Genomic DNA, 72,089 nt, shown 5'->3' on the forward strand with positions numbered 1-72,089 from the left:
GGCGCACTTGCTGGGATTCAAACACATGTTGAATTTTCTGAGTCTTTCAAATACTCCTTGTAGGTCAGTTAAATGTTGTTCCGACGTTCTTGATTTAGCGATCGTGTCATCGATGTATACTTCGATGCAATTGCCAATCAGGTCTCTGAATACTTCATTCATCATCCTTTGGTAAGTGGCCCCAGCATTCTTTAGACCGAAGGGCATCATTGTATAGCAGTAATTGGCGTTCTGAGTGATGAACGTCGTTTTGTCTTGGTCTTCTTCAAGAAGCGGAATCTGATTGTAACCTGAATATGCGTCCATGAATGACAGTATTTTGAATCCGGATGCGTTGTCGACCAACTGATCAATACTAGGAAAAGGGTAAGCATCTTTTGGACAGACTTTGTTTAGGTCGGTGTAGTCAACGCACATTCTCCATGCGCTGTTTGGCTTTTTAACCAATACTGGGTTGGATAACCAAGTTGTGTACTTGATTTCCCTGATGAACCCGGCGGCGTGGAGCCTTTTGACTTCTTCATCAATCACCCTCTGGCGGTCGGAACCGAATTTCCTCTTTTTCTGGGCGACTGACTTGGCTTTGGGATCCACCGACAAACGGTGGCAGCAAACGTCTAGATTGATACCCGGCATGTCGGAAGGCTTCCATGCGAACAAATCTTTGTTATCTTTGAGCAACTTGATTAACTTGCATTTCATTTCGGGGTCGATGGTGGCCCCGATGGTTGTTGTTTGATGATCCGCATCTCCTAATACAACATGTTCCAACGCCCCATCAGGCGTGGGTCTGTCATGTTCCACGCGCGGATCATCTCTGGCATCAAATTCTACCAAAAAACATTGGTCATGCTCCTTTGTCTCCACGCCTGGATTTCTTTCGGCGGGAGAGGCCGCCCTCTGTTTGGGTGCCCTTTCATCATTGAAACTAGCTTTGGCCATTGGCCGCAAGGATATGTTGTAGCAGCTTCGGGCTATCGTCTGGTCTCCTCGCACCGTGGCGACTTTATTGTCACGGGAAACGAACTTCATTGCCAAGTGGGGGTGTGAGATGCTTGCCTCGAAGGCGGCGAACATCCTTCTACCAAGAATGGCGTTGTAAGCTGATGGGGTGTCGAGCACCAAAAACTGGATGTCTGCGGATCGTGAGGTCGGCGTTCCAAGGGAAAGTCGCAAGGTAATCACTCCCAGTGGCTTTGTGGTGGTAGCGTTGAAACCTGAGAGTTCACCTGTAACAGAAGTTAAACTATCAACAGTAAATCCTAACGCTTTAAAGCATGGTAAAAACAAAATGTCGGCTGAGCTGCCGTGGTCAATAAAAACGCGATTAACGCCAAAGTTGGCGATTATAGCTTGAATGACAAGTGGATCGTCATGTCCAGGGAGGACATCGCCCAAATCGCTGCTGTCCCAAACAATTTAAGGTCTGGTTGGACCAGGGTTGTTCTTTGCTTTTTCCAATGACTTTGCTAGCGACCGCCAGACACTGCTTCAAATGTTTCTTTCTGGCGTTCGCCGTCTCTCCTCCTCCGCTCAGTCCGCCTGAAATCATGTTTATCACTCCGTGCTTCACCGCGGCTGAGTCTTCGTCCACTTCTTCACGCCTCCCTCTGCGGTTTGGACTTGCTCGCGCTCTGCGATTCCTGGGGGAATCCTCTCTCCTGTCCCGGTTGTAGGAGGGTCTAGAGCCAGATTGATTCGTTCTTCTTCTTTCAGGCGATTTGCTGCGCTCACGATATCGCCTTCCTGTTCCAGAGGGGCGTGTGCCGTCTCCTCCTCGCCTCTGCGCTCCGCCTTTGATGAGTTCATCAATTTCGTCTTTGAGGTGCCTACACTGCTCAGTGTTATGACCGTTGCTGCGATGGAACTTGCAGTACATGATGTTTTCTTTAGGCGGGTTCTGAGGCTGCTGGGTGCTCTTGGATTCTTCCTTATACTCCGTTTGTAGGACGGCATGTGTCTGACGGCCTGATGTGTCGCGCCCAGAAGGGCGGTTTGAATATTTGGCCGGTTTGTTTCCTTTCTTACTTTCTTCCATTTGGTTCTTCTGTTTACTGACTGCCTTTTCTTGACTGTGGGCGTCGTCATCTCGGCTTCCTTTGTACTCTTCGATTCGCATATACTCCTGGGCCACCTTCTTGACTTCTTCCAGGTCAGTGATCTCATGTCGGGCGAGCTCGTACGCGAACGCACCCTGTCGTAAGCCCGAAAGAAGTATATGTACCTGTACTTTGGGGTCCATGCCTTGCACCTGTAGGGCCTCCTTATCAAAGCGGTCTAAAAAGGACCTGAGGGACTCGCCCGGCTGCTGGCGTATTTTTTCTAGAGAGTGGACAGATTTTGGCACAGGGCGACTTGTGGCAAAGTGAGACTGAAACTTGCTTGCCAACTCGTCCCATGAAGCGATACTACCAATTGGTAGGGTTGTGTACCATGTTAAAGCTCGCCCCCCAAGTAGCGTGGGGAAAGTCCTGCACATGAGGAGGTCTGTTTCACCATGGAGAGTCATTGCTGCCTCAAATTTCTGGATCCATTCAAAAGGATCGGCATCTCCAACATATGTGGCGATATTGGACGGTCCTTTAAAACCAAGGGGTATGGGTGTTAACCGGAGGATATCAGTCAGGGGTTTGTTGCGCCCCGACGTATGGGTTGGCGTGACTCGTATATTGTTGTTTCGGGCGGGACGGTTTATTTGTGGTTGAGGGGCTTCAACAGAGTAGGAGAGGGTCGGGGCGTGATTGAAAGGCTGTTGGGCGACATACGGTTATTGACCCTGGTTTTGATAGGACACTTGGTGCAGCGGGATGGCCGGATTCTGCGGTTGGGCAGCGTAACCATGGAAAGGAAAACCAGTTGGGTAAAGTTGAGGGAAAGGGGGGTATGGTCCCATAGGGAACATGGTGACCATTGGTGCTCGGTAATCGTGGTGCATGGCTACTGGAAGACTTTGGGCTGGTTGTGGGCGATGGTCTCGTGGGACAGGAATGACTGGTGGGGCAATAGTGTGGAAAGGCATTCTAAAACGAACTCCTGGTGGCGGGGGTTGGTCTTGTACCAGGTTTTCCCTTGCATTTCACGCATAGGTGCGCGATAATTCAACTGTGCTATCCTGGGTTCGACTGCTTGCATTTGTGGACTGAAGGATTGTAATACAGGTTGGAGCATCTCGCCGGGGGGTCTCTCGGCTGGGGCTGAATGCATCGATGGCAGGGAATTTGAACGTACTGTTTGTACATGACCGTCAGGAGTGACGGCCCTGGTTTGTTCCGCTCTTCTGGTTGTGACAACCATGTTTGTTATCAAAACGTAACACACGTCTTGTGGATCTTTGGTAGGAGAATGAGACTAGAAGTTTATAGTTTTCCACAGACGGCGCCAATGTACCGTTCAGTTCTGTGAGCCCACTATGTACCCTTGAGGGTAATGTTATTATATGGATTACACCACTAGTAGAGGTAAAGACCAAGCTAGAAGGTATAGTTCCAAGAGGTAGCAAGTTGATATCAATGGCAGATAAATAACAAGAGTATGACTTCTAAGTAAATGGGCATAACAACAGTACATAAAAGATATCTGGTGATGTGTCCCCTAAGGGCTATTTATAAGGAAGATGATGCGGGTTGGTGAGGTGGGGGTCAACCCTTCTTGGGGTGCACACCCATGATGGCAGTGTTAGGCGTGGTTGGCGCTGCCACAATGGCAGTGTTGCAACCACTGCACTCGGCGGTGTCAGCGCTGAACAAAGAGGCAGGTTCCTTTGCAGTGCTTATGGCGACTGCCTTTAGTGGTTAATGTCCCGAAGTGAGATATTTTGGTGTATCTCTTGGACGTGCTGCAGTCTTGGAGATCGCAAGGGCCTACGTCAGCCCTTAGGGCTGACGCGGAACAAGGCTGGGGGTTGGGCTTGAGTAACTGGGCCAGCTGAGGGTTGGGCCTGAGTAATTGGGCTAATCTAGTACTTGGGCCATCCAGAACAAAGACCAACCCAAGGACTGAATATAATAATAATGGCAACTTTGCCACATTTAGAAGCCAAAGACCAATAAGTGAGGCCAAATCCATAAGCATTGCAAAAGGGCCAGGACTGGAGCAATAGGGCAAGCCACAATGTGATACCATTTCAGTTGAGGAAAGATATGGGACACAATTATGATGGAAACAACTACATAGCCAGTGAAAGCAACCCAAATGGGAATCTGATCTTTCAAGAAACACTCCGTACGAAGCTCATTGTCATAATCCACATTTGAGTTTTGATCAATATCTTCAGCGTTTAGAGAGTAACAAGTAATAGCACGTAGATGTGATAAGAACCAATTTAAACTCAAAATCTTAAAGCATTAGGTAAAATTTAATTAATTATTTTTATATCTTTTGTATCTCTTTAACAAGATGCAATGGTAAAGACGATCACCAAGCATCATAGCAATGGCAGCAAAGACTTCTATTGAAATTGAGCAAAGTGTAGAGGAAGTTTTGGTATATGGACTAAGAAGTTATTTTTGCATTTATGCGATATTAGAAAACTGAAATTTGGGTAAGCACATTATGCAAAAACTTCGATTCGTCTTGTGCTCTTCACACTGACGGGAAGGATTTACCTAAGGTCCACTCACAATACAATAATAATCCTTCATCCAAATGGTTGTCTTGTTTGTTTGAGTTTGAGTCCTTATATAAGAACATCTCTTATTATTACTATTTTTTTATGCATATGTAAATATTATTTTTCAGCTTGAAATGAATGTTTGTGATTCATTGTAGCTTCAAATTAAATTGAAAATTTTGCTTTGGTTACTGTTGTGAATGAACATTAGTTGGTATTCAGTATATCTACCTTCTTCCATAGGGTGTATTCCATATATATATATATATAGCCTAAACCAGGTGGTTATGATGAACATGGGTAGTTACGGATAACTCAATTTGAGATCATGGTAGGGCTCAAACGTGACGCTAGTAAGTGGGTCTCCTACCCAACTAGGTGACTAATCCAGACTCGTGCCTGAATCAAGATAACTAGCCGCTATATTTAACACAAGCTCCTTTTGATTATGAGAAAGCCTAAGTCATGAACCCGAAACATTACCAGTTAAGAAAGACGACAATCTAGGTTTATGTTGAATACTCAGTAAGAAGTCCTCCTCCTTAAACTAATAAGCAAAGAAGCAATGCTACTTGATGTAATTAAAGAAAACAAATCACAATCTAAGCGAATCAAGTGATTTCTATACATGAAAGTAAAAATTATATTAAAACTAAAGTGTCAAAACTAAAAGATTTTTATGTTCTTCTGCACTTATATGTAGGAACACAAACTTAACTAAAGCATACGAAAAAAAAAAAATGAGGACCACATTGCTAGCATTGGTCCTTCTCGTTGCCCTTGGAGCCACTACTTGAAGCAGGTGGTGCAGCAACAGAGATAATGCTTGACTCAACAGGAAAGAAGCTTCAAGGTGGCCTGCAACTACATAGTTTCACCTCCCATCATGAATAATCTTGGTGGATTTAGGAAAGCTTGATGACTATGATATTCACTGGCAGCAAAATAAAAGTAAAAATCGAAATTGATCAGAGAGCAAAATTCATAAAAATTTGAACTAGATTTATAGGGGCCCTCCAATGGAAGACCACTCCAAAAATAAGCGTATGCCACTATGGGTGACGAGCACACGGTATTCTTTAGTAAAAGGCGAAAGAATAGTTCGCTTTGTGCTCATCACATGGCTCCGTGACGTTAACCAACTCAAGCTGTTTCATTTTATATTAAGAAGACTTGCTTTCTCTTCGTATTCTGTATGATGTGGGATTTGAATAGTAAAACTTCTTCCCTCTCCCACACTTCACCTTATGTCGTGCCTCGAGTGTAAGAGTCAACTCTGTCCCTCAGCAGCACCGCAGTCCTTAATTATTCAAGGAATAGGAATGGAATCACGGTTCCTATATGATGTTATAGTCATATTCTTTGGATTTCTTATTTTCTGGGTGTGTGTTAGTCAGAAAACTAGACTGTTATAGCTAGAAACAAACTTTCGTAGCCTTATTTCAAAAGGGACTTAAAGAGTATATCATACTGCTGGCTAAATAATGCATACCGCAGCAAAGTAAGGAACTTGATGAGTTTATTTAGCATCAGTATACCTCGTAATATGTATTTCCATGAACTGCACTGTATTGGATATCGTTGAATGGTTGAAGTAACTGTTTCTTTGAATTGTTAAGTAAGTCACATATTCTATGGCCAAGAGAGATGTACACCTTGAAGACAAAAGACAGCAAAAGTGCAAATGAATAGACACATCTATTCAGTCTAATTTCTATAAATAATGAAAATCGATAATTTCATGTATGTAAAATGATATTAGGAATTCAAATACAAATTAACCATTATTATTTTCTCATCCTTTATCTTAATTTATTATTTCAATATCCTCTCACGTGATCTCATATCACGTTAGAGATTCTATTCCTATAAATTATAGAGCCTATGCCTTATAATGAATTCAATTTGCTAGAGTTTATTAGAACATTCTCGACTTGCATATTGGACCCAGGTCCAGGCAACCAAACGGATTCTCACATATTGAAAATGGAAACTATTTGATTAGAATCTCATACATAAGAAATAAGGTTCCCAATTAAACACAAACTCCTTAAGGCAACTCCTCTATAAATAACAAAGGTCAACCATCTAGTATATGCTTTTGAAACCCTAGTCTTATTGTATCATTTGTGTACACACCATCACACTTTTGACTATAGGCCATGGCATCATTACATATCTTAGACCTTCCCATAATGAACTCATTTCGTCATTGGTAATCACTCCACACAAGCCATACATCAATCCTCAAACTTAGGTCCAATATAGGGTAAATGCGAAGATAAGCACCATCCATCACTAGTATAAAGAGTAAAATCTTGTACCAAGAAAAATAAAAAGTAAAATAAACAACATACAAATAGGAATGCAGTGATTTGCGTGGGCCACAATTTCATAAGTTGAAGTTTGATTTGGCTACAATTTAATTAGGGGTTTATATCCTCAGGAAAAAGATTCTGCAGATACAATAATGAGAGTGAAAAAGTGGAATTAGGAGAGAAAAACAAAAAATTGGTGGACCCATCATTTTATTGTGTTTGCGGGGAAATGTCTTCTCCTCTTGCAACATTATTTTTATATAATCCATTTAATTATGGGTTTTATTAATCTTCTTTTATATAAGATAAATATCTTATGTTGTTGAGAGAAACTAAGTGGGTCCTATCATTACAAGAAAAAAGAAAAAAAAAATGAGGTGCGAAAATTGAAGTGAGAGAAAATGAGATAAGCTACCTCATGTAAAAGGAGACTAATATTTCCCTTTAATTATTGTGAAACCATTAAACGTTGAATCAGTCTCTTGATCGGTTCAAAGATTTTGTTTTTATAATTTTGTAAAAGTTAGTAGTATAGCTTATTGGCTTTCTGGTTTGATGGTGTTATTGTTTGCTTACGTGTGTTTAGCTGGAGCTTGGTATAATGACCTTAACCGGTAAATCTTTAATTGGAGATTTATTTTGAGGATGTAAATGTCAAATATGAGTTTAAAATTTGATTTCGAGCATTTTGACACTTTTTGCGAAAATTTCGTGAATAGTAATTTTCTGCCGGGTATTTTGTACTGCTGTAAAAGTTACCGGTAGAACTCAAAAATGAGAAAATGATATGAAAAATATGTGAAAGCCCAATATATGTCAAACAAGTCATGTGTAAACCAAAGATAATATTTTTAAAAAATTTACGAATTTTGTGCAATTAAGGTACTGCTAGTGATTCACAGTATACTCAAACTCCAGGTTCTTACGCGTTACTCACCCGTCCGCCACTGGAAACACCACTTCTCGTCCGACTGTGTGAGTTGCCAAAATTATCTCTTAGGGAAAATAAATGTATGTAAAAGAAAAAGAAAAATAAAATTAAGTTAGGTTAAAGTTGGAGAAATACTCATTAATAGGACTAATTAAGTCAGAAGTCAAGGAAAATGCCACAAAGGCTCTCATTTCTCTTCAAACTCGATATTCTCTCTCCTCCTTTCTCCTCCCACGCGATTTTTTTTCTTATTTTCTTTGCAATCATGGCTGACCCACACATGGAGAAGAAGGGCATGGTTGTAGCTCCATAAATAAGCATTTTTCTCACTTTCTCCATCTCACAAAAGTTGAAGCCTAGTGCCTTAGGAACCTAACCCACAAATTGGTTCTCTTTGGGTAGCTCTACATTGGAAGATTTCTCCTCTTTTCCTCCACGAGTTACTGTTCACGCAGCTGGAAAAAGAGATTTATTTGATGATTCAAAGAGTGGAAAATGATCTCTAGGGTCTTGTGAACCCATTGAAGGTGAGCAACATCAATTCCAATGTTTATATTCCATGATTCAAGCTTAGGTTTGGTTGGATTTTCATGATTTTCATAGATGTTAGATGATGAGTGTTGATGTGGTTTTATGTTGGAATTTGGTAGTTCTTTATCTTGTGTTAGTGATTGATTCTTGAAAACTAGCATGTGTGGAGGATGAAACCTTGAAATGGATGACCTATGTTTAATATACAATTAAGCCATACATGGAAAAAGAGGTGTAAACCAAGTGTTTGATGAAAAGCCAAAGTGAAAATAATACTTTGTATGTAATCATTGATGGGTGATGTGAATTAGGATTGTTAAAAGGGATGAAAGTTAAAGAAAAATACATGGTTCCTACATATATATATATATATATATATATATATATATATATGTGTGTGTGTGAATTTTGGCCTAGAGGAAAACGAACAAGGAATATTATGCTTTAATATGTTTAAATGTGTGTTTGTGTGTCTTGAGGTTGGTTGATGATTATCCACTTAATTAGAGTTATGTGTGGTGAGAAATAAAAGAAAGAAAAGCATGAAATGGTGATAAACACTTATGAGGGAAGATCTTCCCTCATCGTGAAATAGGTACAAATTAGGTATTTAGTGACATTTGAATAAGAGATTATGATGGATATTCAATGTAGTGATGAATGGAATGGTTGCTAACAAACAATAGCTTAAGAGAAAGTCATGAACACACCTATATGTGTCATTTTCGAGCCTTAAAGAATTAAATGGGTTGGAATTGTATTGGACTTGGATTTATGATTTGTAAGTTATGTTGAGGACATTATAAGTCTTTGTAAAGTGAGAAATTCCCACTTAGAGTTAGTGGTTTTAAGCTAACTAGCCTCAGGGTCCTATATGTTAAATTATGGAATACTTAGTAATGACTTGTTTGTTTGGTCTATAATTGGCATATGAATATGTGAAGCAAGATTGTGATAAGTTGAAATGACATTAAACCAATCGGTATGTCATATATATAAGGTAAAGGAACCATACAAGTGTCAATGTCTTGTAATTTAATAGGCATTTGAAGTATGTAATGAATGTTTGACATGGATTCCTCCTCTAGGTTATGCTTAGAGATTTAGGGTTTGTGGGCCAAGCTTTGGAAAGAGGTATTTAGTTTCTTGAAATTCAAGTAAGCAGTTGTTAAATCTACTCTAAGGTAAGCTCTATGTTTAAAGAGTTCTCTCCTACCTATGTGCTCCACCATGGTTAGTAGACTGTGGTAGGTATTGTATGATTGTCTTATGTTGCTTGGAATAGATGCATTCATATAAAGCTACATGATAATATGATATGTTTTGCTATGATGTTATTAATGTGATGATTCTTGACTAATGAATCTATGTGCACTGATGTCCGCTTAGGGTCCTCCCTTAGGATTGACCGTGTACGCCTCTGTTATATGCTGAGTTCTGCTTGGGGTCCTCCCTTGGGAACACGTGCATTGATTTCTACTTGGGATCCTCCCTTGGGAATGACTGCGTACATCTTTGATATGACATGTGAATATGCTCAGTTATGTTATGATATTTGTTTATATGATGCTTTGTATACTCTGTATCCGACTTTCATGCAGGAGTGGACCTAGGGTATGGAGATTTATCTATAAACATGGAGCTTACTGAGATTCGTTATCTCACCCCATTTGGGGATATCATTTCAAGTGTACAGATAGCCGGTGAGCCCTCACGGGGCAAGGATACGACCCATGGCTAGAGGTGTCGTAGTGGACTTGTGGATTTTGGGGTGGTTAGTCACCACTGTTAGAGATCGGATCTTTAGGTAGCATTATGCTGCTATTATTTTGGAGGACATGTTTTTCTTACTTTTAGTGTTCTATTCACTTTGGGATCATGATATCTGACCCATTATATTGTATATAGTTTGTATATATTTTTGTACATGTCTTCTATTTTTATGCATATACATTTGTGTATTCAGGCATGTTATATGATAATGTAGTATTCAAATATGTGCATGTGTAGAGTTATACATGCTGTTAGACATAGTGGCATTGTGCCAATTATGTATGCGCCTATGGATGGGTATTAGGTCTGTTGTTGGACAATATATTGTTATATGATCTGTCTAGGATAATAAGTTTATCAGGTATGGATATTGAGAGTGGGATTTAATCCTTATTTGTTCGGTTTACAGCCGTTATATTGTCCGATTTTAGACTCTGTCTGAATTGACACTTGTTGTCATATTCGGTTGGTCAAGGACCATTACATATGGTCATTGATGAAAGATGAATGTTAAAAAAAGGGGAATTATGATTGATAAGAAAGAATGGATGTAATGCAATATATTATGCGAAACGAAATGAAGAAAAGGAAAAAAAGTTAGCTCGTATTTTCGTAAGCTAATGCAAGATTATAAGTTAAGTCTTCCGCTGATGCATGTTTTAGTATCATATGTATGTTAGTTGAACCGGCTCGAGACGAGGATGTTACACTTGGTCACCTAGGGTTTATGTTGGTCACACCATTTACAAAGGGAATTTTGCACTCTTAGGGAATGTTTGGTAGGAAGATTATTTTAAGATACCTACGAAAGTGACAGTGGGATTCCAAGAAGACCACATTTGGTAGCATATTTGAAGAAAAATTTCCCTGGAAAGTGATTTTCTCGGGATTCCTTTTTGTGTGTAAATCTGTGATTAGAATACCACCCAAATATACCACCTCGATGGTGGTATTCTCACTTTCCTGGGAAGATGGAAAAGTAACTGCGAAATTTTTGACAAAATTAACCCTGATTATTGCTTTTCGTGTACTTGCCTTCGAAGAAATTGAATCTGAGAAAGGCAACCTTCATAATCTTAGCAACAACAAAAATATCACATATCTGCAATCAAAATATATAGAGACATTACATTATGCTTGCTGCCTAACTTTCTAGTATATACCATCAGAAATCAACACAGCCAGACCCCAAATCTCATCTGATTTAAGCCGTTAACACACTACATAATAGCAAAAAGGAGTATAGTTGATAATAAAAGTTCATACTTTTACGATTTATTAGCAGATCTATGCATTGGGTGAAATTGTCATTGTTGGGTTTGAACATCAAGGGAGTGCTTGAAGAAATCTGTAGGAAATATGTCGTTCTTGAACAAAACGCAGCTCTTGTCTTTTGTTTTTTGTCATGTTTGAAAAATGAGATATAATGAGGTTAGTTTTGTAAATTCACTCTATATTTCCAGCAATATTTTACCATCAACCAAACATAGACTCATGAAACTTATCCAATATTTTCGATAATATTTTTTTCTACCAAACAATTTTTTGCTAACATTCTCGGATAACTCATTTTTTTCAATATATTCCTAAGAATCATGATTCCCGGATAAAAAAAATTCATCTAGCAAACGCCTCCTTAGTGACTCCTAAACCCCCGAATTTCACTCCACTAGATGTATATTTTTATTTTTGTTTTGATGGTGGTTATCATTGGATGTGCTATAATCATTCTGAACTTGTTTCTTGGAATTTGAGAATTGAATATGTATTATTGGCTTATAAGTTTGGTTGAATTATGTTAAATATTTTGAACTTTTGATTAAGAATATGATTTTATGTGAATTTTTAGTATAAGTAAGATATTTATATTTTTTTAAGGGTTTATTGTTTCTCCTGTTGTAAGAGATAAATGATCTCTTACACATATATAAAAGTGTGTATGATTTATTTTTCCTCTTTCTTTCACATGGGCTCACATGTAAGGCTGTTCAAAAGAACTAAAAAATTGAACTGAACTACACTTAAAATAACTAGTTTGTAAAAATCAATTCAAGAACCGAACTAGTTTTTAGAAACCAGTTCAAGAGTCGAACTGAACCGTTTTCAAACCAAACCATTTTTGAACCAAACCGAACAATTTTATTACTTTATTTCTTTAATTTTTTTCTTTTCAAAATAGGTTTGACCCGAACTGATTTCGAACCAAACCGTTTAAACTAATTCAGTTCAATTTGACCCATGCGCATCCCCCGACATGGGTCTCACACACTTTTATGTATTTGTAAGAGATAAATTAAATTTATCTCATACAACATGAGAAATATTAACCCTTTTTTTAATTTGTATATCGGAGTCAACCAATTGAACTTTAGTAACTCACCGGTTAAACCAGTGACTCAGTACCTCGACCGAGTCAATAAGCAAGCCCGAATTTAAAACACTGCTTCCAATACAATAATAATCCTTCAGCCAAATGGGGTGCTTGTTTGTTTGAATTTGAGTCTTTATATAAGAATATCTCTTACTATTTTTATTTTTTATTTTTTATTTTTTATTTTTTGTGCATCTATAAATATTATTTTTCAGCTTGATATGAATGTTTGTGATTCATTGTAGCTTCAAATTAAATTAAAAATTTTGCTTTGGTTACTAGTTAAGCAATTATGTTGCATACTAAGAAGCCCTCCTTGTGAAATTAATAAGCAAAAAAGCAATGCTACTAAATGTAATTGAAGAACATATACAACAATCTAAGGGAATCAAGTGATTTCTATGCATGAAAGTAAAAATTATATAAAAACTAGAGTGTCAAGACAAAACAATTTTTATGTTCTTATGCTCTCTCATAAGTGTCATAGAAACATAAACTTAACTGAAGCATACAAAAAACAATGATGACCACATTGCTAGCATTAGTCCTTCTCGTTGCCTTGGAGCCACTACTTGAGCAGGTGGTGCAGAACCAGAGATCGTGTATAATATCCCTCACCATGAAATTTAATTAATTGCATGTAATTAAGCAATTAATCTTGTATTAGTAGGTTGAATTAGGTAAGATATCTAATTAAGAGAATTAGAGCCACTTTTGAGTAAAAGTGCAGTTAGTATGAGTTTATGGATAAAACGATAATTAAAAAAATTATACCCGGTACCATAAAATAATATTGTGAGACATTATTTAAGGTCATTGGCAAAGTTTGAAATCAAATTAGATAATCTAAGTGGTATGAGTGAAAAAAAAGTGAAGAAGGGACACATGAGACAATATGACACTTGTTACTTTATGCTTTATTAGAAAAGCCAAAACTTAGATATTTGGGTTGCTTTTCTTCTCCTTCATTGTGTGGGCAAAAGAGGGACATATGAAGCCATTGCAGGAGCTCAAAGACCCATTTCCTTCATTCCTTCATAGAATCCATTAAAGTTAGAACCAAAAATGCATAGAAACCTAAGGAGAATGTAACCCATAACATTGTATGCATTGAGGGAGCTTGTGGGTGGAAATCTTAGCTTGTTGGGATGGGGCAAAAATCTTGAAGTTGGAGGATCTAGAGGTGAAGCATTGCCTCCTTGTTGCTTGGTTATCCTTCCTTGAACCTTTGTGGTTGTGTTGTGGTAAGCATTTAAACTCATCTTGTTGTTTTGAGGTGATGCACATTTAGGGTTTCATATTGAAAATGTGGCTTGAGTTTGGGTAGTTTGAGCTTGATTGAGACTTAATCTCTTTGTAAAAGTTGTTAGAAATGATAATTAAACAGTAAAAATGAACTTAGATAATTATTTGATTATTGTTCAATATTTTGGAAAAATTCATGCTTGGACATGTCAGTTTCTTGCATTATTGATCCATGATTTGGTTGGATGGTTGATTGTGTCCCTTGTGGTGATAGGATTAAGCCTTGTGGACCAACATTGAAGGACCAACCACCGGAGGAAGCCATGAAGCTTAATTAGCTCACTTGAATTGGTAAGTTCATGCCATTGTGGTGTGAATAGGTTTGTTTGGTTGATGACAATATTGGTATTCATTGGATTGCCTTGATAGATTGTCTAGTACCTTGATGTAGGTATTGATTGTTGGTATTGTTGTAAAGCTTGGTTGATTGCTTATTGGTGGTGAATAAAGGTTAAGCTTTGGAGCTCATTGAGGTAAGCCTTCGAACCTTGGGTGTTTATCCCTTTATTGTTCCACCAAGTGCGGAATGGGTAGTGGTTGTTGATAGTGTATGTAAATGCAATAAAGTAGTTTAATGTTTTGTTATACGTATGTGTATGCACTAGGTGTGGCATAGGATGGTGTTTCTCTATGTTTTGTATGTTGCATGATGATGCGTAATTCATACTTAGTAGTTTAGCTGGCCAGTAGGACTATTTTGCATCTGAGTATCCTTAGGACAACATAAGAGCTCGAGGGATGTCTCCTGGAGATGTTTTTACACACTACATTATTTAAGGTTATTGCTATTATACTGTGAGTGAACTATGGGGTGGAGAGATGCTTCAAGGACCCCTGATTTACTGAGATGTATTCGTATTTTTCACCCCATGTTGTGGGGACCCTCTTTCAGGTACAGATGCTGCAGAAGCCTCTGGTGGTAAGTGGCCATACTTGGATTAGATTGATACATGAAGATGTTGCATTATTTTGGTTATGCATGTCATCTAGTAGTTTCCATGTATAGGATTCACATTTGAAAGCCATTTGATATGAGTACATCATGTTTTATTTTAGTGGACTCAACCTATGCTCTTCTCCTTTGGTGTCTCTTTCGTTGATGGGAGCCAAGGATTTGATCATAGTGTTTTGTAGCTAAGTCTCATGGTTATGTATTAAAGACACTTGGATATTGTACTTATTGTATATATGATGGAAGGGCATAGATGCCAATTGATAAATGTGTGTCTTAAAATAGCTTAGAATCATGTATTGAAGTGGTTGTACAATGTCTATTAGGTGAAAGAAAACCTTTGGGGGTTGAGAATCAATGTAAATTTAGAAATATTGTGTCTTGCTATCCATTTTTCATATCTTATATGATAGATTTGGACTCTTGTGTCTAATGAAAGTTATAGATCTTTTTCTTAGCTTTCCAACGAGACCAAGATTGCGTCAATCAGATAAGTATAACTCAAGTTACGAGTAAATTACCAATGTAGGGTGAAATCTTTAGACCGTGGCGCTACGAGCACCAAAGTTCACACTGTCAGCGCAAGACGACGCGAGGAGGGTAGTGTTCCCGCGCTACGAGCGCGGGTTTCGCGCTACCAGCACGGGACCCCTTATGAAATTCAGCATTCTTTCATCAAAAATTTATAACTTGAGCTACGTGTTGGGCTTCCTCCTTCAATGCTAAGCCCAAGCCCATTTGAGGGGTTTTCTAAAATCCCTAACCCTAATTTCCACCTCCTCTATATATACTCATTGTTGTGGGTGGAGGCAAGGTGAGATCTGAGAGGGCAGATTTTTGAGAGGTCAGATTTGAGAGAACAAATTTGACAGAATTATTTGATTGTTTGAGCAAAAGCTTTATGCTTTACATTTGAGAGATCTCTAGAGAGAGTTTGAGTGAAACATCTCTAGGGTAGTTTGATTATCACCATTGTTGGAGAGGTTGAGTTAACCACCACATTGGTGTATTTGATTATTTGTAACCATTATCATCATAGTGGATTTTTGATCTGGACTAGGTCCCGTGGGTTTTTACTTCTTCATTAGAGAAGGTTTTCCCACGTTAAAACCGGTTGTGTTCTTCTTCTCTCTCTCTCTCTCCTATTTTGATTTTTTCGTTTTTGATTGTTCCGCTGCGCTGCCTGACCTGGTGAAGTTCAAGCCGAGGTATTGCCGAGATCCGAGATCAGGATCTTGTTGATTGACTTCCGCACAAAGGCCCCTGAGCCGAGCTTGAGGGAACCAAGTTTTCCCAACAGTGGTATCAGAGCCCGAGTTCGACGGGTTCTGAGGAAGACGAGATGGAGACCAGTGGCATAACTCATGATGGAGATATGTTCAAGTTGACCGCAGATAATTTCACATACTGGAGACCGATGATGGAAGATCATCTCTACTGCAAAGATTTGCATGAGCCCATTATCCTTGATGAGAGACCGGCAGGAAAGACAGATAAGGAGTGGGAGATCCTGAGTCGGAAGGCGGGAGCCACGATCAGGAAATATATTGATAAAAGCCTCTTTGAGCACGTGTCCGAATTCACGAACGCGTATGAGTTGTGGACGAAATTAGAGTCCATGATTCAGAAGAAAACTCCCAGGAACAAAGCACACCTGGTTCGCCGACTTGTTAAGCTTGAATACAAGGACGACATGAGCATGATTGAACACCTGAACACCTACAAAGGTATTGTGAATCAGCTATCAAAGGCTGATATGAAAATTGATGAAGAATTGCAGGCATTACTGCTGTTGAGCTCGCTGCCAGAAAGCTGGGATACTTTGGTGGTGACCCTAAATAACTCGACTCCAGATGGAAAATTGAAGATGGATGTCGTGACAGACAGCCTCCTGGGCGAAGAATCCAGGAGAAGAGAACGAGGTACTTCGAGTACGTCTGAGGCCAACGTTGCTGAGAACAAAGGGAAATCTGACTCCCGGGGTAGAAGTAAAAGTCGCGGTCGAGATCGAGATAGAAGAGGAAAGTCCAGAGGTCGGTCAAAGCCGAAATATGAGTTGAAGTGCTTTTACTGTGGAAAGACAGGCCATAAGAAGCCAGACTGCTGGACCCTGCAGAATGATGAGAAGAACGGCTCTGTGAAGCCGGATCAGATTATTCCCAAGAAGAGGGAAGACAAGAGCACCACTGCGGTGGCTGCCAACCCGGATGCCGAGATATTCCTCCTTGGCGAGGATAATTATTTGAATGTTGCGTATGATGACTGCACCTGGATTGTTGACTCCGGTGCCTCCTTCCACGTTACTCCACACAAAGGTTTTTTCTCCTCTTATCGAGGTGGTGATTTTGGAGTCGTGAAGATGGGAAATCAGGTGACCAGCAAGATTGTTGGTGTCGGTGATGTAACTCTGACCACAGATGTCGGATGCCGACTTGTGTTGAAGGATGTGAGGCATGTACCTGACACGCGTTTGAACCTAATCTCGGTAGGAAAACTTGATGATGCCGGGTTAGTGAACTACTTCGGTAGTGTTAGATGGAAGCTGGCCAAGGGAAACTTGGTCGTGGCCCGAGGTAAGAAGGAAGGCTCCTTGTACGTGATGCAAGGAAAGATCAATGGTGGAGAAGCCAATTCTGTTCGAGATGAACCTAGCTTGGAGCTATGGCACAAGCGCCTCAGCCACATGAGCGAGAAAGGGCTACAGATCCTGAACAAGAAAGGATTACTGACCGGGTTGAAAGGCCAAGCGTTGGAGAGTTGCTCGCACTGCCTAGCGGGAAAGCAGCACCGGGTTTCTTTTGTGAGACCGGATCAACCAAGACGACGCAGGAATATTCTTGACCTCGTCCATACTGATGTTTGCTCTATGTCGGAGAAATCTCTTGGAGGAGCTCAGTACTTTGTTTCATTTATAGATGACCATTCCCGCAAAGTGTGGGTATATTTGTTGAAGTCTAAAGACCAAGTACTCCAATCCTTTAAAGAATTCCATGCGATGGTTGAAAGGGAGACTGGCAAGAAATTGAAGGTGGTCCGATTTGATAATGGTGGTGAGTATTGCGGCCCTTTTGATGCATACTGCAGAGCGGCCGGGATTTGACTAGAGAAGACGCCCCCCAAGACACCTCAGCTGAATGGACTGGCTGAGCGGATGAACAGAACTATTGAAGAAAAGGTCCGAAGCATGTCATCCAATGTCGGATTGCCGAAATCATTCTGGGGAGAAGCCGTCAAAACAGCTGTTGATTTAATCAACCTCTCACCATCACGGCCACTTGAAGGAGAAATTCCAGAAGAAGTCTGGACAGGTCGGAAAGCGGCCTATAATCAATTGAAAGTGTTTGGATGCCGAGCTTTCGTGCATATCCCTAAAGATGAAAGGGCCAAACTTGATGCAAAAACTAAAGAATGCATTTATCTCGGTTCACCGAAATCTGAGTTCGGGTTCCGACTTTGGGATCCCATCAATAAAAAGATCGTGAGAAGCCGAGATGTGATCTTTCATGAGCATGAGAACATTCATGACATCTCGAAGCCCAAAGTCCGGGTTACTGTCAGACGTGAAGAACCCATCCCTCCTGTCCGAGCTGAAGCAGGGGGAGAAAATCAAGAAAATGAAGAAAATGATGATCAGCAACAAGCTGAAGATGACCAAGACATTGAGGTCCGAGTTGAGGATGAGATCCGGGATGAAATTGATGAACCGGGTTCTCAAGCTGAAGAACAGCCGAGATATCCAACTCGAGAAAGAAGACCCTCTACAAGATACCCATCCGATAAATACACCGTTGTTGCTGAAGACGGTGAGCCTCAGAGTTATGATGAGGCTGTGACGAGCTCAGAGAAAGAAGAATGGGAAAAGGCAATGCGAGACGAGATGAAGTCTCTGCACGAGAATCAGACTTATGAGCTGACTGAGTTGCCAAAAGGAAGACGAGCTCTGAAGAATAAATGGGTCTACAAGATTAAGAATTAAGAGAACGGGCAGAAACCGAGATACAAAGCCCGAATTGTAGTGAAAGGCTGCAATCAGAAGAAAGGAGTTGACTTTGAGGAGATTTTTTCTCCTGTTGTGAAAATGACCTCGGTCCGAACCGTGTTAGCCATGGCGGCTTCAATGGACCTTGAGGTAGAACAAATGGACGTGAAGACGGCATTTCTTCACGGTGATTTAGAAGAAGAGATATATATGGAGCAACCAGAAGGGTTCCAAGCTCCAGACCAAGAAGACTTGGTATGTCGATTGAAGAAGAGCCTCTATGGCTTGAAGCAAGCACATCGGCAGTGGTACAAGAAATTTGAATCATTCATGATTGATCATAAGTTTGAAAAGACTGAAGCCGACCACTGCGTATTTGTGAAGAGGTATGAGGCCGGAGATTTTCTGATTTTGTTGTTATATGTTGACGACATGCTTATTGTAGGGAAAGACAAATCGAGGATAGCCGCCCTGAAAAAGGCATTGAGCTCGTCCTTCGCAGTGAAGGACCTCGGCCCTGCAAAGCAGATTCTCGGAATAAAGATTATCCGAGATAGACAGAAGAAGCTACTGTGGCTGAGTCAAGAGAAATATATTGAGAAGATTCTGAAGAGATTCAGCATGGACAAAGTCAAAACAGTGAGCACCCCCCTAGCCGGACACATAAAGCTGAACCAAAAGCAATGTCCGAGATCTGATGAAGATAAAGATGAGATGATGAAGGTCCCTTACCAATCCGTCGTCGGAAGCCTGATGTATGCAATGGTTTGCACTAGACCCGACTTGGCGTATGCTGTTGGAATGGTAAGCCGGTATTTGTCAAACCCCGGCAAAGAACACTGGGAAGCAGTGAAGTGGATCTTCAAGTACCTCCGAGGTACGACCGACTTATGTCTCCGATTCGGAGAGGGCAAAGCCGAGTTGCAAGGCTACTTGGATTCTGATTTAGGGGGAGACGCCGACTCGAGGAAGTCGACGACGGGATACATGATGAGATTTGCCGGAGGAGCTGTCTCTTGGCAATCAAGACTTCAGAAATGTGTTGCACTATCTACAACTGAGGCTGAGTAAATTGTCGTTACTGAGGCAAGCAAAGAGATGTTGTGGATGAAGAAGTTCCTCATGGAACTCGGCCATGAACAAGACAAGTACGAGCTGGGTTGTGACAATCAAAGCGCAATCCATCTTGCAAAGAATTCAACCTATCACTCCCGCACTAAACATATTGATGTGAGGTATCACTGGATCCGGGATGTGGTGGAAGGTGGAGAGTTCGAACTCGTCAAGGTGCACACTGACCAAAATTGGTCCGACATGATGACGAAGCCGGTTCCAACAAGAAAATTTGAAGACTATTGTGAAGGAGCCGGGCTGATGCTGAAGCCGTCGCATTGAAGTCGGAGGGGGAGATTTGTTGGGCTTCCTCTTTCAATGCTAAGCCCAAGCCCATTTGAGGGGTTTTCTAAAATCCCTAACCCTAATTTCCACCTCCTCTATATATACTCATTGTTGTGGGTGGAGGCAAGGTGAGATCTGAGAGGGCATATTTTTGAGAGGTCAGATTTGAGAGAACAAATTTGACAGAATTATTTGATTGTTTGAGCAAAAGCTTTATGCTTTGCATTTGAGAGATCTCTAGAGAGAGTTTGAGTGAAACATCTCTAGGGTAGTTTGATTATCACCATTGTTGGAGAGGTTGAGTTAACCACCACATTGGTGTATTTGATTATTTGTAACCATTATCATCATAGTGGATTTTTGATCTGGACTAGGTCCCGTGGGTTTTTACTTCTTCATTAGAGAAGGTTTTCCCACGTTAAAACCGGTTGTGTTCTTCTTCTCTCTCTCTCCTATTTTGATTTTTTCGTTTTTGATTGTTCCGCTGCGCTGCCTGACCTGGTGAAGTTCAAGCCGAGGTATTGCCGAGATCAGGATCTTGTTGATTGACTTCCGCACAAAGGCCCCTGAGCCGAGCTTGAGGGAACCGAGTTTTCCCAACACTACGGTGCTCCAATTTGAGCGCGGTTTGAACCTACGCGTAGCTAACGAAGAAATCTATAATATATTGGAAAATGAAGACCATAGAATTACTATAAAATTCCTTAAATAAAAAAAAAATGGAGGTGTGTAGTGTTGAATAACAATAAAACTGAGTGTTTAAGCCTTGTTGGTCTAAGGGACTACTTGGCACACTATGGTAGGGGTGTTCATCAACTGTCCAAATTGATTCAAACCGCGGTGACCGAACCGAATAAATCGAAAATCGAAAAACTGAGAAACGAAAAAAAATCGCAAATTTGAATTGAATTGGAACGGTTTTCGGATGGGTTGATGAAAATCGATCCAATATATTAATTCCCCTCTACCTACTTGGATCTTTCCCCAATCATAGCTCAAAAATTTCTAAACCCAAGACCCATTAACCCATCAACTAAACCAAAGAAAAACCTAGTCACATCTCACCAACAAATTTCATCTATGTAGAGCTTCGTATCTCTTTGCCAAAAAAAACTATATTTTATTATCATTTACTGATGCTTTTGTATTTCAAGAATTTTTTTTACAAAGCCTATTATACAAAAGATGTTATTTGCACAACAACCATGAAACAAATTTTAGAATTTTCAAAAAACGGAAAACCGATCCAATCCAAACCGAAAAAAATTGGATTGGATCGGATCGGATTTGAAAAAAATCCAAACTGAATGGATGATTACATGATCAAACTGAAGGGATTGGATCAGTTGATTTAAGCTTCCAAAATCGATCCAATTCAGAACGCAAACACCCCTACACTATGGTAGCAACGCATGGTCTAAATAAAATTACATTAGGTGTTCCATATATAGTTTAAGTTATTTTTACAGTTATTGGAATTGATTTTAAACAGAAACGTTTATTAACAAAAAAGGAAAAAGTTTATCCATATTATAATTCAATATTTGTGATTATAACTTTGCCTAATGCCATACGTAATGTTAACAAACCGGTTCTAGAACGGGGTGTTACATCGTGTTTGCCTCAACAAGAAAGAAACTTCAAGGTGGTGCCAACTACTACATTATTCCACCTCCCATCATAAAAAATCTTGGTGGCTTTGCAAGCATAGGTTATGAATGCAAACTTGATGTTGTAGTTGTATATGATAATGGTGTTCGCAGTCTAGATTGGATCGGTTTTGAAAGCAAAAATCATCTGATTCATTTCCTTCGATTTGATTATGTAATCATCCATTCGGTTTGAATTTTTTTTCCAATCCAATCCAATTTTATTCGATTTAAATTGAATGGATTTTTGAATTTTTAAAAAACCTAAAATTTGTATGATGATTTTTATGCAATCTAGAAGCATATGTAAATGATAATCTAATTTTCAATATAGTATAGCAAAAAATCGAACTATCATCTTTTATCTCCAACAAAAAACTTACAATATGATTGTCTGAGATACGAAATAACTCATATTTTTATCATATAAGAGCTAATGTATAACAATAACCCATACAATAAAATATATGATGTATTTACCAAAAAAATATAAATATAAATCAAGCGCAATCCACTCTCTAATATGATAGATTAATGGGTCATGCATTTAGAATTTTGTTGTCTAATTTTTGGACTATGATTAAAAAAACCCAAGTATCTAGATAGAGGGTAAGATTGAAAAATGATTGAATCAATTTTTATCAATCAAACCATAAATAGATTCAATCTAAATAAATTTTGCAATTTTTTTTCGTTTTTTAGTTTTATAATTTTCAATTATCGGTTGATGAACGGCAATGAAAGCTTGATGACTATGATGTATTTACCAAAAAAAAGTATAAATATAAATCAAGCGCAATCCACTTTCTCTAATATGATAGATTAATGGGTCATGCATTTAGAATTTTGTTGTCTAATTTTTGGACTATGATTAAAAAAAAACTCAAGTATTTAGATAGAGGGTAAGATTGAAAAATGATTGAATCAATTTTATCAATCAAACCATAAATAGATATTATCTAAATAAATTTTGCAATTTTTTTTTCATTATTTAGTTTTATAATTTTCAATTATCGATTGATGAACGCCAATGAAAGCTTGATGACTATGATATATCTACTAAAAAAATATATAAATATAAATCAAACACAATTCACTTTCTTTAATATGATAAATTAATGGGTCAAGCATTTACTATGATTAAAAAAGACCCCAAGTATTTCGATAAAGGATAAGATTGAAATATGATTCAATTTTTATCGATTAAACCATAAATAGATTCAATTTAAATAAATTTTGCAATTTTTTTTCATTTTTTAGTTTTATAATTTTCAATTATCGATTGATGAACGGCGTCAATGAAAGCTGGATGACTATGATGTTCACTGGCTGGAAAATAGAAGTCACATTTGAAATGGATCTACATCTACAAAATTTGAACAAGAATTGTAGATTTGAACTAGAATTGTAGGGGCCCTCCAACGGAGGACCACTCCAAAAATAAGCGTATGCCAACAAAGATGACGAACACACGGTATTCTTTAGTAAAAGGCGAAAGAATAGTTCGCTTTGTGCTCACCACATGGCTCCGTGACCTTAATAAAACAAGCTGTTTCGTTTTATATTAAGAGCACTTGCTTTCTCTGCCTATTCTATTTGATGTGGGCTTTAAATAGTAACACTTCTTCCCTCTCCCACGCTTCACCTTATGTCGTGCCTCGAGTGTAAAGAGTCAACTCTGTCCCTCAGCAGTCCTTAATTATTCAAGGAATAGGAATGGAATCACGATTCCTATATGATGTTATATGTTAGTCAGAAAACTAGATTGTTATAGACAGAAGCAAACTTTAGTAGCCTTATTTCAAAAGGGACTTAAAAGAGTATATCATACTGCTGGCTAAATAATGCATACCGCAGCAAAGTAAGGAACTTGATGAATTTATTTAGTATCAGTATACCATGTCATATGTTGTTAGAGAATATATAAACTATTGATGGGCCTCACTTAATAATTTTGAGTTGAATTGATTCTCTATATATGTATTTCCATGAACTGCACTATATTGGATAACAAAAAGCCAACCGTAATCATTGAATGGTTGAAGTAACTGTTTCTTTGAATTGTTGAGTAACTGACATCTTCTCTTTGAATTGTTAAGTAACTGACATCTTCTATGGCCAAGGAGATGTACACCTTGAAGACAAAAGACTGCAAAAGTGGAAATGAATAGACACATCTATTCAGTCTAATTTCTATAAATAATGAAAATCGATAATTTCATGTATGTAAAATGATATTAGGAATTCAAATACAAATTAACCATTATTATTTTCTCATCATTTATCTTAATTTATCATTTCAATATCCTCTCACATGATCTTATATCACATTAGAGATTATATTCCTATAAATTATAGAGCCTGATGCCTTGTAATGAATTCAATTCGCTAGAGTCTATTAGAACATTATGGACTTGCATACCGAACTCAGATCCAGACAACCAAACGGATTCCCACATATTGAAAATTGTAACTATTTGATTAGAATCTCATACATAAGAAATAAGGTTCCCAATTAAAAACACTTTTTATGAGGCATTTGGTTCAGGAGAAAAAAAAATTTACATGGAAAATAGAATTAGTAAAAATATGGTAGGAAAGTGATTTTTGTAGGAAAGTTTAAAAAAAAATTTGGTACATAAAAATATTACCGGAAAAATTGCGTTAAATTTTTTGAATGTATGTTTGATAGAAAGTAAAATAGTGATGAGAAAATCGGTTAAAAATACTAAAATAACCCTTTATAATACTTTTTGAATCTGAATTATCGTTGTATACCCTTTATCAGTGGAGTGTGTCTTGCCATTTAGCCGGTTAAGTACAAAATATCATATTCGAAATGGTCTTCTAAACCGTGTTTTCTATCCCATTTGCTTCACATTTTTCAAACGCTAGACAAATATGTTAGTTGGGGAAATTATTCAATATGCTGCATGGTCCTCCCAAAAGACCAAAGTCAGATGCATGGAAAAAAAATTCAATAACCTGAATCAAACGCTCCCTTAAGGCAAACCATCGAACATTTGGTTTTACTACAATTTAATTATTATTGTAGTCAAACCATTGAACGTTCAATCAGTCTCTTTGATTGGTTCAAAGATATAGTTTTTATAATTTTGTAAAAATTAGTATGGCTGATTTTATTTTCACCAAATTAGAATAATGAGAAAAATGTTTATCTTTTTAAATGACACAACTTATACAATTTTATTCTCACAAAAGGTGGGACCCACACCTTTATTTTTTTTGTCAACTTTCTCTCCTCCTTTATCTATCTCTTTCTTAAAATGACACAACTTTATATCTTTTAAAATGACACACACTTTTCCCTAAAATAATTAAATGGGCCAACCTAAAATTCGTGAAATGGACCGATCCAATAGACCAGACTGATTTTTCTTAAAATTAAATCGATTAAGTACGATCCAAAAAACTCATCAAGTCAGGGAGAGAAAAAAAAGGGATAACTAGCCTCTTGTTGCACTAATACTTTTAGTACACAACATCTTCTCATCTTCCCAAAGTGTTGCTGTATCCATGGTCTACTTTATCAATAATGTCACATTGATTAGTTATTGGCCTCACAATAAACGTTTGCATTTCATACCAGCAATTAATAAATATTTAACAATTGATAAGATATGAAAAATAATAATAATAATAATAATAACAGTACTAGTTAATAATGCTCATACTTTAAATTCACGTTTTGGCTTTGATGACAACTCCAAGCATAGCTCTGTTAAAATTTAGCTCAAGACTAGAGCAGCGTAGACTAATGCTGTGTGCACTAAAAGTTGTCATCTAGGATATGAATATTGAATTCACATAAAGCATATAGCACACCAAATTCTGTGTTAAGTATTGAATTCACGTAAAGCATATAGCACAATAATAATAGAGTTCACTTTTTGTCATGTGATGTCACGTGATAAAGCTATTTTTCTGCACACACAAATCAAGTGTAAATCCCACATTTAAAAAATAAAAATCAAACCAAAATCAAAATACGACGCCATATCCTCAAAATACATTGCCAGATCTTTATTGCAGAAATGAAAAATATCATTTCTACACCATGATTCATATATTTTCCATAATAATAATAATAATAATATATAAGCTGCCAATAGCTTAGACTGAATCTAACACTTAAAGTAACACAAAACTTCAACTAGAGTTGTAGGGTCTTCCGAAGAATGACCACTTCAAAAATAAGCGTATGCCGTTTAAGGTGACGAGCACACGGTATTCTTTAGTAAAAGGCGAAAGAATAGTTCGCTTTGTGCTCAACACACGGCTCCGTGCCTTACCAATTTGTAAGCTGTTTCTTTTTATATTAAGAGCACTTGCTTCCTCTCCGAACTCTATTTGATGTGGGCTTTGAATACTAACACTTCTTCCCTCTCCCACGCTTCACCCTGTTTTCAAGGACTAGGAATGAAATCACGGTTCATATTTGGTGTTATTATCATGTTCTTTTGACCATCTCTCAACACAAGGCTTTCAGATGGAATACCGGGTTGAACTAATTCCCCTAAATCTCTATTATCATTGAGTTACGCGTTATTCTTTATATGCACCATGCGAGGGGATGTTTAAATTTTTTTCTAGGATGGTATTCTCGAAATATGCTCTGCTTTTGTCTAGTTGGGAAGTCACCTTATTGTATAGTAATCTAAATACTCTCAACTTTGTTATCTTTTGAAGAATACTAACTATTTCCAGTTATTGTTTGGAGAATCAATTGGATTGTGTTTTGTGAAGTTCTTGTGACAAGATCAATTGATATAATTTTCTAAAGCTATTAGCGAATTTGATTTGTAGATCAATGGATGTAGGCAAAGGTTTAGTGAACTATGTTAACTTTTATATACGATTTTTCTTTTTTTTTTGGATTTATTTGTTGTGGCCTGAGATTTATTTATTTTATCCACAAATGTGTCTACCAGCCCTCGCATTTTTGTATTAAAGAAGTAATAATGTTAATTACCGAAAAAAAAGTAATAATGTTTTGATTCTGAAGTAAATATAGATGTTGATGATATATCTTACATCTTCTTGAGTCTACTATAGCGTTACCACAAAATTGAGCTGAGAAAATAAGGAGGTACCAAATTGAAGAAACAATAAAAAATCACTCATGATTTGGCCATAATTAAGGACTACAATGTCAGGTTCCACAACAATACATCAAAAGCATATTTCTATTATGGGTTTGTCTAATGTCCGACCAATTTTTCTGTCATGCGACACAGACAACAACTGGTAGGGTCCACTTGTTATAAAAAAACATGAATTACGAAGGGTCAGTAGGAAAATTCTTCAATGTTGTACTCATAGTGGTATATAAATGTCTCCTACGGGGGTGAAGTATGTTGATATAGAGAGTGTCCATAGTGGCAATAGTAGAGACCAACCACTAGTGGAGCTTCCCATGGTGCATAAGGGGGGGGGTGTGGAAGTGGCTAAGGTGGCTCTCCATGGTCACAGCCGTAGAGGCTGAATGGAGAACAAGAAGTCCCTCTCCTCAATGTGAGAGGGGGTATTTAGAGTTGGACCTGGTCCACCTAGCCAGCCTAGCCTTTTCAGGCTAGGCATGCTGAACCCCTGCCCTTGTGCAGGGGCAGCCTTGTGCCTTGGGAAGAGGGGGAACCCTAAGTTGCCTTCTAGAAGTGGGCTCTTTAGGCTGGGCCCAGTAGTGGGCCTATGCTTGTGGACTATCCAGAACAGAAGCCCCCCAACTTGGTAGCTTTGCGAAGCAAGGGTGCCAAGATGTATGACAGCTTAGGCCGGTTATTCGTAGTGTGTAGTGTTCTAAGCAGGATATAATGTAACTGATCGCTAATACGTCGGCCTTCATGTCTTGTCTATTTGTTGTCACCGAGTATGAATTGTCTGGTTGGCGATGCTTGAGAGCTTTAAGAGAATCTTCTATTATGTCTTGCAATTGTGCTGAACTTTGTTGTCTTCGAAGATGCGTCTTGTTATTGAGGAAGGTCTTCAAATGTTGTTGAAGTAGTAATAATTTAATTGTATGAATAAGCTGGCGAGCCCATGTTGAATCAAGTACCCTGTAGATGTTGGCAACTGGAACAAGAAAGTCTTGACCGTCTGATAATAATAAAATAATGTCGACAGGATTGCAGATCCGAGCTTCGTGAGATAAATAAAGTAGTAGATGAGATCTTCCGGAGAGGATGATGTGTTCCAAAATAGAGAGTGATTAAGATTCTCATGATAAATATATATACTCTATTCTTCGGAAATTTCCCTTCTTCAGCAATAAAATTCGTTGATGATATGATGTATGATAAATAACGCCCATGTGGAATCAAGCAGCCTGAAGATTTTAACAGCTGAAATAAAGACGTCTTGACCGTATGATAATAATAAAATAACGTTGCAGATGAAGGCTTCTGGGGAGAATACTTGTTCCAAGTGAGAGATGTGATGAAGATCCCGATGATAAATATATACGCTCCATTCTTCAGAAATAAATCTTGCTAGTGACAAATAATGTAGTAGATGAAAGCCTCTGGAGAAGATAATTGTTCCAAGAGGGAAAAGTGATGAAGATCCTGATGATAAATATATATATGCTCCTTTCTTCAGAAATAAATCTCGCTGGTGACAAATTATGTAGTAGATGAAAGCCTCTGGAGATAATGTGTTCCAAGAGAGAAAGAGACTGAGAGTCTTCATAGATGATAAATATGTATAATCCTTTCTTTCACAACGGCGATATGAATGTATAATAAATAATGCCCAGTAACTTGGGTCTTTGTTGTCCAGTTGCTCCAATTTAAATCCTGCAACAACTAGTATAGTAGTGTATGAATAACGATAAAAATGTGCCTAGGTGGGGCGTTGGCCAGACGCCAGCCATCTAGGACTTTTGCCGAGGGGTAGCACATCTCGGACTTTATTTACCGAGGGTGAGAACCGTCCCGACCTTCGTAGATTGTTTAAGCAACTCATATGAAATTTATGATCATATGAAGTTTATAAAGATGCGGTAGAGAGAAACATATATATGCTAGTGAAGAGATGTTGTAGCCTGGTGTTGAAAATAAAACCTGAGCATGTGAATGTCATTGGGCACTTGGCGTGCAAGTGTTGTCCAAATAGCTTTTAGTTCGTTGATGAATGTTAGCCTTCCTGTTGGCGGGATGAAAATGCTGGTCTCCCTGTTGGGCGTGATGAAATGTAGGCCTCATGAAAAGCTTCGTCTCCATGTTGGGTAGAAATATATCTTTGAAGAAAAATTCTCTTTGTGACTACATGCTTGTAAATTAGCATTATACTTATGCTTTCCTAGATGGGCCCGCCACTTCATCAATTCAGCTTGCAGACTTCACGTGCAAATTAATTGATGTTGAATTGTCAAATTGCTTGACTATCATTTTATCCTTCCAAAACTTAAGCATTAGGATGTGTCCTTTCATGTGGGTCCACCATTAAGTGGTGTCTTTCAGGACGGGCTCGCCATAAAGTACTAGTCAAGTGAAACCTCACCACATGTTATCATCGTAACCGAAGTTGAAAGCATGCTATTAAACAATATAAGTATTGTGCCTTAAAGACCTGGTTCACGTGCTTTGTAGCTTTTAATCTTTGTTCATGATTAAAGATAGGTTAAATAACAAATAGGTGGGCCCATTATTTGAAATTTGAAAATTTGACGAAAGCATGTGAATGAAAAGTGAAATATCCGCAAGAACCTGTCTCCAGAAACATTGTGAATGTAAACTGGTTCCTTCATTCTTTTCAGTGTGGGCCCGCCATCGATCATATTTAACTCAAGCTTTAGATGCAAAGCTCTCGATCAGGGGTCTTTAATAGTTCAGCGACCACATCATCCTCAAGTCGCTTCAACCGTGCAAGCAAAGAAAATACCATCGTTGTCATGTTTTTCGCGTGTGGATACCGCGTGCACCTGATCGGCTGGGACCAAGGCTAGAGGGGCGCGGTTGTAACTGAGCTGGCGTGACAGCTGCGTGGCCACACTCCGACCAGAATAGCGGGCGATAGTGGAAAGACTTGGCGGCTCGGTTGGGAGGAGACGACCGTTATGGGGCAACCATGGCGAGAAGACTTGAAGTGTAGGTGAATCGGTGGTTAGGGAGGAGACAACCGTCATGGAGAGACTTGAATTTTTTCTTGGAGAAATTGCTTGTGAGTCCCATGAATAGGTGAATTGCATGTCTCCATGGGTGTATGCATCAGTAGTTGGGGATCTAGGCGAGCGATACAATGGCGGATGAAATCGTCATGGCACCAGTGGTTGGGGATTTATGGTGGGCGACCAGAGGTTGGTTGGGTGAGAGTCCTTGGCGAGAGTTCTGGGCTGTCTGGCGAGGGGATCTACGGTGGGCGACCAGAGGTTGGATGGGCGAGAGTTCTGGGTTGTCACTTCCTTGAGCGTTTATATCTGGGGCAAGTAGTTGTAATCCAGGAAGGTGTAAACCACTCCTATTTTTGGTCAATTGGTTGGGCGGTTGATGGTGTTGGGTGGTTGATCTGCACCGATCATCTGTGTAGTTGCGTGATCCGCTCATTAGTCGGCGGGTTCCAGGGGAGTTTGGGCGACTGGTTGAGCGAGGCTCCTGATAGTGGTGGTGAACAACATTGGTGGTCGCCCGGAGTTCGTGGGCGCTCGGTGGTGGTCGCCCTGATATATAAATGTATATATATCTTTTTGAGCTGAGTTAAAGACGATTGGAATATTGAGAGGTTGAGAGAGTGTTTTGGTTTTACTTTTTTGCATTCGCCACCTAAGATCTATTCTTCTTGAGCATCATGACGCTTTAACTTGAGAATGTGATCTGGTTCATATGAAACTCATGTGCCAATCGGTTTGAGGCTGGCGAGCGAGGAGGTTGAAGTTGTCCGGTCTGGGTGAACAGGTGATGAGGCGGTGCTGTTTGGTTAAGGTCAGGTTGGCGACCGGTTGGATGTATCTCATCGGTATAAGCACATGGTGATCCTGGTAGAGTGAAACAGCCAACAGATTGAGACAACATGTGGTTCATAAAGCTGGTCTCCTTTTTCTTTGTATATTTTCCTTTTACTTCAAGGATTTGGTTCTCCTGCATTTCCGCTTTCTGTCTTCTAGAGTCTTGTTTTCTTTTTTCTTTGTAAATATGGTTCTTCAGTCTGAAGTTCTGTTTGAAGGCTTTGTGTATATTCCAGTAACATGGCTTTTCGTAGTTGAGTAAACAAGGGTCTTTGCAGGAATGCCTTTCAGGAAAGGCAATCAAGGGGTTGTAGAATAGGAAGAAAGGAGAGTTCTTAGAACTTCCAGTAAAGAAATGGGAATCGAAATTTGTCGTTTCCCACAGATGGCGCCAATGTACTCATAGTGGTACATAAATGTCTCCCATGGAGGGTGAAGTATGTTGATATAGGGAGTGTCCATAGTGGCAATAGTAGAGACCAACCACTAGTGGAGCTTCTCATGGTGCATAAAGGGGGGTGTGTGTGGAAGTGGCTAAGGTGGCTCTCCATGGTCACAGCCGTAGAGGCTGAATGGAGAACAAGAAGTCCCTCTCCTCAATGTGATAGGGAGTATTTAGAGTTGGACCTGGTCCACCTAGCCAGCCTAGCCTTTTTAGGCTAGGCATGCTGAACCCCTGCCCTTGTGCAGAGGCAGCCTTGTGCCTTGGGAAGAGGGGGAATCCTAAGTTGCCTTCTAGAAGTGGGCTCTTTAGGCTGGGCCCAGTAGTGGGCCTATGCTTGTGGGCTATCCAGAACAAATGTCATGTGACAAACATCTATTTTTCCCTTCTATTATTGATGTTGTTCATTTGTTGTGAAGAATGAACATAAAGATAGCAAATAACGAAGCTAAATGTAGGATCCAATCAACAATAATATCTGAGCTTTTATTTTCTGAAACCAACCAAGACCAAGACCAACAAGACAATGTGGCATACATATATATACTTCTATATCATCTCAACCTGGCCACCACGCTTCTTATTGGTGGCCCCAGATTCAACATCATCATATACTGAGCTTCCATACTTTGAACTTGAGTTTTCAAGCTTATCACCCTGGCCCCAGATTGCATAAGCTTCTTCTCCATGAGCAGCCTCATCACCTATATCCATATCCTCTTCAGACATTCTCAATGGAACCAGAAATCCAATGAAGAGACATATCAAACTTGTGCTTATAACATTAAGTATGACAACAAACAAAATCCCAAGGAATTGGATTCCTATTTGTCTCAACCCAGTACCGAACATGTTCATTTGGATGCCATAAAATAGTCCAACGTATTTATTATAGTTTCCATAGAACAACATGTTCAGTCTTGGCTCTGCAAAGAGACCAGTGAGGATTCCTCCAAGGGTTCCTGCAACAGCATGAGTGTGAAACACTGCCATTGTATCATCCACCTTCTGTAGTATTTTTGATCTCTTATGGATTACCATCATAGTGACCCATGGAATTAAGCCTGACAAAACCCCCATCACAAGTGCTGCCCATCCTTGCACAACCCCTGAACATGATACAAAGCAACAATTATACCATAAAGCATGATCAATATGGAGATTTTTGGTTATACTTTATTATCAAGATTGTACATATACCTTTGTCCTGATGCGTTTGGTACATGTACTTTTTTTGGATTCCGGAAAACTGGTATTGAAAATTCTATTTACTCACGTTTGATATAAATTTCATAGGGATTCTGATTTGTGAATAAATTGTATAGCAAAATGACATCCAAAAATAGCATCAAGAGGGTATTATTCTTGGAATCTCGGGTGTTGAAATTTTTTGACATTCTCAATAATATTTAACAATCAACCAAATATAAAATCAGTGAATTTGAGCCAATATTTTCAGTAATATTTTTGTTTACCAAACAGTTTTTTTATCATATTCTCAAAAAATTCACTTTCCCAGCATATTCTTGATAATCATGATTTCCGGGCAAAAAAAATTTCTACTCTACCACATACCCGCTTAGAGACTAATGTTTAGCCAAGCATCTTGTTTAGCCAAACACATAAAAGTTTGTGTTTATTTATTTATCTTAGTGCTATCTTAATTGTTGATTTCATTTGTATTTAACGACTCACGTAACTAATAAATTAGAATAGTTTAACATCTACGAAATCAATAGCTAAAATTTAGTAAAGACTTGTTTTCCCTTATTAAAACATTAGCTACCAATTGATGAATGGTACCACTATATTTTTTTTTAAGAAAAAGAGTTAACAGAGAAACGTCATATATTGGATTTAAAACAAAAGATAATAGATTCTTTTTATCTTGAGAACTTGTTGCAGTATTGGTTAAAATTTACAAACCTGCAGCTGGGGTTATGCAAACCAAACCAGTAATCATGCCTTGAACAGCTCCAATTACAGAAGGCTTTCGGAAATAAAGGACATCAAGGATGACCCAAGTAAGCAAGCTAGTAGCAGTGCAAGCATGTGTATTCAAGATAGCCAAAGAAGCATCCATGCTCACTACATATGGATCTCCTCCATTGAAACCTGTCCAACCCATCCATAGCAGCCCTGCCCCTGCTAACATTAGAAGTATGTTGTTTGGAGGGAACCTCTCCCTGTCCTTGTTTAGCCGGGGTCCAACCTGCCATATCATATATGCATTCATATTATATGGTATCTTAAATTTAAAGTTAACATTAATTTATGGTATTTGATTGTGGTTTATTTATCCCTTCATTCTAGGATCAAATATAGGATTGCCAAAGAATGTTTTCAGGTATATGTTAAGATCAATAGACTTTGGCCTAGTTAAGAGGTCACAATCACCACTCTCCATTAAATCTCTACAAACGAGCATAGTGGTAAGCAGTAGCGGACCCATAAAATTTTATTTATGTGTGCATATTTAGTCTGAATATTCAGTGGAGGGGATTTGGGGCAGTGCTTCAGAAAAAAAAAAATTAAACAAAATTTTAAATACATTAAAAAATAAAAGAATAAAAAAAAGAAATTTATATCCCTCATGTTACATGAACCAAATTTTTTGTCATGTTAAGAAAAAGACAAGACCAATTCATTGAATAATGTGTCATCTCACTTTCTTTAATATTATATAACTTCACAAAAAATTTCATTCATATAATATGAGAGATATTATCTTCAAACAACAAAAGAAAAGAAAACTTGTTATCAAAAAAAAAAAAAAAAAAAAAACTTGAACTTAACATAAAAAAATAGTAATCAATTTACTGATATAAAATCACTAAATTAAATATAAGCAGTAAATAATATGTGTTTCTTTCTTAGTATATGTGCTTGTATATCTGGCAATACAGCCACTAAAATTGCTTTTTGAGTGACACTCATAATTAATTAAAAAATATATCTTTTCTTTACTAAAAATTGTATGACCAAATTTATGTGTGCACTTGCACACATTTGCAACCAAATAGGTCCGCCCCCGGTGGTGAGTACAATCCTCTTACATATTTACAAAAAGGCTTTTCAAAATTTGAACTCGTGATCTTTTCGTCACAAAGAAACAGTTTTATCACTGCTCCAGACTCATCTTTTAAAAGATCGTAGCCATGCATAAAAAATATTTTTGCTTACCCAGTATGCAGCTGTGAATCCAGCAACCCCTGAAGACAAATGGATAACATATCCACCTGAGTAATCAATTAACCCCATTTTGGAGAGAAAGCCCTGAGGACTCCATATGCTGAATGCTGTGAAGGTGTAGGAGAATGTGAGCCATAAAGGCACAAATAACATCCAAGCATAAAAGTTCATACGCCCCAACAAAGCCCCAGCTATTAGAATCAAAGTAATAGCAGCAAAAACACCCTGGAAATACACCATTGTAGCATTGGGAAATGCCCCCGAAAAAGCTGGCTTGAAAAGATAAACCTCATCCAGTGCAGCACCAGGTTTTCCCAAGAAAGGAAGAAGGTGATCACCAAAAGACATTCTATATCCCCACACAACCCAACAGAAAAAAACACAAGCAAAAGCATAGAGTGCCATGAATGCTGAGTTCACAGCCCATTTCTTCTTAACTGCTCCACCATACAAGATTATGAGCCCTGGAACACTTTGCAGCCCCACTAGTGTTGCAGCTACTAGTTGCCATGCATTATCAGCTTTGTCCATCCATTCAGGGGTTGCACTATTTGAGGGAAGTGGAACAGACACATTAGCCATTTTTTTTTTCTCCCTTTCTTTTGGAATCAATGTTGAATGTTTTAAGACTGACTACTAACAAATGAGCTAGCTGGGTGGTGGATCAAGATGCTATGGTGTGGGATTTATATATAAAATTTTATAGGACTATGTTTTGATTCTATATAATAGCTGTAATGTTGTTATTCTTTGTCCTAGACTATGTCGCACATAATATTATTGATTAATCTTAGGCGGGTATTACAAGCTTTTTTGGTTAACGAGATCGCCAATGCTCATTTGTGTCTTAGTAACTGTCTACCAATCACAAGAAGGCTATTAGCCTATTATCATTTCCATAATTTTTATTTACACTAAAATTGCTTATTTTGATTCTCATCACACGAATTTCTACTATAATGTCCATAATCTTCTTTGTTCGTATAGCGTATGTTGACTCAGATCATACTACTCATTTCCCCCATTGTCTTTCCCCCGTTGTCTTTCTAATAATATCGAACGTGTTATTCTTAATATATATGTATTTACATACACATAAAAGGGCTTTTTGACCCTTTTGCCCCTAATTAAATAATTAATAACCAATTTTCCCCTCCCCCAGAACTATCCACCATCCTGCCCCCATTTAGTCGATTAAGTTGCACTTTTAATCGACTAAATGGGCTAAACTCAGAAATCATGAAACGCGAATTTTAGTCGGCTAAAAACTCACCTTAATCGACTACATTGTTTGCACTTTTAGTCGACTAAGCACATTATTTAGTCGACTAAATGTCGCAGATCAGGTTTTTTAAAAAAACCCCATTTCGCAAAGGGGGTTATTTTCAAACCCTAATCGACTAAATCGCTCCATTTCGTCCCCTCTCTCCAACCAAGTCTGAATCTCAACCCTTGAAGGTGCGATTGAAGCTTCCTTGGTTCACACTTGCGAAATCGACATTTAGGTAACGTATTCTGACTTGCATTTGGTTTTAAGTTTAGTTTTTTTTTTGTTTTCTCCATGCATTTGATTTCTGTTTGCGGTTTTGTGGATTTAGGTTAGGGGTAGTGTGCTAAGTTTGTTGTGAGGGTGAGGGTTAGGGTTGATGTGGTGCCTTAGGCTTAGGGTTAGGGTTATGTTAGGGTTAGGGTTATGTTAGGGTTAGGGTTAGGGTTTATGTTGCTGTTTTGTTTGGGTTGTAGTGTTAGGGCAAGGAATGGGTTTGTGTGATGTGCTAGGGTTAGGGTTAGGGTTAGGGTTAGGGTTAGGGTTTCTGTTTTAGGGTTAGGGTTAGGGTTTCTGTTTTCTGTTTTATTTTAGGATTAGGTTTTGTTTTTTATATTGAATTTTAAATTTTTTGATATTGTTATTGTTCATTGATTTTTGTTTCCACTTGCATTGTAGGTACAGTTGTTCCCATGGCTGGCCGTAGAAGATCGTCTAGCACTAGAAATGAGAGACGACAGAAGCTATGACAAGACCGTCCGTCTTCGTCAAGGCCACAAGAGGAAGACCCCGCTGCTGTCGACCTCCCATTCGGATACTTGTTCGAGAATGACCCGGTGGTTCATGAATCTTTTGTCCGTGACTTTGTTAACCGACCGATTTGTGGGGCCAAATCACTTGATACAGCCTTTTTTGAACAAGAAGGTTTTAACATTGTGAGGTGGTTGGAGGAATCACATCTTAGGACCTTGGCTGAACTGTCGTGTTCATATTCTGAGCTGCATGTACGGGCCTTCTACCATAACCTCAGCTACCATCAGGGTGAGCTGAGGTCTAGGGTCTGCGGGGTGGAGATCATTATGACGGCTCCGGTATGGTTGGAGTTACTGGGGTATGACTTTGATTCTGCGCAGACTGTGGAATATGACGCAGACAGCGGGACCATACTTCTAGGATATACACGCGGTGATGCCGTGCAGGAGCAGAGAAGAGTCCGTGGGCAACACATTGCCTATACGGTGGGGTTGCTTACTGTGGAGTCCCGCATACTACACTATGTCATCACCCACATTCTGTTTCCGCGAGCGTTCAATCATTCCAGGGTGTTGGAGCATGACATTCCCATCATGTGGGCTATCCGACATGGTACTTCGGTGAACTGGAGGCACTACATCTGTTGGATCCAAACACAAGGGTGCACTTACATTTGCTTGTCTTGTTCAGAGGATATTGGACCATTTTGATGTTCCCATGGGTAATGTGACCTTGAAGAAGACCACAGGGTATAATCATAAGTTTGGAAAACGTCTACTGGAGCAGTGCAAGATGACAAAGAACCCCCAAACAGGAGTGTGGCAGTTCACAAGTGCGGCTGATGTTGAGGTTCCTGATGTTGCTCCAGTTGTAGACATGGTTGAGCCCGAGGTGGAGGATGATGATGAGGGTGACCAGCAGGAGATAGCTGAGCCTGAGGGTGGGTTTTCATTACGTGATGTCATGAAGGGCATAAATGCCACGCTGAAGAAAATAGGAAAAATGGCACTGAAACACAAAAAATGGAGGAAGAGTCACGTGCAGAAGGGAAATGAAAGATTTAGACATATACAGGGACGGTTCAAGGGTGTTGAAGATAGGCTTGCTCGTCTAGAGCTTGGACGAGGACAGCAGATTGAGGATGTTGCAGGGCAGGGGGCTGATGTGTCAGATGAGGATGACAAGGAGACGGCGTCCGAGGAGGATGAGGATTAGATTTAGGGTTTATGTTTCTATTTTACGTTTGTAGTGTATGTTGTTATGTAATTGACTTCGGTCTTCCTATTTGACATTTGTAGTTTATGTAATATTATGGTTATGAAATGAACTATTTAATGTTCCCATCATGTTGTGAACCGTTTACGTAATTATTGCTGTTTTCTTGTTTACCAAATGAAGGAACAAATTTCTTTTACCTTCTTGTTTTCAATTTGTGTCTAATCACAGTCCAACGGGTCTAAAATGTCCAATGAAATTCAGAACAGGTGCTCATAACAGAGTTAAATGAAGAACACAAGTTTCGGATACCCTAAACCAAGATTTATGCAATACATGTACATTCGTGGTTTATAACTTGTACAATACTATTTTGTACCTGAAAGTGTGTTCCCCAAGTCATTATATGCGTGTACATTGATATTCGATCGGTTCCGTGCCAAAAAAATGCGTGCAAAACAGAATGGGGTGTCAAAACCAGTTATTTAATCGAGCAACCTGTACTGGTTTAGTCGACTAGAATTACATGAACTCTTACAAAAGACCTTAAATACATGCACAACATTGGTTCAGCTAGGATTAATCCTCATAGGACATGTACGTTTATTATGACCAATTTGCTTGCAGGTGCTACATCTAGTTTGACTGCTTGTGGGTTGGGACTCAACCCAATCCATTTCATTCAGTATCCTTGAAGACTTCGGTCTACCTTGTGCACGAACCAAAGATGCATTTGGGATAATAGTTGGACCATCTATTTCTGGGATCAACAACTCATTACCCATTGGAAACCAATGTGCAGCATAGACCTTCTCAATTTGTGTAATTGAGAACACAGGATCGACATAGTCATAGTGGTTCAATTTTTCAACCTTGCACACCGCTAGCACATGACTGCAAGGAAATCGTCTAGCTGTGAACCGTCCACATTGACATTTACGATTTAGCAAGTCAACCCTCATAATGTCGCCGGCATCATGCGTATTGATTGTAGGCATCCTCAACTTCAAACAATTGCAAGTCTCTATCAAAAACACGGACACGGAGACTGATAGTTAACTGATCATTCTTTTGTAAGAAGTCCTCAACCTTTTTTGCAATTCTCCAGCCTTTGTCCTTTACTTTTTGGATCTTTTCACGCCTCTTCACAAATACTCTACAAGTCTACTTTGCGTCATCTTGACCAATGCCGTTACTGGCAAATTACGTGCACCCCGTAGGACCTTATTGATACACTCAGATAGGTTAGTCGTCATATGACCAAACCTTTGGTCCTCCTCATCATAAGACCTGCACCATTTCTCTTTGGGAATCTGATCTATCCATGAGGCTACTTTTGGGTTACTGTCGACAAATTCTTGAAATCATAAATCAAAGTGAATCTTCGAACACATGTAACCTGCAAAAAATGAACCCAAATTGCAATGATTTATACATAAACAACATTACATACAACATGTACACATTCATGTAAATAGGTTACCTAGTTTCATCAGCGTTTTCTTCAGTTCCACGTCCCTAAACTTAGTGTTGAAGTTGCTTCCAATGTGACGAAGATAAAACACGTGATACGCAAATGGAGGCTGCCAACCAGCATGATCCTTCACAGCCCTGATGATGCTGGGGTGACGATCGGATATTAGACATATACCATGCCTACGTGTGACATGAAAACGCATCTGGCTAAGAAACCACAACCAATCATCCAATCTCTCACCCGGTGGAACAATGGCAAACGCAATAGGCAGAATGAATCCATCACCATCTTGTGACGTAGCAATCAATAGGGTACCTTTGTATTTCCCGTACAGGTGCGTTCCATCAATTTGGATTATGGGTTTACAATATTTGAAAGCCTCAATGCACTAGTGAAAAGTCCAAAATACCCTGCGAAAGACAGCCTTATCGGTGTAGACACGTCGTTCGTCACAACACTGATCCGTATCAATCTTGAACACAGAACCAGGATTTATCTGTGTCATGTAGGTCAGCCAACCAGGTAAGATGGCATATGATTTTTCCCAGTCCCCAAACAACTTCACAATGGCCTTCATTTTAGCCTTCCAAGCCTTCCTATAAGATATGTTGTATCCATACAAACTTTGTACCATCTCCTGAATAAGAACTGGTTTCGTGGATGGATCTTCTTTTAACATACCTATACAAAATTCGAAGTCAACACAATCAATAAATATACCGAAAAATTAAACCATAAACAAAAATTCTGTAATACATACTTATAATGGCTGCACAAATTACATCAGAATCCAGCTGTCTATGGTCCCGAGTAAGGCCTTGGTTTAGGAAAGTTTACCCCACTTACTAACAACCCAACTATTTCCATTCTTGGGCAACATAGCCCGCACGTACCAGGGACAACCATCATTATGGTGTCGACACTTCATCACAAATCTATGGTCATCACTTTTTGCCACCACAGCAGTACGATGAGACTTCATACAATATAATTTGACTGCATGTTGCATTTCGGATTTAGTTCGAAACTCCTGGTACAAATATAATGGATCCCCTAAATGCCAGCCACCGTGGATGTCATCGTCACCATACAATATCTTCGTCTCATCATTAGGGTGAGCCCAATTAATGAACGAATAGTGTGGGCTGTCGTTCCAAAATAGCTCAATCTCAGAACCTACGTCCAAATTTAAACTTATCCGTCAGTACGAAACAAAACACAAATATATATATATATGCAAAATTAAAACTTTAATTTACAATCTTACCACTGCTAACAGGGTCAACACGGAGCGGTGGCATAACCTGGGAACTCAAGTTTCCTGAACTAGTATCAGCGTCAAAATTCCCCTCTATGTCCGTATCTGAGGTGTCACCTAGCGGAATAACACTCTCGGGTTCACCATCGTCTTCACTGTCCATATCCTCGTCATGCTCATCCTCATCCTCGTCTATTTCCCTCAGAGGTATCTGACTTAAGACAGGTGCAGGTGCAGATAAACCGACCACTCTGTCTTCTTGACTTTGACTTCTTCCATGCACAGGTGCAGATGAAGATTGACCACAGTCTATTTCAACATATATCTCAATAAAGTTTTGAAATTTTCGGTCCACAATTGGAGTTATGACACAGTCCACATCTTCATCGTCACATATATCATTACCAATGTAGAATATAACATCCTTACCAACTGTAGACTCTACCCTGGCGATCATCCGTTGAACGCCATGGCTGCCGTGTAGCCCCAATTTTTGGTGAATCCTCCCCTTCAGCTCATTGTACGTAGTGCCCCGTTTGATTTTCAACATTTTCGTTTTTCCTTCAAATTGAACACCGTTAGGGCCTTCATAATGCTTTCCATCATAGTAAATCATGGTAACATACATGTTTGGACTTGAGCTTATCTTTCACACGAATTTTGGGGGTAGGAATCGGATTTTAGGGTTTTGGGTTAGGATTTGGGGGAAACAATTGAGAAATAAAGGAAAATGACAATGATTTCACAATTACTATGCCTTAGAGGTGGTGGGATGAAATGGAAGGGTGATTGGAAGGTTCACAGCTGACAAACAAGAGAAAAAGACCAAGAGAGGAGTTTTGATTTCGAATATAATGAAAATGAGACCAAGAGAGGTCTGGATATAGGGTTTTTCGCGATATTTAGTCGACTAAATAATGTGCTTAGTCGACTAAATAATGTGCTTAGTCGACTAAAAGTGCAAACAATGTAGTCGATTAAGGTGAGTTTTTAGTCGACTAAAATTCGCGTTTCATGATTTCTGAGTTTAGCCCATTTAGTCGATTAAAAGTGCAACTTAATCGACTAAATGGGGGCAGGATGGTGGATAGTTCTGGGGGAGGGGCAAATTGATAGTAAGAGAGTTGAGTAAGTGTAAAGAAAAGAATTTCGGTTCGATTTCCATACTTTGAAAGGGATTTAAATATCTTCTCTCTGATCTGCTCTGCACTCTGAATTAGTCTCGTAATCGACTTAAAGAATCAAAACTTGAAAGTAACTAGTGTTGGATTACCTTAAAAAAAAAATAGTAGGCCACGTTGTAGCAGGATTTTTTGTCCGTGGTTGCTGTAGGCCTTTAGCATTTGCAACTACTTTTTTTTATCTTCTCAGCTTGGAAAGAGACAAAGCCAATAAAAACTTATTTTAAATTTTGTTTTTTCTTGGTATATATTATGTAAGGGATTGTAGTTTGTCCTTTAACATGACACCATCAAATTTCCTATTCACACAACATTTTGTGGGACCCGCATTTTTTAAAACAAAAAAAAATTAAAAAAGTTAAGGCACGCAAAACGAATCTCTATAACATTACACAATCACTTTTCCTACAATATAACTCTTATAAAACCTATTATGTAATCAATTGGTTTGGTTATGTTTTTCTTGGTATATATTAGTGGAACTATTGAGAGAAAGAGCATTGCACGCATTTTAAGAAAATATCTTAATTCTGAATATTTTAACAATAAATAAAATATGTGAAATCATGCTAATAATCTCAAAAGCACGGACACTAGGAGTGCTAAACGAACCAGGGGCCTTTGGCTCGACTCGTGAAGGTCTGAGCTTATATATCTAAAATTGGTTGTTGGCACAAGACTTGAACTTGTATAAAAGTTCGTTTAATAAAAAGGCCTCAGGCTCCAATTCTATAGTTCGGCCTTAGAGCCTCTCAGGCTAGCCCAGTATATTATTTTTATTTTATTTTATATTTTTTATACTACTTATAATAACCATCTCTTTCTCCTCAATCCATTTCACCCAATTTTATTGGTTAAACATACTTTTTGAATAATTTTGTTCTATATTATACTGTTTGAATATACATTGAATTTACGAATATTTATGGAATCACTGGTGTTGTTGATTGTATATTTTGTTTGGATAAATTTTTGTTGCCTTATTGTTTTTAAACAGACTAAACCAGACTTTTATCTTTTGTAAATAAGTTAGGCCACAGGCCGATAATTATACTTATAACAGGTAACAGGCTTAATCAGGCTGACATCTTTAAACACAGGATTAGTCTTTTAAGACCAAAGCTCGGATCGGCCCGTTAACACCCCTAACAGACACGACTTTTTAAAAAAATTTGCGTGTCGGACACGTGTCCGACACGGACACGCTCCGACATGCGGTCAACATTTTGGGACACACAGTCAACTCTCCAACATATTTCGATACGTTTTTTCTGACACACAGTCAATTTTTTCCAACACGCTCCGACACGTTTTTTTTAGTATTAATTTTATATTATTAATTAAATATAAAAAAAATAATTTTTAAATTAATTTTTTTCTGTTATGAAATTTAACATGAAAAATTAACAAAGTACGAAAAGTTATTTTTGTTTATAATTATGTTATGAAATTTAAATATTTGATTGGTTATATGACTTACGATGGACTCTTATATGTATTAAATATAAATTATATTATATATATTAAAAATTTTATTTAATATCAAAACGTGTCCCAACTTATCCCAACATGTCGAAATATGACATTTTTTAGAATTAACGTGTCGGCGTGTCGTGTCGTGTCCCGTGTCGGTGCATCATAGCTAATAATATTGGCTGTGTGTATTTATCTTTCTGATTATGGCGATTATGCGCCTCGATATGATCATAAAAAATTGGGTACGACGACACACATTTGAGCCTAGTTCGAATAGATGGAAACAATATATAACATCTCTAATCTGTTTAATTAGAAAATGGCATAAATTAAATATTTAATCATGCAATATTGGTTGAATTAAGTAAAAAGGCCTAATTAAATAAGTTAGGATCTTTTTTAAGATAAAAGTATAGTCACTGAAATTTTTGGGTTAAAATTGAGTGCAGGCAAAATTACAAAAAATGTAAAAATAAAATCAAAAATATTAGTGTAAAAATATTTTAGTCCATGTCTGAAGTTTGAAAGTAAATGGAGGTGAATAGATAGATAAGTTGTTACCCAGTTGAAATTCACTTAACTTATGTATGTGGAAAATAAGAACCCTTCCTTATTTCTTCTTCGTGAGGCAACCGTGAGAAAGAGAGGGAGACCGTTATTGGAGGAACCCAAAACCCTATCTTCTTCATCTTTCATCCAAAGCCAAAATCACTTAGAATCTTTCCCTCATTGTTAATCCAAGCTTAGTTTTGAGTGGAAGCGCTGTGGTGAGAGATTTTTCTTTCCAAATATTTGAACCCCTTGAAGATTGCGGGAGTTTGAGCGCGTTCCACTCCTTGGGAGCACTCATTCCTTGGTGGTGGGAACTTTTGTGGTAAGTTTCCACTCTTCAAACTTAGTTTTCATGGAGTTTCATTTTAGGTTGAAGATGATGAATAGTATTTTATAGGTTTTATGAGTTTGAGTTAGATTGAAGCTAAATTCCTTTGTAAAAGTTGTTACAAGTGATAAATAAACGATAGAAATGAACTTAGATTGTCATTTGGGTTATTTTCAATAAGTGGGGAAAATATATGCTTGAAATTGTGATTTACTTGCTTTGTAAACAATGGTTTGGTTGGATGATTGATTGTGTCAATTGTGGTTCTAGGATTGAGCCTTGTGAACCCACTTTGAGTGACCAACCATTAGAGGAAGCCATAAAGCTTGACTAGCTCATTTGGATTGGTAAGTTCATACCTTAATTATGGTGTGAATTTGATTGTTTGGCACCCTTGTGTAGGTGTGTATTTGTAAGATTGTATATTGACAAGATAGACTGATTGATTGTGCAAATTGGTGGTGAACAGAGGTTGAATTGAAGCAAATTAATGTAAGCCTTCGAACCTTGGGAATTGATCTCTTTATTGTTCCACCAAGCCTTGAATGGGTAGTGGTTGTTGATAGTGTATGTAAATGCAATAAAGTAGTTTAATACTTTGACATGCAAATGTATATGCACTGGGTATGGCATATGGTGGTGTTTCCCTATGTTTTGTATGTTGCATAACGATGTGTGATTCATACTTGGTAGTTTAGCTGTCCGTTAAGACTATTTGCATCTGAGTATACGTAGGACAACATGAGAGCTCGAGAGATATCTCCTAGAGATGTTTGACACACTACATGGATATGTATTTACTGTATTATTTACTGTTATTGCTATTATACTGTGAGTGAACTATGGGGTGAAGAGATGCTCCAAAGACCCCTGGTTTACTGAGGTATATTCGTATATTTTACCCTATATTGTGGGGACCCCTTTTCAGATACAAATGCTGCAAGAGTCTCTGGTGGCAAGTGGCCATACTTGAGCTAGATTGGTACATGATGATGCTACATTCTTTTGGTTATGCATGTCATTTCGTAGTTCCCATGTATAGGATTTACATTTGATAGCCATTTGATATGTATACATCATGCTTTATTTTTGTGGACTTAGCTTATGCTCACCTTCTTTGGTATCTCATGTTGTTGATGAGAGTCAATGATTTGATCATAGTATTTTGTAGCTAAGTCTCATGCCTATTTTGATAACTTGTGAACCTTAAATTGGTAAGGATTATGTATTATAGTATTTAAACAATATCAATTAGGTGAAACAAGACATTTGGGTTGAGAATCAATATAGATATAAGGATACCCTGTCTTGTGGTCCATTTTTAATATCTTATATGATAGATTTGGATCCTTTGGAATTCTTGGAAGTTATAGATCGTTTTTTTAGCTTTATAACGAGACTAAGATTGCGTCAATCGGATAAGTATAACCCAAGTTATGAGTGAAATACCAAAGTAAGTTGAAATTCCCTGTTTTGGCGTCTACCTCTAGACCCACGGCACTTTTGGCGCCATGGTGGTGCTCATAGCGCAGTCAAGCAGTGGGTTGGCGTTGACGGTGCCGTAAGAATTAAGATAGTGGGAAATCCATTTTCTGGCGCTAGTAGCATCGGGCCTTGAGAAATTCAGCACCCTTTCTTCAAAAATTCATAACTTGATTACAGTGTTCCAAATTGAGCGCGGTTTGAACCCACACGTAGCTAACGAAGATATCTATAATATAGTGGGAGATGAGGATCATAGAGGAAGTATATAATTCCTTGATTAATTAAAAGGGAAGAGATTTAGTGTTGAATATGAATAAAAATGAGTTTTAAACCTTATTGGTTTAAAGGGGCTACTTAGTGTAACACCCCGTATATATCCGGTAGATTTATCATTACATCGTATTAAGCTACGCTTAAGTAAAAATGCGGAATATTCTTTTTCTTTTCAATTATGACGTCATTATCAATTACCAACTTGATTACTTAATCAATTTCATAAAATATCGCCTGAATGTAAATTGCAATAAGACATCTAATGAAATACCTCAATATAACATATAAAGTGAGTATCTAAGTCACGGCATTACATCAAGTAATTCGGACAATACCCTGATAAATTAATACAACTCTAATAAAAGCAAGACATAACAAGTCTACGTGGCATGGACAATCCCCATGCTCACCAAATCAACAGCGTCTCAACAAGATAATCCAAAATCATAACATGAAGCAAAAGCATAAAAACAGCAAGCTTATCCAGCATCCAACATGTCAGCATATAAAGTCATCACTATCTAGCTTAGCTCCGTCCTCCTGCCACCTGAGGTCTCAACATTATCTGACCCTGAAATAAGCATTCCCCAAACGTGGGATGAGATCTCTAAACCAAAAATCTCAGTAAGACAAGGGGTCCTCAAGGATCTTCCACCCCAAGCTCACTTACATGTGCAATATAAGTTCTAAAAGCATTTATATCAATATAAATTCCAAAACTATGCAGTGCAACAGATATTCATGTCATGTGTGTTTATCACTATCTACTGGCCAGAGAAATGCTGGAACACATCTATACCCATATGTAGTACAAGGAACACCGCTTGCACTTCGCCCACAACCTCACCATCTTGTATGTACCACATACTCAGGCTTACCGTATAGGTAGAACATCACATGCATATCATAAAGGCACTAGCATATAACATCATAATAGCATTTCCAAAACATCAAAAGCATGTAACACAGCATGCATATAACCATACCCCCATGGGACATGGTGGAACCACAACATGGCTAAACCGAGGACATGAAAGCTTACCTTGCAAGCTCACTATCCAATGCCAAGAGTCCTCACAGCTCAAGTCCAACACACAGAAGATCACAATCTGATTTAGGACCAGCAAGTGTATCAACATACATAGCTCAAAAGCATTAACATAAAGACTACGCTCTCCTTTAACGATTTACGTCTTAAGGCTTCTAACAAAGCCACAAGCCCTTAATCGCATGATTCTGACTTAGTTCATTAATTACAGAAGTTCAACTTCATCAATCTAGGGTCTACAAACTCCCAATAGCCTACTGTACACACAACACAACTACTGTTCTTCGAAATCCCAGAATATCTGGATATTCCTCGGGACATATCCGGATATGCAATATCCGGATATCTCACTGACCATATCCGGATATACAATATCCGGATATCCAATATCCGGATATCCAAATCCCATATCCGGATATCAAATATCCGGATATTTCACGGGCAGATATCCGGATATTTCACGACAGAATGCAGAAACTGCATTTCGTGAAGATATCCTTCCAAGGTTGGGTTTTTACCGATTAAAGACACTTAAACATGCATTTCTAGGTGTGTTTGACCAACCCCAACATTAAGTTATCATCTATAAGCCTTTACATGCATCAAGGTTCCATTTTTAAGCTCAAAGACTCATGATCAAAGGTGATGAAGCTTACCCAAGCTCAAACTCAGAAATGAAGGCTCTTGGAGCTCACAAGAAACTCATAATGGTTCTGTCTTAAACCAAAACGAAAATGGTGAACCAAGTAAGGGGTCTTTCTCACCAAATGTGGCTCCTTGAAGCCACTCAACCAAAGAACAAAGGCTCCTTCCCTCAAAGCAAAGAACTCAGCCCAAGAACTCAACAAAACAGAGGCTGGAAATTCAGAAAAGCACCTTCACACCCTCACAATAATAACTCTCAAGTGTATGCAAGAAGAAAAGAGGAGGATCAAAGCCAAAGGTGAAAACTTTGTTCAAGAAAAGGAGAAGAAAACCCAAAGGAACAGCCAAGCTGATAAGCCCTTCCTCCACTCACGCACAAGAGGCAGTTTTATAGGGCATTATGCCCTTAAGAGCCATATATATAGCCACTTTAAAATAAAACACACAGTATTAGCTTTAATTGCTACACTTAGCATTTTAATCCCAAACTTTGGATTCTTAACCTACTCAATTTTACAAGAATTGTCATATTTTTATTATATTTTTCGGAGCACCTTTCCAGTACGCGCTTTTCATAGCCAGTATCGGTTTCTGGCACCAGTTCTCATTATTTTGACTTAAAACTCGGTTTACAAGCCCTATATATTATTCTAGTAATTATCATGTACTTACATTAATTTTCCGGGATACTTTTTCGGTACGCATTTATACCGACTAGCATAAACGGTATCTGCACTTTTCTGCCGAAAAACGACTATCAGCAGTCTAAATCACTTACTATAATTATTAGAGCCTCAATATAATTATTAAGGTCAATTATGGAATCATTTCCTAATTTTACATAATTAATTAATTAAATACCTTATTTAACGGTGCGGGTTCTTACATTCACCCCACCTTTTTAGGATTTTGACCTCAAAATCAGAAACATACCTGGTCGAAACTCGAGGTACTGTCGGAGAAGCTCGTCCTCATTCTCCCAAGTACACTCCTCAGGAGTTCTTCCAGTCCATTGTACCTTGACCATCGGAATGATCTTGCTCCTCAGCTGCTTCTCGCCACGATCGAGAATTCTGAGTGGTCCGACGGGAGTCTTCAGGTTCTCCTGAACCTCCATATCATCCGGTTCCACCACATGCGAAGGATCTGCTATATACTTCCGAAGCTGAGACACGTGAAACACGTCGTGGATGTTGGCCAAGTTCGGAGGCAAGGCAAGCCGGTAGGCAAGAGGTCTTCCTCTACTAAGGATCTGGTATGGCCCAATATATCGCGGGCTCAGCCTCCTCACTCCGAGTGCCCGACCAACACCGGTGACAAGTGAAAGTCTCACAAACGCGTGCTCACCCTCACTGAACTCCAGTGGAAGATGCTTGACATCATAGTAGCTCTTCTGGCGATTCTGCGCCTGCTTCAACTTTTCACGGTTCATCTGGATCTGCAAGGTGGTATCTTGGACAAAGTCCAAGCCAAAAAGCTCCTTGTCCCCAACCTCAGACCAACAAGTAGGAGTCCGACACCTCATACCATACAGTGCTTCGTAGGGCGCCATGCCCAGGCTAGCATGAAAGCTGTTGTTGTACGAAAACTCTACCAACGGAAGGTACCTATCCCATGCCGAGCCCTGCTCCAACGTGCAAGCTCGCAACATGTCCTCCAAGGTCTGGATGGTCCTCTCAGTCTGTCCATCAGTCTGAGGGTGATAGGCGGTACTCAATCTCAACTGCGTACCAAAAGCCTCCTGCAACGCCTCCCAGAACCGAGATGTGAACTTCGGGTCCCTATCACTGATGATACTCTCGGGCACCCCGTGAAGCCTCACAATCTCGCGAACATAAAGCTTGGCCAACTGCTCTGTAGTGAAGCTCACCTTCACTGGAAGAAAATAGATTCGCAACCCGCCTGAGTCTTCGGTAATCCCACCACGAAGTCCATGGAAATACCTTCCCACTTCCACTGTGGTACTTCAAGAGGTTGAAGTTCACCAGACGGTCTCTGATGTTTAATCTTCACCTTCTGGAAAACCAAACACTTGGACACAAAGACAACAACATCTTTCTTCATGCCCGGCCACCAAAAGTTCTTCTTAGAGTCTTGATACATCTTAGTAGTACTAGGGTGGATAGAAAACTGACCCTTATGGCCCTCTGCCATAACCTCTTCGGTCAACGGACCTCGAGGAACCACGATCCTCTGCTGAAACAAAAGAAGTCCATCATCATTTCAAGATACACCGTCTTGGTTCTTCATATAATCCAGACATTCACTTTGAAATTGTGCCTCTTTGATATTTTCTAACAGCTCATTCACAATGTCTGTTGCTTCCATCTCGAGAAGTACACCCTTACGCGGAGTGATTACTGCCAAGTTTCGGAACTTCTCAACCGCATCAAAGTTACCAAGTAACAAACTGGATGAGCTAGTGGATTTCTGACTCAAAGCATCAGCTACCACATTGGCCTTGCCAGGATGATACCTCAGCTCGAAGTCATAGTCCTTTATGAACTCCATCCATCTCCTCTGCCTCATGTTCAACTCCTTCTGGTCGAACAGGTACTTCAAACTCTTGTGGTCACTGAACACCACAAACCTCAAACCAAAAAGATAATGCCTCCAAATCTTGAAAGCAAACACAATAGCAGCCAACTCCAAGTCATGAGTAGGGTAGTTCTCCTCATGAGGTTTCAACTGCCTCGAAGCATAGGCAATCACTTTGCCCAACTGCATCAACACACAACCTAGCCCCTTCCCGGAGGCGTCGGTGTAAAGCTCAATATCGAGCGCAGGATCAGGAAGGACCAACACAGGTGCAGTAGTCAGTCTCTCCTTCAACTCCTGAAAACATTCCTCACACTCGTGAGTCCAGACAAATGGAGTCTCTTCCGAGTAAGGCGAGTCAAAGGGAGAACCATCGTGGAGAAACCCTTGATGAACCTCCGATAGTAACCTACCAAACCCAGAAAGCTCCTCACTTTCGTAACTGTCTTGGGTCTCTCCCAATCCAGTACGGCCTCGATCTTGTTCGGATCCACTACAACTCCTTCAGCAGAAATAACATGCCCAAGAAACTTCACAGACTTGAACCAAAACTCACATTTCAAAGGCTTCACATACAACTTCTTCTCATTCAGCACTTGCAGAACAATCCTCAGATGCTCCACATGCTCCTCCTCCGTCTTAGAGTAAATCAAAATATCGTCAATGAAGACGATCACAAACTGTCGCGATGAACAATGGTCGCATCACACTTTTCTCTAGTGGCGGTGGTAACCCGCAACGGTGGAGAAAGCACATCAATAGGCAACTCAAGCCCAACAGCAATCGGGGTTGCAACAAAAGAATGCGTAGCCCCAGAGTCAAACAAGACCTCAACAGGTGAACCACCAATGGTAACAGTACCTCTAACAAGGTTCGGAGCTCGATTCGACTGCTGACGATCCAGAGTATAAACTCTCCCAGAAGATGGTGGGACTGCCGGTGCCGAAGTAGGTGGAAGGGGAACCATCTGAAGTGGCACTGCCTGCACTCCAGTAGCCCTCGCCGTCGCCGATGGACAGTCTCTAGAGAAGTGGCCCTCTTTGCCACACTGAAAGCAAATCAACTGACCGGTAGAACACAGCTCAAAACGAGTCTTCCCGCATCCCGAGCACCTGTGAGCAGGAGGTCTTGCTGCACTCCCTTGAGCAGAAGTCCTCTTGAACTGATTCGGCGCCTGTCGAGCTGCCATCTGTTTTCCTTTTCCCTTGTTCCCAAACTTCCTGTCTCTCCAAGAAGTGGAACTACCAGCTACAACTATCATCGCCTCAGCAACCTTGGCCTTCTTGGCCTTACTCGTGCTGTAGAAATCCTCAATATCACGACACTGCTGAACCAGTGTCCCAAAGTCTCTAGAAGCATAATCAGCAAGGTAACCAACAATATCCTCACTAAGTCCCCTGCGGAACTTAGCAGCCAAGAATGTAGGAGTAGGCCTCGCCATCCTGAAGTGTGCAAACTTCACCAACTGGTTGAACTTGGCCAGGTACTCGTCAATAGACAACGAGCCCTGAACCAATCTGTCAAACTCTCCTTGTTGCCTCTCCTGAGCGTCATACGGAAAGTACTGACCCAAGAAGAAATCCTCGAACAATGGCCACGTCATCACATGACCCTGCATCTCGTAGATATGAGAAATGTTTGTCCACCACTCATAGGCATCGCCCTCCAGCATATAAGTAGCGAACATTAGCTTCTGCGGATCCGTGCACTGCATGACCCGAAATATCTTGTCCAACACCTGTAGCCAACGCGCCGCAGCAACAGGATCAAAGGATCCATCAAAGGCAGGTGGCTTATGCTTACGGAAAGCATTCAGCCGGCGATCGACTCATCTCGATCCTCAACAAAAACAGGGACGGTCTGCATGGCCCCTGTAAGGTGACTGCCATCACCCATCTGACTCTGAGAGTCGTCCTGCAGACTGGGTGGAGGTGGTGGTGGTGGCGGTGGAGGTGATGGCGGAGGAACATGGCCAACAACAGGACCATTCCTCATCTCCTCCAACATGACTCTAAACATCGTCATGTTCGCCAGACGGTTGGCCTCTAACACGTCCTCAGTGGCCTTCCTGTTCGCCTCTCTGACGGCGTCCAGCATGGCCTGGTTTGCCATTCTCATGGCCTCCTGGTCGGTTTGTCGGGCCGCCTGCATCTCAGCCAATGCAACCAGGACAAGATCGGGCTAATCCTCTGAAGTCTCGCGGTTTCTCCTGGGTCTTACCATGACTCTGCACAAGTTACACAAATTATGAGTTGATCAAGCCCACGCAATGTGATCACATATGCATTATCATAAAAATACTCGACGGAGCAAACACACAAAACAGACACAACCAAACATCCTAATCATTGCAATACATACAGGCTTTTCCCTTGAACCGTTGCTCTGATACCATAAAATGTAACACCCCGTATATATCCGGTAGTGTTATCATTACATTGTACTAAGCTACGCTTAATTAAAAATGCAGAATATTCTTTTTCTTTTCAATTATGACGTCATTATCAATTACCAACTTGATTACTTAATCAATTTCATAAAATATCGCCTGAATGTAAATTGCAATAAGACATCTACTGAAATACCTCAATATAACATATAAAGTGAGTATCTAAGTCACGGCATTACATCAAGTAATCCGGACAATACCCTGATACATTAATACAACTCTAATAAAAGCAAGACATAACAAGTCTACGTGGCATGGACAATCCCCATGCTCACCAAATCAACAACGTCTCAACAAGATAATCCAAAATCATAACATGAAGCAAAAGCATAAAAACAGCAAGCATATCCAGCATTCAACATGTCAGCATATAAAGTCATCACTATCTAGCTTAGCTCCGGCCTCCTGCCGCCTGAGGTCTCAACATTACCTGACCCTGAAATAAGCATTCCCCAAACGTGGGATGAGATCTCTAAACCAGAAATCTCTGTAAGACAAGAGGTCCTCAAGGATCTTCCACCCAAAGCTCACTTACATGTGCAATATAAGTTCTAAAAGCATTTATATCAATATAAGTTCCAAAGCTATGCAGTGCAATAGATATTCATGCCATGTGTGTTTATCACTATCTACTGGCCAAAGAAATGCAGGAATACGTCTATACCCACATGTAGTACAAGGAACACCGCTTGCACCTCACCCACATCCTCACCATCTTGTATGTACCACATACTCAGGCTTACCGTATAAGTGGAACACCACATGGATATCATAAAGGCACTAGCATATAACATCTCAATAGAATTTCCAAAACATCAAAAGCATGTAACACAGCATGCATATAACCATACCCCCATGGGACATGGTGGAACCACAACATGGCTAAACCGAGGACACGAAAGCTTACCTTGCAAGCTCACTATCCAATGCCAAGAGTCCTCACAGCTCAAGTCCAACACACAGCAGATCACAATCTGATTTAGGACCAACAAGTGTATCAACATACATAGCTCAAAAGCATTAACATAAAGACTACGCTCTCCTTTAACGATTTACGTCTTAAGGCTTCCAACAAAGCCACAAGCCCTTAATCGCATGGTGTTGACTTAATTCATTAATTACAGAAGTTCAACTTCACCAATCTAGGGTCCACAAACCCCCAATAGCCTACTGTACACACAACACAGCAACTGTTCTTCGAAATCCCAGAATATCTGAATATTCCTCGGGACTTATCCGGATATCCAATATCCGGATATCCAAATCCCATATCCGGATATCAAATATCCAGATATTTCACGGGCAGATATCCGGATATTTCACGACAGAATGCAGAAACTGCATTTCGTGAAGATATCCTTCCAAGGTTGGGTTTTTACCGATTAAAGACACTTAAACATGCATTTCTAGGTGTGTTTGACCAACCCCAACATTAAGTTATCATCTATAAGCCTTTACATGCATCAAGGTTCCATTTTTAAGCTCAAAGACTCATGATCAAAAGTGATGAAGCTTACCCAAGCTCAAACTCAGAAATGAAGGCTCTTGGAGCTCACAAGAAACTCATAATGGTTCTGTCTTAAACCAAAACGAAAATGGTGAACCAAGTAAGGGGTCTTTCTCACCAAATGTGGCTCCTTGAAGCCACTCAACCAAAGAACAAAGGCTCCTTCCCTCAAAGCAAAGAACTCAGCCCAAGAACTCAACAAAACAGAGGCTGGAAATTCAGAAAAGCACCTTCACACCCTCACAATGATAACTCTCAAGTGTATGCAAGAAGAAAAGAGGAGGATACAACTTTGTTCAAGAAAAGGAGAAGAAAACCCAAAGGAACAACCAAGATGATCAACCCTTCCTCCACTCACGCACGAGAGGCAATTTTCTAGGGCATTGTGCCCTTAAGAGCCATGTATATAACTACTTTAAAATAAAACACACAGTATTAGCTTTAATTGCTACGCTTAGCATTTTAATCCCAAACTTTGGATTCTTAACCTACTCAATTTTACAAGAATTTTCATATTTTTATTATATTTTTCGGAGCACCTTTCCGGTACGCGCTTTTCATAGCCAGTATCAGTTTCTAGCACTAGTTCTCATTATTTTGACTTGAAACCCGTTTTACAAGCCCTATATATTATTCTAGTTATTATCATGTACTTACATTAATTTTTCGGGATACTTTTTCGATACGCTTTTATACCGACTAGCAGAACCGGTATCTGCACTTTTCTTCCGAAAAGCGACTATCAGCATTCTAAATCACTTACTATAATTATTAGAGCCTCAATATAATTATTAGGGTCAATTATAGAATCATTTCCTAATTTTGCATAATTAATTAATCAAATACCTTATTTAACGGTGCGAGTTCTTACACTTAGCACTTTGTGGGAGCAATGCGTGGCATAGTTAAATAAACCTTAAGTGTTCCGCATATTGTTTAAGGGTTAATAGTTTTCTCATGTAGTAGGTGATAATAATTATCTCCTACTAACTCATTTGTATAAGTGGGGTTCAATTTCAAGGGAAGAGAGAGAAAAAGTAAAGTGGGACTCTTCTTGAATTTGTGTGTAGGAGATAAGTTTTATCTTATGTAACTTAAGAATAATAAATCCCTTGTTTAAGTTATGATTACTGTTTTTGGAATTGTTTTAATTATGAAATTGATTTTAAACAGAAACGTTTATTAACGAAAAGGAAAAAGTTTATTCGTATTTTAACTCAATTGTTGTGATTGTAACTACGCTTAATGTCATACGTAATGTTAACAAACCGGTTCTAGAACAGGGTGTTACACAATACGAACTTCTGCTTTGTTGTGAGATGATATCTGCGGGGTAGGTTCTCCAATACCGTTGTTGTGTAATTTGGCTGGAATACGAGGAATGTGTATCTGCAAGATACTCTGATGCTTAAGTTAGTATTTGCTTAAAAAACTTTAATATATTAAGAATAGATAAACATACATGGGCTTAAACCTCTCCTTTTATAATATGTGGCTTGGCCTCCTTGTTAGTTATATGGCGGAATGATTGATATGTTTCTTTGTTGATGGATTTAGGTGGCTTTCCAAGCCTACCTTCTACTTCGGATGCCTCTTAATATGCTATGTTGCTCAGGCTTAGTTGAATGATTATCTTTGTCATTTGATAATTGGTCATTGAAGCAATCATATCTATTGGGGACTTAGTTGTTTGAGACTGGAGATTGAGTGTACGCATTTCTAACGCATTTCCTTATAGATTAAGTCTTTACTCTTGCTAACATTTGGTTGGCCGAGCTTTCAGTGTCATTTAATATAGTTCAATATATTTCTTCGATTAATAAATGGAAAAGAGCACATTGTTGTCACTAACTCAAATTTGTGTGTTTCTTGGGGAATATATTGGATTAGGATTTTAAAAGACTATTTTGAGATAAAAAAATCTTACAGATTTTAAAAGACTATCTAGAATTGTAGTGACTTTAAAGACTTTTTTACAATAAATATTTTATAATATTGGATTTTAAAGAATTTCAATATAATTTATAAGATTTTAAAAGACAATATAAATTTATAAGATTTTAAAAAATCATATGAGTTTTTAACAAACATTCAAAATTACAAGAAAATAACAAAGGAATGAAATGATATTAATAAAAAAATAAAATTTAATATAATTTTCTCAATCAGTAATTTGATGTAACTTAATGTCCTGCTAAGCAAACAATTATAAAAAAAGAAAATAAAATTTGTAAGAAAACTAAAAGGTATGTTTACTATAATATATCATTCTCTTTATATATATATATATATATATATATATGAGGAGCGTTATTTTTACAACCTATTTTTTCACCGTTGATTTTTGTCAATCCAACGGTTATGATTTATCGGGTTACATTTATCATTAATTATTAATTTTCAATAAATTATAATCATTAGATTGATGTAAATTAACAGTAAAAAATAAGTTGTAAGAATAACCCTCTCATATATATATATATATATATAAATAATGGTGTGCATATAGGAAATTAAAATCAATATGAAAGGATAATAATTGAACAAGAAAATCTCGTATGAATAACTGAAATAATTCAATAAAAATACAACCAATAAATTATTCAACCAAATTACAACCAAAATAGCATAAGTTCTTGAAAGGACAATATGATTAAAATATTAATCATCATAACTTGAAATTTTTCCAAGAAAAGCGCTTTTCTATTGACATGCTCAAGAACAAGTCCTTCTTTGCTTTAGTATTAAGCAAATCAATTGCTAAGAACCCAATCTTATTATCCAAATTTAGAATCTCTTTTATAGCATCGCAAATATTTCTTTCTCATTTTCTATCTCTCTCTCTTTTCTCCATTAGGTTGGATATTTTTTTTAAATTGCTAGCAATAGACTTAATGCCAATTGAAAGATTTTCTAGAACTTTAGCTTGATTGTTGGTCCCAATTGAGGTAGAAATCCCTTGATTATATTCGGATCTACTGCGCTTATTGCGATATGGTTTTTCAGAGCGAACCTCCGAATTTAAAGGAGAATAAGATGATGGACTACATTGGTGGGGTGATGGAGGATGGTCGAGTGGTTCATAGTGATTTGGTGTTATGAAGGCATCATTGCTAGGATCATACAAAAAGTCTTCAATCTTGAAATCTCTCTTTTCTTCTCCAAAAGTTATAGCATCGATATCATTAGTGCCTAATTCAATGGAACTATTCCGAGTAGCAATTGCACCCCCAAAGGCAATATTCAATTCTTTATAATCAACTACACTCTTTTCACGAAGCTTACTTGGATGAGACTGGAAAATAACAAATATTTTGTTGTTAATCTATTGCAAATAATCTAATGCACTAATCTAGTAAGCTATTGATATATTAAAAAAATTATGAACTAAGTTCACCTTCAAGTAATATTCTCATACTTCATCACCAGCAATGAACATCTTTGTAATTGTGTCTCACCCAAAGCCAGAGTTGTTATGCATAAATGTGCCTAATATGGTTCATAAAAAGTCTTGAGAAATTTTTATCGGCAATATACTGCTTATTAAACATGTTTATCATCAACGTATTATCAATGCTACAATAAATATATCAAAAAAATAAAAATGGAGCACATCATTAGAGACGACAAGCACAACCACAAATCATCAATTAATTATGAAGAAGAATAGCATAAGGAGGAAAGAGGGAAGATATTCTCACTATCAAAATTTTCCACTACCAACTTACTACCTATCTAATTACCATTGGATCAAAGAGAGAGAATGCTAAAAAGTTTTTGAAGAGAGAGAAAATATTAATCCAATGATGATTAGATAGGTAGTAAGTTGGTAGTGGAAAATTTTGATAGAGAAAATATCCCTCCTCAGGAGGAAAACCAACACCGGAGAAAATATATGAGTCAAAAAAGAACATTCCCCGGCTTTGAGAAAAGGCTAGGATAGATTGTGAGACATTGCAATAGAGAAATCTCAGAAGTTAGGATGAGATTGTGAGAGAGGCATGCTACTTATTATCCTCACTAAAATGTCTCACAAAATCTACACTAATAGAAAACCCATTAAAATGTCAGATTTTAAAAATACCATAAGATTATTTTTTCTTTGTTTAAAATTCTAATTGAATACCACCAGATTTGGACTGACTCTAAAACAATCTTTTAAAATCATAATTGAATACACCATGACTTTTTTACAATCCTTTAAAATTCTAATTGAATACCAATAGATTTTTTTATCCAAAAATAATTCATTAAAATTCTTAAAAAAATCTCAATCCAATACATTGGTGAGAATGTGAGGTAATTTTACGAAAATAACCCCACTTTCGTCGATTTATCAGAGACCCAACCATCAGCATCCCACATTGCAGCCACCAGTTTCCTACCCACCAACTTTTGTGAATTCATCTGATCCTCTCTGTTTCACAAATAAATCGTCCATGAGCTCCGCTGGGCCTTGGACTGGTTTGTATCAGCTAACAGTTCAGTTTTACCTATAACATTTGTTTGAGTACCTGTTGAACGATCAAAACCTCCGCCCAAAATAAAAGGGCCTGAAACAAGTAACCAGCGAGGTAGCATAACAAAATTTCAGATAAAATCTCACACCACCAAGATGACTTATAACCTCTGCTCCAAATAATTTGATTTGAATTCCCTCACCCAAATTTAATGGAATCCTACCCAGAAAAGAGGGAATGCAATCGCACCCAAATTTAAGCATATATAGGAGCAAACACAGACAGGAAGAAAGGGAGTGCAATCGCACCCACAAACATACATATTATAACTTACATGGAGTTCAGAACGCATGAACAAACATACATATATCATAATATATATATATAGAGTAAACACCCTTTTTAGTCCCTGGAAATATCTACGAAGTCCTTTTCAGTCCCTGGCAATAAAAAAGGACCAAATTGGTCCCTGAAAGTACAAGAAAAGGGCCACTCTACATATTTGGGAGTTGACATAAGGACTAACATGGCCCTTTTTTGTAATTTCAGGGACCAATTTGGTCCTTTTTTATTGCTAGGGACTAAAAAGGACTTCGTAGATATTGACAGGGACTAAAAAGGGTGTTTACTCATATATATATATATATATATATATATATATATATATATATATATATATATATATTCAGAGGTAGGATCCTTTGATACCAGTGTCAAATTTGAAGTTTGACACCTCATCTGAGAGTCGTTAGATCAAAAAAGACCAACGACTCTGATTTGTAAGCATGTGACACCATGGTTGTTAGTATCGCACGATACGCGATATGTAACACCCGTATATATCCGGTAATGTTATCATACTATCGTATTAAGCTGCGCTTAATTAAAAATGCGGAATATCTTTTTCCTTTCAATTATGATTTCATTATCATTACCAACTTGCTTATTAATCAATTAATAACACATCGCCTGTATGCAATTGCAATAAAACAGCTAACTGAAATACCTGATTAATTAAAATAACATAATGTATGTCTCTAGTCACGGAACTATAACACGTAAACCGGACCACTAGCAGTTTATACAACTCGACTCAAAAGTACTAACAACATAGTGGCATGGACAACTCCCATGCTCACCCAAATAAGGCAACAAAGCCCAACATAAGTCTCAACTCAAAACATAAAGAGCAGAAAACATAAACAGCATCCAATCCAGTCATGGCAGCAATACAACATAAATATCATAATGAGCTAAGCTGTGGCCTCCTGCGGCCAGAGGCATCAGTCACCATACTACCTGAACCTGAAATAAGCATTCCCGAAACGTGGGGTGAGATCTCTAAACAAGAAATCTCAATAAGACAAGGGGTCCTCAAGGATCTTCCACCCCAAGCTCACTTATATGTGCAATATAAGTTTAAAAGCAGTTCAACAATATCATTTCTAAAAACAGTGCAATGCAGCAGATAATCATGTCATGTGTGTCAATTATATTCTACTGGCCAGAGAAATGCAGGATTTATATACGTCTAATACCCACAAATAGTGCAAGATACTACTTGCATCCACCCCGGATCACCGTCTTGTATGACGCCACATACTCAGGCTTACCGTTAAGATGGAACAACACATGCATATTAAAAGCCATTAACACATAAAGCTCAACAACATTTCATATATCAAAAGCATGTAACACAGCATGCATATAACCATACCCCCATGGGACATGGTGGAACCACAACATGGCTAAATTGAGGACACGAAAGCTTACCTTGCAAGCTAACACCCAAAGCCAAGAGTCCACAGCTCAAAGTCCAAACACAGCAGATTCACAATCTGTTATGGACCAACAATATATCAATAACATGCACCGCAAGCATACAATATTAAGACAACGCCTTTCCATTACGTTTTACGTCTTAAGGCTTCTCATCAAGCCATAAGCCCTTAATCATATGATTTTGACTTACATTAAATAATTACAGAAGTTCAACTTCCTCAAACTAGGGTCCACAAACCATAGATCAGTTCTGGATGAACAGTACGCTACTGTTCCTCGCAACCCAGAATATCCAGATATTCCTCGGGGACATATTCGGATATGCAATATCCGGATATCTCACAGGCAATATCCGGATATCCAATATCCGGATATCACTCTGGCAATATCCGGATATCAATATCCGGATATACAGATTCCCATATCCGGATATCAATATCTGGATATCCATATCCGGATATCAATATCCGGATATCCATATCCGGATATTCCACGTCCAATATCCGGATATTTCGCGACAGAATGCAGTTTCTGCATTTCGTGAAGATATCCCTCCAAGGTTTCATTTTTAACACTTCCAGAAGCTTAAACATGCATCTTAAGGTTCATTTACGTTCATATGACAGTTGGTTACTTGTTTAACTCATTAAACATACCAAGACGCCTCTTTTACTCATCAAAACACAAGATCAAGGTTGGTACAACTTACCAAAGTTCAAAATAGAGGCAAAAGGCTGCTATTGGAGCTCACACAACAGCTCCAAGGTACTGACTTCAAGGGTGCACGAAAATACCACCCTAGCAAGGATCTTTCTTCACAAAGATTGCTCCTTGGATCTCCAACAATTAACCCAAGGAAGAAGCTCACACACTCACACAAGGAAACTCAGACTCCAAACAGCCTCCACACAGCCACCACACTCAGGGAAAGTGCTCTTTTCACACTCACAATGATCTCTCCCACTCACCCAAGGTACAAAGTGAAGAGAAAATGAAGAAAAGAGGTCACAAGGCTCCCAAATGGTGGTGAAGCAATGGAACAGTGGAACCAGCAGCTGACCAGCCCCACACTCACGTAGAGAATCTGTTTCCTAGGGTTTTATGCCATCACAAGGGTATTTATAGCCCACTTAAGCCTCAAACACATTGTATTAACTTTAATTGCTAAGCTTAGCATTTTAATCCCAAACTCAGGATTCTTAAACTATAAAATTTTACAAGAATTATCATATTTTTCTTATAATTTTTCGAGCACTTTTTCGATACGCACTTTTCATAGCCAGTACCAGTTTCTGGCACCAGTTCTTATTATTTTAACTTGAAACTTGTTTTACAAGTCCTACATGTTATTCTAGTAATTATCATGCACTTATTATAATTTTTTGGGATACTTTTTCGATACGCATTTATACCGACTAGCAGAACCGGTATCTGCACTTTTCTTCCGAAAAGCGACTTTCAGCATTCTAAATCACTTACTATAATTATTAAAGCCTCATAATAATTATTAGAGTCAATTATGGAATCATTTCCTAATTTCACATAATTTATTAATTAAATTCCTTAATTAACAGTGCAAGTTCTTACATTCAGCCCACCTTTTTAGGATTTTGTCCTCAAAATCAGAGTATACCTGTCTCGAAACTCGGGATACTGCCGGAGAAGCTCGTCCTCTCGCTCCCAGGTACACTCCTCAGGAGTTCTTCCTAACCATTGTACTTTGACCATCGGAATGATCTTGCTCCTCAGCTGCTTCTCGCCACGATCGAGAATCTTGAGTGGTCCGACGGGAGTCTTCAAGTTCTCCCGAACCTCCACATCATCCGGTTGCTCCACGTGCGAAGGATTCGCTACATACTTGCAAAGTTGAGACACGTGAAACACGTCGTGAATGTTGGCCAAGTTCGGAGGCAAGGCAAGCTGGTAGGCAACAGGTTCTACTCTACCAAGAATCTGGTATGGCCCAATAAACCGCGGGCTCAGCTTCTTCACTCCCAGTTCCCGTCCAACACCGGTGGCAGGTGAAAGTCTCACAAACACGTGCTCACCCTCACTGAACTCCAGTGGACGATGCTTGACATCGTAGTAACTCTTCTGGCGATTCTGCGCCTGCTTCAGCTTTTCCTTGATCATCTGGATCTACAGGGTGGTATCTTGGACAAAGTCCAAGCCAAACAACTCACGATCCCCAACATCAGACCAGCAGGTAGGTGTACGACACCTCCTACCGTAGAGCGCCTCGTAGGGTGCCATGCCCAGGCTAGCATGGAAACTGTTGTTATACGAAAACTCCACCAACGGAAGGTACCTATCCCATGTCGAGCCTGCTCCAACGTGCAAGCCCGCAACATGTCCTCCAAGATCTGGATAGTCCGCTCAGTCTGTCCATCAATCTGAGGGTGATAAGATTTACTCAATCTCAATTGAGTACCAAAAGCTCCCTGCAGCGCCTCCCAGAACCGAGATGTGAACTTCGGGTCTCTATCACTGATGATACTCTCGGACACCCCGTGAAGCCTCACGATCTCGCGAACATACAATTTGGCCAACTGCTCAATAGAGAAGCTCACCTTCACTGGAAGAAAATGGGCAGACTTCGTCAGTCTGTCCACGATGACCCATATCGAGTCACAGCCAACCTAAGTCTTCGGCAAACCCACAACGAAGTCCATAGAAATGCTCTCCCATTTCCATTCCGAAATTCAAGAGGTTGAAGTTTACAAGACGGCTTCTGGTGTTCGATCTCCACCTTCTTGCAGATCAAACACTTGGACACATACACAGCTATGTCCTTCTTCATTCCTTGCCACCAGAAATTCCTTTTCAGGTCTTGGTACATCTTTGTAGCACCAGGGTGGACAGTAAACTGTCCCTTATGGGCCTCCGCCATAACCTCTTCGGTCAAAGGACCTCGAGGAATCACCACACGCTTCTGAAACAACAGAAGTCCATCCTCATTCCAAGACACACCGTCTTGGTTCTTCACGTAGTCGAGACACTCTCTCTGCACTTGCGCCTCTTGGATCTTCTCCATAAGCTCATTCCCGACTCTCACAGTCTCCATCTCGAGAAGTGCACCCCCAAACAAGGTTGTCACCTTCAGATCTCGAAACTTCTCTAAGAGGTCGAAATCACCCATCGTCAAACTGGATAGACTCACGGATTTCCGACTCAAAGCATCAGCTACCACATTGGCCTTACCAGGATGGTACTTCAACTCAAAGTCGTAGTCCTTCAGAAACTCCATCCATCTCCTCTGCCTCATGTTCAACTCTTTCTGATCAAATAGATACTTCAAGCTCTTGTGATCACTGAACATCGCAAACTGCATACCGAGCAGGTAATGCCTCAAAATCTTGAAAGCAAACACAATCGCAGCCAACTCCAAATCATGAGTCGGGTAGTTCTCCTCATGAGGCTTCAACTGCCTCGAAGCAAAAGCAACAGCTCTACCAGACTGCATCAACACACAGCCCAACCCCTTTCCAGAAGCATCATAGTAAAGCTCAAACTGCTCCTCGGGATCAGGAAGGATCAACACAGGTGAAGTAGTCAACCTCTCCTTCAACTCCTGAAAGCAATCCTCACACTCGTAAGTCCACACAAATGGAGTCTGCTTTCGGGTAAGGCGAGTCAAAGGGAGAACAATCGTGGAGAAACCCTTGATGAACCTCCGGTAGTAACCTGCCAAACCTAAGAAGCTCCTCACCTCCGTAACTGTCTTGGGCCTCTCCCAATCCAGCACGGCCTCAATCTTGTTGGGATCCACTGCAACTCCATTCGCTGAAATCACATGCCCAAGGAACTTGACTGATTTGAGCTAAAACTTACACTTAGAAGGCTTAGCATAAAGCTTTTTCTCCTTCAGCACTTGCAGAACAATCCTCAGATGCTCCGCATGCTCCTCCTCAGTCTTGGAGTAAATCAGAATGTCATCAATAAAGACGATCACAAACTGATCCAGATACGGCTGGAAAATCCTGTTCATGTAATCCATGAACACTGCCGGCGCATTGGTGAGTCCAAACGGGATCACCAAATACTCAAAGTGACCGTATCTCGAACGAAACGCGGGCTTAGGGACATCCTCCGACTTCACCCGAATCTGATGGTATCCGGACCGGAGATCAATCTTAGAATACACGCAAGCACCCCTGAGCTGATCCAACAGATCATCAATCTGATGAAGGGGATACTTGTTCTTGATCGTCACTTTGTTCAACTTCCTGTAGTCGGTGCACAAACGCATTGTCTCGTCCTTCTTCTTCACGAAGATGACCGGTGATCCCCAAGGAGACACACTCGGCCGAATGAAATCTTTCGCTGAAAGATCCTCAATATGCTTCTTCAGCTCAGCCAACTCCGGTGGCGACATCCGATATGGAGCTAAAGAGATCGGCCCCACTTCAGGCAACAAATCAATGGAGAACTCTATCTCCCGCTATGGCAGAAACTCAGGGATCTCCTCAGGAAACACTTCGAGGAACTCCCCCACCACAGGAATGCCAGTGATATCCTCCTGTGTCCCACTCACCAAACCTCCCAACATGACATAACCAAATGCCCCTACTCTCAAGGCCTTCCTAGCCTGTAGCAATGAAATATATGGCGAGGAACTAGCTGTGGAATCACACGGAGACATCACCACGTGCTTTGCACAGCAATCAATCAGTGCACAGTTTCTAGACAACCAATCCATGCCCATAATAATCTTCAAGTTGGCCATCAGTAATCCTATCAGATCTATCGAGAACTCACGGCCATCCCACTGAAATGCTACATCGCGATGTACAGTGGTTGAATCACAAATTTCCCCGGTGGCGGTAGTCACCCGCAACGGTGGAGAAAGCACAGACATAGGCAACTCAAGCCCCAAAGCAATCGGGGTAGCAACAAACGAATGCGTAGCCCCGGAATCAAACAATGCATCAACAGCCATACCACAGTTAGACACAGTACCTCTAACAAGGTTCGGAGCGCGGTCCGACTGCTGCCTATCCAAGGTGTACACACGCCCAACAGAAGGTGGCACCGTAGGTGCCGAAGTAGAAGCCATCGGAACCATCTGCAAAGGAACTGCCTGAACAGCTACAACTCTCGCCGTCGACGACGGACAGTCTATAGAGAAGTGGCCCTCCTTGCCACACTGGAAACAGATCAACTGACCCGAAGCACAACAACCAGCATGCTCCTTTCCGCACCCCGCACATCTCGGAGTGGAAGGAGGCCTAGCAAAACTCCCCTGCTGTGAAGCAGTCCTCTTGAACTGACCAGGCGTCTGCCTAGTCGCCAACTGTTTACCCTTGCCCTTCCCAGCAAACTTCCTGTCCTTCCAAGAAGTAGGAGCAGGAGTGGAACTAACAGTCTCCTTGGTCTCGTCAACCTTGGCCCTCTTAGCCTTGCTCGCTATGCAGACATCCTCAATGTCCTTACACTGCTGAACCAGTGTACCAAAATCCCTCGACGCAGCTCCAGCAATATGCTCAGCAATCACCTCACTAAGTCCTCTATGGAACTTAGCAGCCAAAAACATCGGAGTAGGAGGAACCATCCGGAAGTGCGCAAACTTAACAAGCTCATTGAACTTGGCCAGGTACTCGTCAACAGACATCGAGCCCTGAACTAATCGATCAAACTCCCTCTGTTTCCTCTCCTGCGCATCGTAGGGAAAATATCTGCCCAAGAAGCATTCCTCGAAGAATGGCCATGTCAAAACACGACCCTGCATCTCATAAGCACGAGAGGTGTTCGTCCACCACTAATGGGCATCGCCCTCCAGCATGTAAGTCGAGAACATCAGCTTCTGTGGGTCTGTACACTGCATGACCCGAAATATCTTGTCCAGCTACTCCAGCCATCTCGCCGCAGCAATAGGATCCAAAGACCCTTCAAACACAGGTGGCTTATGCTTCCTGAAAGCATTCAGCCGGCGATCTATCAGATCACGATCCTCAGCAGGCTCTACAAGAGTCTCCCTCGTCTCAGCGACATGAGCAGCACTGCCAATGTGACTCAGGCTCTCATCCTGAACACTAGGTGGAGGCAGCGGCGGTGATAGCGGTGGTAACTGGCCTACAGCAGAACCAACCCTCATCTCCTCCAACATGACTCTCATCATCGTCATGTTCGCCATATTGTTCGCCTCGAGGATATCCTCAGTGGTCCTCCGGTTCGCTTCACGAACCTCCTCTGCGGCTATCCGGTTCGCCTCGCGAACAGCATTCATCATTGCCGCGTTGGCTAATCTAGTGGCATCCTGATCGACTAACCTAGCTGCCTGCATCTCAGCCAATGCAGTCAGGATATGATCAGATTGATCTTCAGAAGTCTCTCGTGTTCTCCCAGACCTTACCATGACTCTACACAAGTTACACAGATTATGAGTTGATCAGGCCCATGCAATGTGATTATATATGCATTATCATAATAAAATTCGACGGAGTAAACACACAAGACAGACACAACCAAACATCCTAGCTATTGCAATACATACAGGCTTTTTCCCTCGAACCATTGCTCTGATACCATAAATGTAACACCCCGTATATATCCGGTAATGTTATCATACTATCGTATTAAGCTGCGCTTAATTAAAAATGCAGAATATCTTTTTCTTTTCAATTATGATGTCATTTTCATTACCAACTTGCTTATTAATCAATTAATAACACATCGCCTGTATGTAATTGCAATAAAATAGTTAACTGAAATACCTCATTAATTAAAATAACATAATGTATGTCTCTAGTCACGGAACTACAACATATAAACCGGACCACTAGCAGTTTATACAACTCGACTCAAAAGTACTAACAACATAGTGGCATGGACAACTCCCATGCTCACCCAAATAAGGCAACAAAGCCCAACATAAGTCTCAACTCAAAACATGAAGAGCAGAAAACATAAACAACATCCAATCCAGTCATGGCAGCAATACAACATAAATATCATAATGAGCTAAGCTCTGGCCTCCTGCCGCCAGAGGCATCAGTCACCATACTACCTGAACCTGAAATAAGCATTCTCCAAACGTGGGGTGAGATCTCTAAACAAGAAATCTCAGTAAGACAAGGGGTCCTCAAGGATCTTCCACCCCTAGCTCACTTACATGTGCAATATAAGTTTAAAAGCAGTTCAACAATATCATTTCTAAAAACAGTGCAATGCAGCAGATAATCATGTCATGTGTGTCAATTCTATTCTACTGGCCAGAGAAATGCAAGATTTATATACGTCTAATATCCACAAATAGTGCAAGATACTACTTGCATCCACCCCGGATCACCGTCTTGTATGACGCCGCATACTCAGGCTTACCGTTAAGATGGAACAACACATGCATATTAAAAGCCATTAACACATAAAGCTCAACAACATTTCATATATCAAAAGCATGTAACACAGTATGCATATAACCATATCCCCAAAGCTTACCTTGCAAGCTAACACCCAAAGCCAAGAGTCCACAGCTCAAAGTCCAAACTCAGCAGATTCACAATCTGTTATGGACCAACAATATATCAATAACATGCACCGCAAGCATACAATATTAAGACAATGCCTTTCCATTACTTTTTACGTCTTAAGGCTTCTCATCAAGCCATAAGCCCTTAATCATATGATTCTGACTTACATTAATTAATTACAGAAGTTCAACTTCCTCAAACTAGGGTCCACAAACTCATAGATCAGTTCTGGATGAATAGTACACTACTCTTCCTTGCAACCCAGAATATCCGGATATTCCTCGGGGACATATCCAGATATGCAATATCCGGATATCTCACAGGCAATATCCGGATATCCAATATCCGGATATCACTCCGGCAATATCCGGATATCAATATCCGGATATCCAGATTCCCATATCCGGATATCAATATTCGGATATCCATATCCGGATATCAATATCCGGATATTCCACGTCCAATATCTGGATATTTCACGACAGAATGCAGTTTTTGCATTTCGCGAAGATATCTCTCCAAGGTTCCATTTTTAACACTTCCAGAAGCTTAAACATGCATCTTAAGGTTCATTTACGTTCATATGACAGTTGGTTATTTGTTTAACTCATTAAACATACCAAGACACCTCTTTTACTCATAAAAACACAAGATCAAGGTTGGCACAACTTACCAAAGTTCAAAACAGAGGCAAAGGGCTGCTCTTGGAGCTCTCACAACAACTCCAAGGTACTGACTTCAAGGGTGCACGAAAATACCACCCAAGCAAGGATCTTTCTTCACAAAGATTGCTCCTTGGAGCTCCAACAATTAACCCAAGGAAGAAGCTCACACACTCACACAAGGCAACTCAGACCCCAAACAGCCTCCACACAGCCACCACACTCAGGGAAAGTGCTCCTTTCACAGTCACAATGATCTCTCCCACTCACCCAAGGTACAAAGTGAAGAGAAAATGAAGAAAAGAGGTCACAAGGCTCACAAAATGGTGGTGAAGCAATGGAACAGTGGAACCAGCAGCTGACCAGCCCCACACTCACGTAGAGAATCTGTTTCCTAGAGTTTTGTGCCATCACAAGGGTATTTATAGCCCACTTAAGCCTCAAACACACTGTATTAACTTTAATTGCTACGCTTAGCATTTTAATCCCAAACTCAGGATTCTTAAACTACAAAATTTTACAAGAATTATCATATTTTTCTTATAATTTCCCGAGCACCTTTTCGGTACGCGCTTTTCATAGCCAATACCAGTTTCTGGCACCAGTTCTTATTATTTTAACTTGAAACTCGTTTTACAAGTCCTACATGTTATTCTAGTAATTATCATGCACTTATTATAATTTTCCAGGATACTTTTTCGGTACGCATTTATACCGACTAGCAGAACCGGTATGTACACTTTTCTTCCAAAAAATGACTTTCAGCATTCTAAATCACTTACTATAATTATTAAAGCCTCATAATAATTATTAGGATCAATTATGGAATCATTTCCTAATTTCACATAATTTATTAATTAAATTCCTTAATTAACGGTGCGAGTTCTTACACGATACGTATCGTGCAATACGATACGATACGGTACGATACAGTGGCAAATCGATACAGATCGCAATAGCAAATCGTTTTTGGCATGAATCGTGATTTGGCATCGTGGAATCGAACGATTCGGTTGTGAATCGTGAATCAGAATTTTTTAGCGATTCAAAATATAAAAATTTTTAAAAAAAACACTCAACAGTCGCAGGATTTGGAATGACATGTTGTTATCTGAAAGGTTGTTTGCTTTAGAAAAATCAGGGATTCAAAATCCCATTTGAAAAACAAAAGGATACAAGAAGTCAAGAACAGAAAGGTGAGAAGGTGCAAACAGAAGGAGAGACGACTTGCAGAGAGGTGCGAAAGCAACAAAACAGAAGCCTACTTGCAGAAAGGTGCGAACAGAGACGACTTGCAGTGACTTATAAGAAGCAACGAAACAGAAGGAGAGACTTGCAGAGGAGAAAATGCCTTGCAGAAATTTCCAAAGAGTAGCGCTCAAGAAGACTTGCAGACTCTGTGTAGAAGAAGACTTGCAGAGGAGTAGATTCAGAGAGCGTGTAGAAGAAGACTTACAAAAGGCAGAGTAGATTCAGAGAGCGTGTAGAAGAAGACTCACAAAAGGCAAAGGAGTACGAGTACTATTTTTTAAATGGGTGATTTGATTTGTGATTGGAATTTGTAAATTGTAAATATATTAAAATATTATAGTGATGATTCAGCTGAATTGAAAACGTATGAGAGGATCAGAGGAATACATTATATTATTATAATATTATGAAAAAGCTGCAGTGCTGAAGTCGTTCTCAATTGAAAATGCATGAGAGGATGTGTCTTATAAATAGATTATTGTTTCTATTTATAAGACACGTACACATTTCAAATCAGCTTTTTTGTGTATGTGTCACTGTCATGTTGAAATTGAAAGTGCTATTGCCTATTGCTGAAATGAAAGTGCTATTGCCTAGTGCTGCCTATGAAAGTGCTATTTCCTTTTTCATTTAAATAGTGAATAAATTCAATTGAGTATTAGTGCAGTAGCTGAAGACACCTACGGACCTACCTAATAATTTTGCCTTTGATTTTTTTCTTCTCTCTTTTACAGTAATAGAATAATAAAAATGGCTCCAAAGAAGAAATCCCAAAAACAGAAGGATATAACTTGGGATCATTGTAAATCCCTTGCGAATAGGTTGAATGTTAAATGTAACTATTGTCCCCAAAACAATGTGGGGAGGAGCATTTAGAATGAAGCACCATCTAGCTGGAACACACAAAGAAGTTGCTCCATGCCAACAAGTGCCGGAAGAGATAAGGGATCTATTTAAAAAAATATCAGAGGATGCAAGAGATGATGACGAACTAGAGTGCTTTGATGATAAAGATTCACAAAAAAAGGGAGCATGGATAGTTTTATGATAAAAGGAAAAATTGGAAGTGGCTCATCTGCTATGAAACAACAAACTATAAATTCAATGGTGAAGGATAGAGATTTGGTGGTTTGAGATATTTGTAGATGCATATATGGCAATGCATTGCCATTTAATTTAGTTAAGAGTCCATTATTTATTAATATGGTGAAGTCTATTAGTGAATATTGTAGAGGCTTAAAACCACCAACTTATCATGAAGTGAGGGTGTCATATTTGAAGAAAGAAGTTGATCTTGTCCATACTAGTTTGGATAAATATAAGTTGGGATGGAAGAAAACTGGTTGTACATTGATGTGAGATGGATGGACTGATGGAAAGGGTAGATCTCGTACTAATTTTCTTGTTAATAGTCCTAGAGGGACTGTTTTTATAAAATCTGTTGATACAAGCAGCTTTATTAAAGATGCTGAAAAAATGTTTGAATTACTTGATGAGATGGTGATGGAAATTGGAGAAGAGAATGTCGTTCAAGTAGTGACAGATAGTGCTTCAGCCCTTGTATCTGCTGGACAAAAGTTGATGGATAACAGAAAGCAACTCTTTTGGTCACCCTGTGCAGCCCACTGTCTTGATTTGAGTTTGGAAGATATTGGTGGCATTACAGTGTTCTATAATACCATTTGGAAAGCAAAAAAAATTACAACTTTCATTTATAGGCACACATGGGTGTTGAATTTGTATAGAACCTTTTCCAAAGGTAGAGAGTTAGCTAGGCCTGCAATAACAAGGTTTGCTACATCATATTTGACAATGCAGTCAATTTTGAAACAAAAGACTGCAGTTCGATCTATGTTTACATCTGAAAAATGGGTTAATAGTGCTTATTGCTCTAGGCCGGAAGCCAAATTTGCAGAAAATGTTGTTTTGGCTGATAAAAGGTTTTGGAAATCAATACATTATTGCTTGAAAATTGTGTCTCCTCTTGTGAAAGTTCTTAGACTTGTGGATGGTGATTCAAAACCTGCAATGGGATACATTTATAAGGCTATGGATAGATCAAAGGAAGAAATAGCAAAGAGTTTTAATCATGAGGAAAAGAGATATAAGGATGTATGGGAAATCATTGACAAGCGTTGGGATTTACAACTTCATAGGCCTCTTCATGCAGCCGCCTATTTTCTTAATCCAAAGTAAGTATTTTTTTTATAAAATTTATTTATATAAAATTCTTTATATTTTATATTTGATTTATTATTAAGCCTTATTCTAAATTTATAATAATTATATAGGTTTCACTATGACACAAAGTTCAACCCAGATCGTGAGGTTAAAACTGGCTTGTGGAAGACATTGGAGAAGATGTGTCCTGATATTGAAACAAGGATCACAATTGATTCCCAAATTGAGAAATTTGACAGGGCTGAAGGACTCTTTGGAAATAGTTTAGCAATTGCAACTAGAGCTAGGAAGCAACCTGGTAATCATCGAATTTTGTGTATTGATTAAATTATGTTTTGATATTTTTAAAATTAAAAATTAAGTCATTAACCAAATATTTATTTATCAATTATTTTTTTTTTCTAGCTTTATGGTGGAATAGTG

The 72,089-nt window shown here is 39.2% G+C and overlaps 2 protein-coding genes and 3 non-coding genes across 5 annotated transcripts in view; 1 reads left to right on the forward strand and 4 right to left on the reverse strand.

The window, feature by feature from the left end:
- Positions 1-5,618: 5,618 nt before the first annotated feature.
- LOC133299739 (U5 spliceosomal RNA) lies at positions 5,619-5,735 on the reverse strand. Its single transcript, XR_009749970.1, has one exon. It is a non-coding gene; the product is annotated as a U5 spliceosomal RNA (small nuclear RNA).
- A 17,492-nt stretch (positions 5,736-23,227) lies between these two features.
- On the reverse strand, positions 23,228-23,345 carry LOC133299741 (U5 spliceosomal RNA). The gene has a single exon (XR_009749972.1). It is a non-coding gene; the product is annotated as a U5 spliceosomal RNA (small nuclear RNA).
- Positions 23,346-26,001: 2,656 nt separating this feature from the next.
- On the reverse strand, positions 26,002-26,118 carry LOC133299740 (U5 spliceosomal RNA). Its single transcript, XR_009749971.1, has one exon. It is a non-coding gene; the product is annotated as a U5 spliceosomal RNA (small nuclear RNA).
- A 5,648-nt stretch (positions 26,119-31,766) lies between these two features.
- Positions 31,767-34,991, reverse strand: LOC133299727 (ammonium transporter 2 member 5). Its single transcript, XM_061499215.1, has 3 exons — positions 34,401-34,991; positions 33,144-33,429; positions 31,767-32,326 (listed from the first exon to the last, which is right to left on the reverse strand). The coding sequence occupies exons 1-3, from the start codon at positions 34,989-34,991 to the stop codon at positions 31,767-31,769; spliced, it is 1,437 nt and encodes a 478-aa protein (XP_061355199.1).
- A 35,697-nt stretch (positions 34,992-70,688) lies between these two features.
- The window catches only part of LOC133299728 (uncharacterized), a 1,487-nt gene continuing 86 nt past the window's right edge, over positions 70,689-72,089 (forward strand). The window contains exons 1-4 of the mRNA XM_061499216.1: positions 70,689-70,840; positions 70,940-71,677; positions 71,777-71,964; positions 72,072-72,089. The exon at positions 72,072-72,089 is cut by the window's right edge and continues 86 nt beyond it. Of these exons, the coding sequence (XP_061355200.1) occupies positions 70,689-70,840; positions 70,940-71,677; positions 71,777-71,964; positions 72,072-72,089 (1,096 nt within the window). The remainder of the gene's footprint in view (positions 70,841-70,939; positions 71,678-71,776; positions 71,965-72,071) is intronic.

This window comes from Gastrolobium bilobum, unplaced genomic scaffold, assembly GCF_033153095.1.
Source record: "Gastrolobium bilobum isolate Gb01-03AN ecotype WA unplaced genomic scaffold, APGP_CSIRO_Gbil_v1 utg26868, whole genome shotgun sequence".
Taxonomy (NCBI): domain Eukaryota; kingdom Viridiplantae; phylum Streptophyta; class Magnoliopsida; order Fabales; family Fabaceae; genus Gastrolobium; species Gastrolobium bilobum.

Coding starts and splice junctions, on each gene's coding strand:
- LOC133299727 (XM_061499215.1), bottom strand. CDS start 34,991: ATGGCTAATGTGTCTGTTCCACTTCCCTCAAATAGTGCAACCCCTGAA. Junction 33,430..34,400: donor GATTCACAGCTGCATACTGG/GTAAGCAAAAAT, acceptor ATGATATGGCAG/GTTGGACCCCGGCTAAACAA. Junction 32,327..33,143: donor TTGCATAACCCCAGCTGCAG/GTTTGTAAATTT, acceptor TATCATGTTCAG/GGGTTGTGCAAGGATGGGCA.